General features: G+C 43.7%; 1 protein-coding gene across 2 annotated transcripts; it reads left to right on the top strand.

Moving 5' to 3' along the window:
- The first annotated feature begins 39,947 nt into the window (after positions 1–39,947).
- PRLR (prolactin receptor) lies at positions 39,948–71,271 on the top strand. 2 transcript variants are annotated; one of them, XM_072134744.1, is made up of 9 exons: positions 39,948–40,207; positions 55,503–55,611; positions 56,180–56,312; positions 57,930–58,099; positions 58,496–58,665; positions 58,814–58,955; positions 59,759–59,858; positions 60,874–60,943; positions 61,758–71,271. In XM_072134744.1, exons 2-9 carry the CDS (start codon positions 55,548–55,550, stop codon positions 62,745–62,747), a joined length of 1,839 nt encoding a protein of 612 aa, XP_071990845.1. In that variant the 5' UTR covers positions 39,948–40,207; positions 55,503–55,547; the 3' UTR covers positions 62,748–71,271. The 2 variants fall into 2 exon arrangements, with proteins under 2 accessions (XP_071990845.1, XP_071990853.1); XM_072134752.1 differs by lacking the exon at positions 39,948–40,207 and adding an exon at positions 43,008–43,159.
- The last annotated feature ends 818 nt before the right edge of the window (positions 71,272–72,089 follow it).

Genomic DNA, 72,089 nt, shown 5'->3' with positions numbered 1-72,089 from the left:
TGCTTTGCAGAAGTTCATTACTCAAACATTGAACCATCATTGGCGACAACTTTGCCTCCAGCTCCAAGAAGAGATATTTTATTCATGCAGCAGTGACTATCAGCCATTAGTTATGGCAGCGTCTGTCCTATTATACATACAGCCGGTACAGAACATTCCTGAGAGCTAGAATATTAGCTGTAAAATACATAAGTATTAGAGATGAGCGAACACTAAAATGCTCGGGTACTCGTTATTCGAGACGAACTTTTCCCGATGCTCGAGTGCTCGTCTCGAATAACGAACCCCATTGAAGTCAATGGGAGACTCGAGCATTTTTCAAGGGGACCAAGGCTCTGCACAGGGAAGCTTGGCCAAACACCTGGGAACCTCAGAAAAGGATGGAAACACCACGGAAATGGACAGGAAACAGCAGGGGCAGCATGCATGGATGCCTCTGAGGCTGCATAATCGCACCATTATGCCAAAATTATGGGCAACAGCATGGCCATGACAGAGTGACAGAATGAAGCTAGATAGCATCTAAAACATCCAATAATTGACCCTGACACTATAGGGGACGGCATGCAGAGGCAGCGGCAGCAGGCTAGAGAGTGTCATGGCGACATACCCTAAATGGACTCAGGCTTCAAACCAATGGGTGGCAGAGAGGAACCAAAGGAGGTGAGCAAGAAGCGCTCAAATAATATCGGTACATGATAAAAGTTTGCCAGTATATTTTGTGGATTACACAGCAGGGTGGCGACAAAGTTAACATGGAAGCCATGAAAACAACCCAAAATTCTGCCTGACACAGCTCGTTTGATAAGGGGACCATGTATGGAGGCAGTGAACTAGTAGTAGATTAAAGGTGCTGCAGTTAAAACTATGTTAGTTGGATCTTGGCATGGAGCTGGCGCTCCGCTGCCAGGCGAGCTTTCGCCAATCCAAGCCCCTGTCTATAGGCTACTCCCCAAACAGCACTTCTAAGAACCTTTTGTATAAGATCAAGTGTAGTAGCGTTCTTATAAGTTTAGGATATGGCGGGTGAGGGGAATGTAAACAGATGCGCAAGAAGCGCTGAAATAATATCCCTAAATGGTAAAAGTTTGCAAGTATATTTTGGGGATTACACAGCAGGGTGGCGACAAAGTTAACAACTTTGATGTGGAATGCCCTGTAATAGCTCTTGGGCGGTGTGCCTTTTATCGCCTAGGCTCAGCAGTTTCAGCACCGCCTGCTGTCGCTTAGCGACGGCACTGCTGCTGTGCCTAGAGCTACCGACTGATGGCGCCATGCCCACGGATGGTAATTCGGAGGAGGAGGAGGTGGAGGAGGGGTGGGAGGAGGTATAGTAGGCCTTTGAGACCTGGACCGAGGTAGGCCCCACAATTCTCTGCGTCGGCAGTATATGACCAGCCCCAGGGTCAGACTCGGTCCCAGCCTGCACCAAGTTAAGTGTAGTAGCGTTCTTATAAGTTTGGGATATGGCGGGTGAGGGGAATGTAAACAGATGCGCAAGAAGCGCATGATGCGCATGGAGCTGGCGTTCCGCTGCCAGGCGAGCTTTCGCCAATCCAAGCCCCTGTCTCTAGGCTACTCCCCAAACAGCACTTCTAAGAACCTTTTGTATAAGATCAAGTGTAGTAGCGTTCTTATAAGTTTAGGATATGCCGGGTGAGGGGAATGTAAACAGATGCGCAAGAAGCGCTGAAATAATATCCCTAAATGGTAAAAGTTTGCCAGTATATTTTGTGGATAACACAGCAGGGTGGCGACAAAGTTAACAACTTTGATGTGGAATCCATGAAAACAACCCAAATTTCTGCCTGACACACCTCGTTTGATAAAGGGACGATGTATGGAGGCAGCTATATGGACGACTTTTGGAGGTAGCAATGGAGACAACGTGTGGAGGCTGCTATGGAGACAATTTAATTTGGATAGTGCCTGTATGTGGCAGTCCCAAACATTTTTCAAACCAGAGGAGCAGGTAGGTGGCCCTCCAGTAAAATGGGATAGATTGAGTGCCTGTATGTGGCAGTCCCAAAAATGTTTCAAACCAGAGGAGCAGGTAGGTGGCCCTCCAGTAAAATGGAATAGATTGAGTGCCTGTATGTGGCAGTCCCAAAAATTGTTCAAACCAGAGGAGCAGGTAGGTGGCCCTGCAGTAAAATGGAATAGATTGAGTGCCTGTATGTGGCAGTCCCAAAAATTGTTCAAACCAGAGGAGCAGGTAGGTGGCCCTGCAGTAAAATGGAATAGATTGAGTGCCTGTATGTGGCAGTCCCAAAAATGTTTCAAACCAGAGGAGCAGGTAGGTGGCCCTCCAGTAAAATGGAATAGATTGAGTGCCTGTATGTGGCAGTCCCAAAAATTGTTCAAACCAGAGGAGCAGGTAGGTGGCCCTGCAGTAAAATGGAATAGATTGAGTGCCTGTATGTGGCAGTCCCAAAAATTTTTTAAAACAGAGGACCGGGTAGGTGGCCCTCCAGAAAAATGGAATAGATTGAGTGCCTGTATGTGGCACTCACAAAAATTGTTTCAAACAGAGGACCGGGTAGGTGGCCCTCCAGAAAAATTAAATGCATGAAGTACTATAGCAAGAGCCAGTGGGCCCTGTCAAAAAATAGCCATTTTCCTCTGCTTTACTGTACAAAGAGGAGGAGAAGGAGGAAAATGAGGAGGAGGAGGAGGAGTGGATCAATTATTCAGGTTGAGCTTCCTTCACCTGGTGGAGATTGGAAATTCTGAGAAATCCAGCCTTTATTCATTTTAATAAGCGTCAGCCTGTCAGCGCTGTCAGTCGACAGGCGTGTACGCTTATCGGTGATGATGCCACCAGCTGCACTGAAAACCCGCTCGGACAAGACGCTAGCGGCAGGGCAGGCAAGAACCTCCAAGGCGTACAGCGCCAGTTCGTGCCACATGTCCAGCTTTGAAACCCAGTAGTTGTAGGGAGCTGTGTGATCATTTAGGACGATGGTATGGTCAGCTACGTACTCCCTCACCATCTTTCTGTAAAGATCAGCCCTACTCTGCCGAGACTGGGGACAGGTGACAGTGTCTTGCTGGGGTGACATAAAGCTGGCAAAAGCCTTGTAAAGCGTACCCTTGCCAGTGCTGGACAAGCTGCCTGCTCGCCTACTCTCCCTCGCTACTTGTCCCGCAGAACTACGCACTCTGCCGCTAGCGCTGTCAGAAGGGAAATACTGTTTCAGCTTGTGCACCAGGGCCTGCTGGTATTCATGCATTCTCACACTCCTTTCCTCTCCAGGGATGAGAGTGGGAAGATTTTGCTTGTACCGTGGGTCCAGGAGAGTGAACACCCAGTAATCGGTGCTGGAATAAATTCTTTGAACGCGAGGGTCACGGGATAGGCAGCCTAGCATGAAATCTGCCATATGCGCCAGAGTACCAACGCGTAAGAATTCACTCCCCTCACTGGCCTGACTGTCCATTTCCTCCTCCTCCAACTCCTCCAACTCCTCTTCTTCTGCCCATACACGCTGAACAGTGAAGGACTCAACAATGGTCCCCTCTTGTGTCTCGCCAACATTCTCCTCCTCTTCCTCCTCATCCTCCTCCACCTCCACCTCGTCCGATATGCGCTGAGAAACAGACCTCAGGGTGCTTTGGCTATCAACAAGGGAATATTCTTCCCCCGTCTCTTGTGACGAGCGCAAAGCTTCCGACTTCATGCTGACCAGAGAGTTTTTCAACAGGCCAAGCAGCGGGATGGTGAGGCTGATGATGGCGGCATCGCCACTGACCATCTGTGTTGACTCCTCAAAGTTACTCAGCACCTGACAGATATCAGACATCCACGTCCACTCCTCATTGTAGACTTGAGGAAGCTGACTGACCTGACTACCAGTTCTGGTGGAAGTTGACATCTGGCAGTCTACAATCGCTCTGCGCTGCTGGTAAACTCTGGATAACATGGTCAGTGTTGAATTCCACCTCGTGGGCACGTCGCACAACAGTCGGTGAGCGGGCAGTTGGAGGCGGCGCTGCGCTGCCCTGAGAGTGGCAGCATCTGGGCTGGACTTCCTGAAATGCGCACAGATGCGGCGCACCTTCGTGAGCAAATCAGACAGATTGGGGTATGTCTTGAGGAAACGCTGCACTATCAGATTTAACACATGGGCCAGGCATGGCACATGTGTCAGTCTGCCGAGTTGCAGAGCCGCCACCAGGTTACGGCCGTTGTCACACACAACCATTCCCGGCTTGAGGTTCAGCGGTGCCAGCCACAGATCAGTCTGCGCCGTGATGCCCTGTAATAGCTCTTGGGCGGTGTGCCTTTTGTCGCCTAGGCTCAGCAGTTTGAGCACCGCCTGCTGTCGCTTAGCGACGGCACTGCTGCTGTGCCTAGAGCTACCGACTGATGGCGCCGTGCCCACGGATGGTAGTTCGGAGGAGGAGGTGGAGGAGGGGTGGGAGGAGGAGGAGGCATAGTAGGCCTGAAACACCTGGACCGAGGTAGGCCCCGCAATCCTCGGCGTCGGCAGTATATGAGCAGCCCCAGGGTCAGACTCGGTCCCAGCCTCCACCAAGTTAACCCAATGTGCCGTCAGCGATATATAGTGGCCCTGCCCGGCAGCACTCGTCCACGTGTCCGTGGTCAGGTGGACCTTGTCAGAAACGGCGTTGGTCAGGGCACGGATGATGTTGTCTGACACGTGCTGGTGCAGGGCTGGGACGGCACATCGGGAAAAGTAGTGGCGGCTGGGGACCGAATACCGAGGGGCGGCCGCCGCCATGAGGTTGCGAAAGGCCTCGGTCTCTACTAGCCTATAGGGCAGCATCTCCAGGCTAAGCAATCTGGAGATGTGCACATTAAGGGCTTGGGCGTGCGGGTGGGTTGCACTATATTTGCGTTTCCGCTCCAGCATCTGGGGTATGGAGAGCTGAACGCTGGTGGATGCTGTGGAGGATCGTGGAGGCGACGATGGGGTTTTTGTGCCAGGGTCCTGGGCAGGGGGCTGACTAGCAGCTGACACAGGGGAAGGAGCAGTGGTGTGCACGGCCGGAGGTGAACGGGCTTGTTGCCACTGAATGGGGTGCTTAGCATTCATATGCCTGCGCATACTGGTGGTAGTTAAGCTAGTAGTGGTGGAACCCCTGCTGAGCCTGGTTTGGCAAATGTTGCACACCACAGTCCGTCGGTCATCCGGTGTTTCCTTAAAGAACCTCCACACTTCTGAAGATCTAGCCCTCGCCGCAAGAGCCCTCACCACGGGAGCTTCACTAGTTGACAGTGGCGCTGATGCACCAGCTCTGGCCCTGCCTCTCCGTCTGGCCCCACCACTGCCTCTTCCAACCTGTTCAGGTCGAGGACTCTCCTCCGTCTCAGAAGCACTGTGTTCACCCGGCCTCTCAACCCAGCTTGGGTCTGTCACCTCATCATCCTCCGATCCCTCAGTCTGCTCCCCCCTCGGACTTCCTGCCCTGACAACAACTTCCCCACTGTCTGACAACCGTGTCTCCTCATCGTCGGACACCTCTTTACACACTTCCACTACGTCAAGAAGGTCATCATCACCCACAGACTGTGACTGGTGGAAAACCTGGGCATCGGAAAATTGCTCAGCAGCAACCGGACAAGTGGTTTGTGACTGTGGGAAGGGTCCAGAAAACAGTTCCTCAGAGTATGCCGGTTCAAATGCCAAATTTTCCTGGGAGGGGGCAGACTGGGGGGGAGGAGGCTGAGGTGCAGGAGCTGGAGGAGTGCCAATTTCGGTGACATGGGTGGACTGCGTGGAAGACTGACTGGTGGTGGACAAATTGCTCGAAGCATTGTCAGCAATCCACGACATCACCTGTTCGCACTGTTCTGGCCTCAACAGTGCTCTACCACGAGTCCCAGTAACTTCAGACATGAACCTAGGGAGTGTAGCTCTGCGGCGTTCCCCTGCTCCCTCATCAGCAGGTGGTGTCTCACCCCGCCCAGGACCACGGCCTCTGACCCCTGCAGTAGTTGGACGCCCACGTCCCCGCCCTCGTCCTCTACCCCTAGCCCTCGGGTTAAACATTTTTAAAATGAGAGTTATAACTTTTTTTTTTTTTTTACTTCTTTTTTTTTTTTTTGGTGTTTTTTTGTGTTTTCTTTTTTTTTTGTGTTTTTTGTTTTTTTTTGAGTTTTTAAAACCAAACAATCCTATCCTATTGCTATGGCTATTTTCTAGCCAAGTATCAAAGGAAGCACACTACTATGCCAGATGAGATGACACTGAGTTATTGCCTAATAGAAATCCAACCCCTACTGAATTTTGCCACTTCGGCCTTTGCTATGGATATGTGCGCCACTAAGCGCAGAACACAGCGGTCGCAAGTCTCACTACAAATTGCTCAGAATTGGCAAGTACATGCACTGCAGAAACTACAGCCACCAGCAGATCAACCAGAAATCAAATATATAGAACGCTACTGTAGGCTTCAAGAAGCTGTTTGTATTCTCCTATGGCTATTTTCTAGCCAAGTATCAAAGGAAGCACACTACTATGCCAGATGAGATGACACTGAGTTATTGCCTAATAGAAATCCAACCCCTACTGAATTTTGCCACTTCGGCCTTTGCTATGGATATGTGTGCCACTAAGAGCTAAACACAACGGTAGCAAGTCCCCCTGCTAATTCCTCACAAAATGGTAAAAGATGCAAATTAAAATAAAAAAAGTAGAACGTTATTGTAGCCCTAAGAAGGGCTGTTGGGTTCTTTGAGAATCACTCCTGCCTAACAGTAAGCTAATAGAACACCCTAACGCTTTCCCTGACCAGCAGCAGCTCTCTCCCTAGCGGCATCCAGAGACAGAATGATCCGAGCAGCGCGGCCAGCGGCTAGTCTATCCCAGGGTCACCTGATCTGGCCAGCCAACCACTGCTATCGACGTGTAAGGGTACCACGTCATGCTGGGTGGAGTGCAGAGTCTCCTGGCTTGTGATTGGCTCTGTTTCTGGCCGCCAAAAAGCAAAACGGCGGGAGCTGCCATTTTCTCGAGCGGGCGAAGTATTCGTCCGAGTAACGAGCAGTTTCGAGTACCCTAATGCTCGACCGAGCATCAAGCTCGGACGAGCATGTTCGCTCATCTCTAATAAGTATTAAAGAGGCCGCAACAAGGTAGCAAGTCATCACCTACCTCCTCCATTCTCCAGCCGCGTCTGTATATTGGAGTGTGATTGGTTGCCTGTATATATTCTGAGGTCTGCATGATCTTAGACATCTGTTCCAGGGTCCATGTTTCTATCAAGATCTGGTCTGGGGTCTGTAACTATGAAGGTTCTGGTCTGGGGTCTGTATTTATTAAGATATCTAATCTGGGTCTAAATATATTAAAAGATCTGGTCTGGCGTCTGCATTTATATAGTTGTCTGTCAGTTAGTGATCCGGTCTGGGGTCTGTATCTATTAATAGACCTGGTCTGGGGTCTGTAACTATTAATAGATTTGGTCTGGGGTCTGTAACTATTAATAGACCTGGTCTGGGGTCTGTAACTATTAATGATCTGTGGTCTGTATTTATTAAGGGATCTGGTCTATGGTCTGCATTTATATAGTTGTCTGTCAGTTAGTGATCCGGTCTGGGGTCTGTATCTATTAATAGACCTGGTCTGGGGTCTGTAACTATTAATAGACCTGGTCTGGGGTCTGTAACTATTAATAGACCCGGTCTGGGGTCTGTATCTATTAATAGACCTGGTCTGGGGTCTGTAACTATTAATAGACCTGGTCTGGGGTCTGTATTTATTAATAGATCTGGTCTGGGGTCTGTAACTATTAATAGATTTGGTCTGGGGTCTGTAACTATTAATAGACCTGGTCTGGGGTCTGTAACTATTAATAGACCTGGTCTGGGGTCTGTAACTATTAATGATCTGTGGTCTGTATTTATTAAGGGATCTGGTCTATGGTCTGCATTTATATAGTTGTCTGTCAGTTAGTGATCCGGTCTGGGGTCTGTATCTATTAATAGATCTGGTCTGGGGTCTGTATTTATTAATAGACCTGGTCTGGGGTCTGTATTTATTAATAGATCTGGTCTGGGGTCTGTATTTATTAATAGACCTGGTCTGGGGTCTGTAACTATTAATAGATCTGGTCTGGGGTCTGTATTTATTAATAGATCTGGTCTGGGGTCTGTAACTATTAATAGATCTGGTCTGGGGTCTGTAACTATTAATAGATCTGGTCTGGGGTCTGTAACTATTAATGATCTGTGGTCTGTATTTATTAAGGGATCTGGTCTATGGTCTGCATTTATATAGTTGTCGGGTCAAGGTCTGCATGTCAGTGATCTGGTCTGAGATAGATGTATGATTTACAGATCCAGTCTGTGCTCTTTATGTATTAAGATACGTGGTATGTATCTATTAATAGATCTGGTCTGCGGTGTGTAACTATTAGGCATCTGGTCTGGGGTCTGTATTTGTTTGAAATTTGGTCTAGTTGTCTATTTATATGGTTTTCTGTATGTTAGTGATCTGGTCTGGGGGTCTGTATTTATTAAGAATTCTGGTCTGGTTCTAAATCTATTAAGAGATCTGGTATTAAGGTATCTGGTCTGGGGTCTGTATTTATTTGAAATCTGGTCTGGGGTCTAAATCTATTAAGAGATCTGGTCTGGGGTCTGTATTTATTTAGACATCTGGTCTGGGGTCCAAATCTATTAAGAGATATGGTCTGGAGTCTGTATTTATGTGAAATGTGGTCTGTGATCTGCATTTATATAGTTGTCTGTATGTGGTCTGGGATCTGTAACTATTAAGGTATCTGGTCTGGGGTCTGTATTTATTTGAAATTTGCCTGGAGTTCAAATCTATTAAGAGATCTGGTCTGGGTCAGTTGTCTGTATGTTAGAGATCAGATCTGGGGTCTGTATCTATTAAGAGATCTGGTCTGGATCTAAATCTATTTAGAGATCTGATCTGGGTTCTGTATTCGGGTTTGGGGTTTTACATATTACTCATAATTAAAGCATAAATATAGATGTAAAGACAAAGTAATAAAAAATATCAATGTCAAGATTATAAAAGAGACCATTAGGATGGCCCCTGTCGATGTGCCCTATAAGGATTTGCATCATAGAAGCTGGAGAAGACCTCCTCCTTTCACCTATAGAGCAGATCCATGACCATGGATTAATAGGTGACCATGTAATACCGCCTTCTACCAGCAGTGGCCACTGTAGAAATAATGTGTAGCTGGATCTTTTCAGGCAGCGATCACAGATGATCACTAGGGATTTCCGCATCAGAACCTGAGGCAACCAACTAAACAAAGCGATCACGAAACTACTCCCCATGTATCACACGCTTTTTTGCAAACAATTTAAAACTACCACAAATAAATAGGAATTATTTCCCTGAATCATTGATTTGACAAGACATTTCCTTTTACTGGGGGGAATGCCAGAGGCAGTAGGATGAGGGTCATTATGCAGTCAGATTGGGAATATTTTGGCATAAATCTGTATATTACAGAAATATGCTTTGTACAGAGCCGCCCCCCTGGCAAGGTATATAGCGTATACCATCTGCCATTAATTGTCACATGATACATGACCTTTAATAGGGGTGAGATATTACCATAACAATTACAGGACCTTCAAAGAGCAGGACCCAGGGATGGCATCAAATAAAATTTTCAGTAGCATATAGGCAAATGATAGGACTGGGATAGAAACCGAAAGCAGATGTGCTGCCTGCTGGGAAATAAGACAGCTCTGCTACATCTATGGATTATTATACATCACAGCAAGAACATGTGTGTCCAATATACAGATGACACAGTCAGCTCTGCTACATCTATGGTTTACTATACATCACAGCAAGAACATGCATCCAATGTACAGATGACAGAGACAGCTCTGCTACATCTATGGATTATTATACATCACAGCAAGAACATGTGTGTCCAATATACAGATGACACAGACAGCTCTGCTACATCTATGGATTATTATACATCACAGCAAGAACATGTGTGTCCAATATACAGATGACACAGACAGCTCTGCTACATCTATGGATTATTATACATCACAGCAAGAACATGTGTGTCCAATATACAGATGACACAGACAGCTCTGCTACATCTATGGTTTACTATACATCACAGCAATAACGTGCATCCAATGTACAGATGACAGAGTCAGCTCTGCTACATCTATGGATTATTATACATCACAGCAAGAACATGTGTGTCCAATATACAGATGACACAGACAGCTCTGCTACATCTATGGCTTACTATAAATCAGGGCATAAGCATGGGTGTCCAATATACAGATGACACAGACAGCTCTGCTGCATCTATGGTTTACTATACATCATGGCCTGAACATGTGCCTCCTGTATACAGATGACACAGACAGCTCTGCCATATCAATGGATTACTATACATGTACTATACATCACAGCAAGAACATGTGCCTCCAGCATACAGTTGACACAGACAGCCCTGCTACATCTATGGCTTACTATAAATCAGGGCATAAGCATGGTTGTCCAATATACAGATGACACAGACAGCTCTGCTACATCTACGCTTTCCTATACATCACAGCATGAACATGTGCATCCAATATGCAGATGACAGATACAGCTCTGCTACATTTATGGTTTACCATACATCTGGGCCTGAGCATATGCAACCAATGTACAGATAACACAGACAGAATGACCGAGACAGCTCTGCTACACAATGACAAACCTAGCTCATACTGAACTATCCCCGATTTATAGGACCAGCCCAATTTTAAAGCCTGTCCCTTTATAGAAATGAAAAATGCAAACTTAGCTCTGCTACATCTATAGCCATTGACTCAAACTAGAAACCCATTACTTCTTCAGCTATAGCAGATGAAACACAACACTAATGACAAACCCAGCTCTGCTACATCTGTAGTGCGCTACTCAGAAAACAAGCCCTGTAGTCTCTAATCTCCTGCACAAATGACAAACCCAGCTCTGCTACATCAGCATCCAGCTGCACTCGCTTATTGCTGGAGAGGTCTCTGGGCAGGCAGCATGTTCTACATGAGTTTTATGTATTATTGATAAAGGAGAACAATATCCACATTTCACGGTGCATAATAACCGCGCGCACTCTGCATTATTCATGCGGGGGCTCGGTGCTCATAATTATATCTATTATATCATATGTAATACATGGGCCACTGGCAGGGAACTAGCAGCCTAATACCTGGAAACAGCGGGTGCTGACAGGCAGTGAGGTAGTTCAGTTTGACAAGGAAAACTCCTTTGATCACAGCATCTAAGGGGTTAAACTGCCAGAATCGGAGCAGTGTCCTCCAACAATCAAAGTTGTCACAAAAACCCAATGGTGTAACTTCATGTGGCCTGCGCCACAGCAGCACCTCGAACTGTGTATAAAATCGTAAGACTTTGACCCAGACTATTGACCCATATAATACCCCCCCCTATAATACTTGCCATATAAACCCCCCTCTTTAATTTTAACCTCTTTTTACTTTTGTTCCATCACTTTCATTTATCTCCTCTTCATGTATATATAATATTATATATTATTCTAATATAATATTTTGGCCTCCAGCCCTTCATTTCCTTCATATTTTAACCTATTGTCCTCTATCTCTCTCATATTGTGGCCTCCTGTCCTCCACCACCCTCATTTTGTGGCCCCCTGTCCTCCATCCTCCTCATATTGTGGCCCCCTGTCCTCCATCCTCCTCATATTGTGGCCCCCTGTCCTCCATCCTCTTCATATTGTGGCCCCCTGTCCTCCATCCTCCTCATATTGTGGCCCCCTGTCCTCCATCCTCCTCATATTGTGGCCTCCTGTCCTCCATCCTCCTCATATTGTGGCCCCCTGTCCTCCATCCTCCTCATATTGTGGCCTCCTGTCCTCCCTCCTCCATCATATTGTGGCCCCCTGTCCTCCATCCTCCTCATATTGTGGCCTCCAATACTCCATCCTCCTCATATTGTGGCCCCCTGTCCTCCATCCTCCTCATATTGTGGCCCCCTGTCCTTCCTCCTCCATCATATTGTGGCCTCCAAAACTCCATCCTCCTCATATTGTGGCCCCCTGTCCTCCATCCTTCTCATATTGTGGCCCCCTGTCCTTCCTCCTCCATCATATTGTGGCCTCCAATACTCCATCTTCCTCATATTGTGGCCCCCTGTCCTCCATCCTCCTCATATTGTGGCCCCCTGTCCTTCCTCCTCCATCATATTGTGGCCTCCAAAACTCCATCCTCCTCATATTGTGGCCCCCTGTCCTCCATCCTTCTCATATTGTGGCCCCCTGTCCTTCCTCCTCCATCATATTGTGGCCTCCAATATTCCATCCTCCTCATATTGTGGCCCCCTGTCCTCCCTCCTCCTCATATTGTGGGCCCCTGTCCTCCATCCTCCTCATATTGTGGCCCCCTGTCCTCCATCCTCCTCATATTGTGGCCTCCTGTCCTCCATCCTCCTCATATTGTGGCCTCCTGTCCTCCATCCTCCTCATATTGTGGCCTCCTGTCCTCCATCCTCCTCATATTGTGGCCCCCTGTCCTCCATCCTCCTCATATTGTGGCTCTCTGTCCTCCCTCCTCCATCATATTGTGGCCCCCTGTCCTCCATCCTCCATCATATTGTGGCCCCCTGTCCTTCCTCCTCCATCATATTGTGGCCTCCAATACTCCATCCTCCTCATATTGTGGTCTCCTGTCTTCTATCTCCCTGATATTGTGATCTCCTGTCCTCCATCCTCCCTTATATTCTGGCCCCTCTCTCATCATGGGTATTAAACAAAAAAAATTATTACCTCTCTACCGTTCCCGCACAATCCTGCTTCTTCTCCTGATGCCAGAGATGACAAAGGACAGAGTCAGGGTCAACAGGGGAGGAGCTGCCTCTACATGTCCGCTAAAGAGCAGAAACACTGTGGGGCACATTTACTAAGGGCTTTGCGCCAGTTTTCTGTCGGACTTTGCACGTTCATTTTAGTGCAAACTGCTTGCATGTGTATGTATTTGTGTCGTGGCTGCACTAGGCGTCATGGGACTCAAATTAGGGGGTGCTCCAGTGCTCAGTCAGACCGTACACCAGATTTAACATGCAAAGTCCGACAGAATTGTGTTGCACACCCCAAGTTAAAGGTGCAATTAAAAAAAAGTGGTGCACTCTGTCGGAGCAGTGCAGGGGGCTCCAGATTAATGAAGAACGGGTGCCAGAAATCCTGAATCTGGCGCCCCCTGCACACTACACAGGTAAATGCACATAGTACACACTGCACTGTTCTTAGTAAATGTGCCCCTGTGTGAGGAAACAGCAGTAGTTGATCCCGCCTCCTTGGCTTAGCTCTGCAGCTCTGGGGCCAGGAGGACAGCACAGGAAATCCTCCCAACTATCCGGGACAGTGGGACAGTGTCTAAAATCCAGGACCGTAACGCTGAATCTGGGACGGTTGGGAGCTATGGCTACTTAATTATTATTATTATATGCACATTAATTATTATTTGTCAGCGGCACAAATAAGCTTTTGTTCCAACTCTCATGCCAGTTTTTTGTCACTCAATCTGTCACTCACTTTTCCTGCTCTTCTAGTTTCTTAGACAGTTTTTTTTGGCGCAATTTGTGTCGGACCCTTAAACCCAGAAAAAGCAACTCTGAGAACTTCTATATCAGCTTCTCGAATGTGGAGTAATTTCCGATATTCTCTCTTTTGTGCGTAAATTTATTTAGCCCTTGCACCACAAACTAAAATCCCAGTCTAAAAAACACACAGTTCGGACGACAACAAAAAATCGGACCTTGCGACACCCATAGTAAATGACCCCCATCGTGATCAGAGTTTTTCATATTTAATTCAGTGTTATGCAACAATCATGTTTCACCTGTGGCACATTCTCTCCGCTCTCAGCTTCTTCCTGGAAACTTGTGCAGGAAAAACTGACCGCACTCAGATTCACATCAAAGTAGGACAAAAACCGAGAATCGGGTCCATTTCAGGGCTTGTACATCAGATTTCAGCAACACCCTTCTCCGGACCACTGCACGGTGAAGTGACGTAGATAGTCGGAGAAGTCACAAATCACGGCTTGTATGCTTGTTTTCATCTTATTATGGCAATCTTCTTATATATGTTATCACTGGCCTCCTTCCTTCTAAAAATCAACTTTTACAATTATGGTAAAAGCCGAAGGGCTCTGGGGGAGCATTACCAGAGCTCCTCCGTGCTGCAGCTTCACAGCTTCCCTGAATTGCCACGGGTTTTTGGCGCATGCGATCGGATTGTGGCGCATCGATGCCGGCATGCACGCAACGGAAGTCGGGGGCGTGGCTGAACGAAAACCCGACGAATTCGGAAAAAACGCCGCATTTTTTTAAAAAAAGTGACGCTGGACACATGCTTACCTGCACCCAGGATAGGATCGTGAACTCCGGCGGACCTCGGCTGACTTCAGCGCAGCAGCGACACCTGGTGGAGGAACTGCCTTAGTGAATCGCTGGAAGATCCGAATCCAGCGCAGAGAACGCACCGCTGGATTGCGAATGGACCGGGTAAGTAAATCTGCCCCAAAAAGTGTTCAGTTTTCCTGCAGCTCCTCTACGAAATGTAGTATTGCACCAAGTCCATTCACATCAATGGGTTGTGTGTGTAACACAGGACTCGCCAGGTCTTCCAGTGTGAGAGATGCTCTATGTAACCGCTCTCAAAATTTTGACAAGAGATGAGGAACGTGGTTTTAGTTTGATACCTAAAAATAAGACTTTTTCTAATGAATCATTGTCATCTCAGACCCAGAATATGACTCAGCGCCCGGCGCCCTCCAAACTCTCCCTGATTAAGTCTCTCCATAGAAATGACAAAATCCCCGGCCTCAGCCTTAATTATGAACAGTGAGACTCGGGATCAGACCTGCCCTCCCCCATGTATATCATATTCTCATATAAGAAGTTACCAGGCTGATTAGATCTGTTTCTTGGGTGTGTGGCAGATGACAAATTACCATCCCACGCCAGATAAATACAGGTTTCATCAAATCTACAGTCTTTAAGGAGGCGCGGGACTGATACACCAGGTGAAGAGATACATTCACAAGGCATCATGGGAAAGCAAAATAAGTAAATTAACTCTGATTCATGCGGATTGGAGAATTGTTGTCTCTGCAACACCCCTGCCGATGCATAGGCAGGCTGATAGTTGCAAACAGTGCCCTCTCCAGGTTAGGAGCTGATAGAGAGACTGATCACCTCTGTAGGAAGGTTCTAGAACCTGGAGTATTGTGTAATTGCAGCTGTAGCTACTGTCTGGCAAGACAACAATTAATTGTGATGTGTGATTATCCAATGGTGTTTCTGTTACACAAGCTGGAAGGTGATTGGAGAGGTGCTACCACCTGACCAGGGGGAGTATAAAAACCCCTGCTGGGTGAGAGCACAGGGTCTGTTCAGGTCAGTCAGGAGACATAGTGAGCAGCACACCTTCAGTGCTGCCTCAGTCATCAATCCCAGGAACTTCTAGTGCCTCAGGCCTACTGCCTGGTACACAGGGCAAGTCTGGAGACTTAAAGGGGTATTCTCGTCTGGGCACTCACATTCAGTTTCACTAATCTGCCATATATAAACATTTCTTCAATTGGATGTTATTAAAAAAAATGTTCCTGTGTGAAGATAATTTCTCATAAATGTAGTGATTTGGTCCCTTAGAAACCAGATGGCTTCCTCGGTTACGACCACGTCACACTCTGGCAGCAGTGGCCAGACTTACGCTATAGAGTCCTGCCTGACTTCCTGGATTCAGCGATCATTACCACAGGACGGCTGTGGGACATGCAGTTACTCCCGGACATTTGATATACAAAAACTTTTTGTGTCTTTGTGCAATCCCTCCAGCAGAGGTGGCCGTATCCGATGAAGCTATCTCGTTTCTAAGGGACAAAATCACTACATTTATGAGAAATTATCTTCACACAGGAACATTTTTTTTAATAACATCTAATTGAAGAAATGTTTATATATGGCAGATTTATCAAACTGAATGTGAATGCCCAGACGAGAATACCCCTTTAAGTCCAGAACTGCAGCTCCACCACTTGGACCAACTCTCCATGACCTTTCCAGCTTGAGTATCTGCTGTGACCTGTTTAGGCCATTGTCTGCTGTTCAATAAAGAACTGTAAGTTTGCACAACATTTCCTTCGTCTGATCCCTGGATACGGCTGCTTACCGCCACGGGCTCCCCATCCATTACCCATACCCCATCCCCATACTAAGCACCATGACCACCGCGTGCCCAAGGCCACATAAGCCAGCCACTCCGGTATTCTGGGCCCTGGCTGTCTACCGCCACCAAAGAGAGGTCAGGCCCTGGTGGGGGATGTTGCATCTCTATGGTGTCGCCTGATTTTGTTAATCAATGTCCATCTTAGTGTCATTTGAGACATATACTCTGTCGACAGAGGGGCTGCTGGGTGCTTCCCCTTAATGGGTGGCCACAAGTTTCCTCGAGATGATCTGCTATATGAACTGAATGAGCCTGTCCCAGAAATCAATGTTGTACAGAGAAACTACTACTGCTGCTACTACTGCTACTACTAATACTACTACTGCTATTACTACTACTACTAATACTACTACTGTTATTACTACTACTGCTACTAATACTAATACTACTGTTATTACTACTAGTAGTAATACTACTACTGCTGCTACTGCTACTACTAATACTACTACTGCTATTACTACTACTACTGCTACTAATACTACTACTGCTATTACTACTACTACTAATACTACTACTGTTATTACTACTACTGCTACTACTACTACTAATACTACTACTGTTATTACTACTACTACTAGTACTAATACTACTACTGCTATTACTACTACTGCTGCTACTACTACTACTGCTGCTACTACTGCTATTACTACTACTGCTGCTACTACTACTACTGCTACTACTAATACTACTGCTACTACTAATACTAATACTACTACTGCTATTACTACTACTGCTACTAATACTACTACTGCTGTTACTACTGCTACTACTACTACTGCTGCTATTACTACTAATACTACTACTGTTATTACTACTACTGCTACTACTACTACTGCTATTACTACTACTGCTACTGCTGCTACTACTAATACTACTGCTACTACTAATACTAATACTAATACTAATACTACTACTGCTACTAATACTACTACTGCTATTACTACTACTACTACTGCTACTACTACTTCTACTGCTACTACTACTACTTCTACTGCTATTACTGCTACTGCTGCAACTACTGCTTTACTACTACTACTACTACTACTACTGGAACTGCTAGCGGACAAGCTTGTCCCACAAGTAATAAGTAGTATTAGTGTATGGCAGTGGTCCTCAGTCCTGTTAGTCAGAACCCCAGACAGCAGACATTTATTAGAAGAACAAAACTCCTAGGTGATTGAATTACTCTGGGTGCAGGCAAAGAGCCATATTTGGAAAGTCAATGGTGTAGACGTCCTCCAGAATTGACGACCCTAGAGACTGTTCAACGTAGAGCCACAAAAATGATAAGGGGTATGGAGGGTCTCAGTTATGAGGAAAGATTAAAACAACTAGATTTATTTAGTCTGGAAAAGGGACAACTATGAGGGACATGATTAATTTCTATAAATATATGAATGGTCAAAAATATGGCGGAAAGTTGTTCCAGGTTAAATCAAATCAAAAGACGAGGGGGCACTGTCTCCGTCTGGGGAAAACAAGGTTTAATCACCAGAGGCGACAGGGCTTTTTTACTATGAGAACTGTCACTCTGTGGAATAGCCTGCCTCAGGCGCTGCTCACAGCAGGGACAGCAGAGAGCTTCAAGAAGGGTCTAGATGCCTTTTTACACCTAAATAACATTGATGATTATGTTATATAGGATTGTTTCCCCTAAATCCCTTCCTCATCCAATCCCTTCCCTTCCTTGGTTGAACTTGATGGACCTGTGTCTTTTTTCAAAATCTACCATCAATAACCACCATGATAAACCAGGGACAGTTACTTATAGATCCAGGCACTGTGACTGTGCTAATCAACTTTTAATATTATGCTAATGAGTCAGAAGTGCCTGGGGGGGGGGTGTTACCAGAGCCCCTCTGTGCTGTAGCATCACAGGGTTTAACACTGTGTAGAAGCACTTCCCCCTCCCACTTGTGAGATTACATCAAGCAGAGGGGCAGGGGATAGTACTGGGGGGTAGGGTGCAATAGCGGATTATAATGTAGGCTGTATTCCGGGGCTCAAGTCTTCTAGGGGGCCCAATGCCATTCAAACCACCATATTTTCACCCATGAAATCCTCGTACACCTGTTTCTGCACATGTACACAAGAGCCATTTCAGGACCTTTGAAGGTCCTCCAGCAGTCCTGAAAATGCAGATTGAAAGCAGCAGAAGGGGCACATCCTCCATTCCTCAAGAAGCTGATTCTAGTACCAGATGTAGGAAGTGATTCCAGACTTGTGGGGGGCCCATGGTGGTCTTAATCTGCCCCTGGTAGGATGAGACGGAATGTGAACAGCCTGTGAACCTACCGTACAGAGGGGCTCTGGTAACACACTCCAAAGCTCTTCAAGCTCATTAGCATTATTATAAAAGTGAATTTTAGAAGACATGAGGCCAAATACCAAATATTAGAAGATTACTACAGTCCCGGTGCCTGGATCTATGAGTATCCTAGTATCCCTAGTTTATCAGGATGGATTGTGATGGGAGATTTCCTTTATGGTTTCTGCCAGTGGCGTAACTAGGAGAGACAGGGCCCCCTAGCAGGCTACTGCATGGGGCCCCCCTTCCCACTTAAAAAATATATATATTAGTATACTCACACATATAGATACACTCATACATACAGTGCCATATGCAACATACAGACATACAGTGTACACAGAAACCATATACACATGACAGATACTGCATAAAAACATCACAGTATGTTATATACATATTATGCAGGACATGTGCAGTACAATATAGATATAGTGGTACACATCCTCCATTCTTTATTGTGTCAGGTCAGATGACGGGCCCCCTGAAACTGTAGGCCCCATAGCAGTTCTATGGCTGCTACCACTGTAGTTACGCCCCTGGTTTCTGCTCCTGTACCTGAATAAGAAGAGCTGACGTGTAAAGCATAAAACAAGGGTCTAATGAGAGAAAAAGTGGTTTCTGGACTACAGACCCCACAAACAAGGAATAACTAGGGGGAGATCACACAACATTGAAGACAATACATAACAATTCTGTGTCCTTGTTACATTGTAGCGGATGTCACATTTGTATCCAGAGCCTCTGATGATGGGGGTCATATATACCTGTATGTAACCACCCCGGCTAATGCCGAGCAGCTGGGAGGTTCACCTCTGGCACACAACCTGCCTGGCACACATCCTCCCCCACCTACGCCTCCAAGGCATCCAAGCTTAGAAACAACAAGTATATCATTAAATTACTTTTGGCAGGAATGTGAAACACTTTTAACTGTAGTTTGTCCACGGAAATTCTGTGCATTTTAAGAATCTGCAGCAGGTATTATCCCAGAAGAGCGGCTACATCTCTGCCATCTGCAAGTGTGGCCTTCGGTAAGGGACCACCCCACTACAGACACCATATGGTGGCACATAACGATTCTATGGTGAATCCATAAAACTAAAAAGAGGCATGTGTTGAAGTTATGATGGTGAACATATCCCACTTTGCCCCCCCCCCCTAAAGTGGACTAATAAATAATTTAAATAATTAATAAATAATAATAATACATTATACCGTATAATAATAATAAAAATGTTGCATGTACTTAGGAATCTCACCAATGTAAACTACAGATCACTCTGCAAAAAACAGGACCATAAAGAGCTCAGTCAATGGAACAGTTAAAAAGTTATGACACACCTATTTTTATGACCCTTTTAGTGACAAGCTTGTTTTGGAACCTAAAAGACAAGCACTTTTTGTACTTTTTTTTCCCTTATTATTTTACTACACCTATTTAAATTCATCATCATGATAACAGTTTGGGGGCTTGTTTTTTGAAGGCTTAGTTCTATTTTTTAATGGTACCATTTAGGGGCACATCAAATTTATCGACAAACTTTTACTAAATCTTTTTTAGAAGAGAAATAGGTGGAAAATGCAATTCTGATGGGGTTATTTTTCCAGTTTTGTGTGTTTTTTTTTTTAATTTTTGGGATTCACCATGTGAAATATATAACAGGATGGCTTTATTCACAATAACGTAAAATTCTAACATTATTATTGTCAGATTTCCAGATCCAACACCTACTAAGCTTGTGCTTGGGCTTGTTTTTTGTGGGACAATTTGTAGCTTTTTTGGGGTTACCGGTATTTCTTAGTTTTTTTTTTGTTTTTTTTTTAAATTTTGTGTGTTTTATCTTATTTTATTTTTTCTTTTGCATGATTGCATGAAATCATTTTAATATCACCATATTTCAGTACCTAACTGCTACAAAGCTGTGTTTGGGCTTGTTTTCTGTTGGACATTTTGCAATTTTTCTTGGTACCACTTTGAAGTTTATGTTTTTTAGTGTTGTATTTTTTTGCATATTTACTTGTTTAATTTTTTTTTACAGTTTTTAATAGTTATACATGGAAATAAGGGCTGTACCAATCCATAAGGCCATTCTGAGACCCAGAGAGAAGGTCCAGCCCTAGTTGGCCCTGGGTTTTGGGCACAGACAGACCCTCTATAGATTTTCACTCTATGTACTGTAAGCAGTTGGCCTAGGGGCTCTAGGCCCTTCTCTCCTGTTGGTCCTTTTGGATCTTTTTTATGTCCCTCAGCCACAGCCACATCGACATCCCCATATCTTAATTAGATGTGACAGCTATGATTCACTAGTAACATTATTAGATTCACTAGTAACTCCAGTTCATTGGTCGTGTCTTGTACTGCGGCTCAGCTCCATTGAGGTGCATCAGACAGAGCTGCAATACTATACACAGCCTGTGGACAGCACATGGTGCTGTTTCTAGTCCTGAACATTCCCTTTAATTCACCTGCATCATCACTGTAGGGAAAATTATGCAACATTGTATCATAAATGTTGTTTTATTGGCTGTTTATAACTGTCACAGAACAGAATGGATAGAAAGTTGCCCCTTTAAGTCTTTGACCACCTTCCCAGTCACTTTCTTGATATTTTTACAGATCCCACAGTATTTATGATTATTGTATACACAATTATCTAGATTGGGAATATCCCTTTAAGAACCATAGGTCTATACTAATCTGCAGTCCACAAACTGAGCTCTGCTACATATGCCCCTAGCAGGTTTGTCTATATACATGGACAATATAGAGTTAAAATTCGCTGGATGCCGTCGGGGGTGTCTGTGCCTTTAAGAGAAAACTAAGCCTCCTTAAAGGAGTCTTTAGCTGTGTCAGAGCTGCAGACATTCACGGCGCGCCAATGTTGACATTGCTATAGTTACTCGCACCCACCCGAGCCCCCTTTTTTCTTCTACAATGCAGGCAGCAATCTTTTGGCTGCTCTGTCCTGCCCGCAGCTGGGGCTCTGGTACTCTGTGTCTGCGCTACCTGCCAGTTATTGTACCAGACGCTGAATATTCTTCCTGGCAGCGGCTCCCCGGGCACCGTGCCACCAGTAAATGTCACCAGCAAAGCCTAACTGTAGCAGGGGATCATCTGTCACTGCTAGTAACCCCTCTACCCCCACCCCTTGCCGCACAGGAGCCACGTACAATTACATAACAAAATGTAATCAGGATTTTCAAGAAAAGCTAAGAAAATACAAGATTTCCTCATCGTTCGCCCACTTCACCCGCCACCCAAGAGATATGAGCGGGGAAAAGAGCAATCTAGTATAAAGAATGACCCCCATTACATAAGAGCCACACACATGAACCCCACAGGAAGAAAATAGCTGAAATCCATAATCACAGCAGCACAGAGTATTTCAGGCAGTGCTTATGCCATGATCCTGTCCAGAGATAGAGTTCACTTCTTGTATGTGAGCTGATTTATGCTATTGATTTGTAATACGGCGCCCATATGAAAAGGCGGTTTTGGGCCCCAAGCAAAATTATTTTTGGGGCCCCGCAAATACTCCCACTAGCGTAATTATCTGCGGGTCAAGATCCCACTTCTAACTGATTCTTTATCCAGGCAATTTGTTAACAACAGGAAGAGGAAGAACTGACTACATCCAACCAAGGTGTAGGCCCCCTCCAAAATCCAGGGCCCCATGCAGTAGTGTGGATTAAAGGACATCTACCACCAGGATGAAGGATTGTAAACCCAGCACACTGACATACTGGTGTGTGCCCACCCTGGGAAAGATCTGCTCTTTTTTTGGCTTCTTGTGCCCTTGTTTTTAAGAAATAAAGGTTTTAAAAAATTATGCTAATGAGCCTGAGGGGCTCCAGACTCCATTGACATCCATTGAGCCCGGAGCCCGTCAGGTTCATTTGCATAATTTGCTAAACTTAAAAAAAAAAAAAACAAGAAGAGCAGACCCTGACAAAGGTAGCACACACCAGTATGTAATTGTGCTTGGTTTACAATCCTTCAACCTGGTCGTAGATGTCCTGGCGCTGCCCACTATACATAATATACATGCACCGTGTTTTGTCCCATATGATTCCAAGGGAAGTTTTGCGAAAATTTGGTTTTGCGTGTGCAGCTTCAATGCAGGTTTATGGATCTCCAACGTAACAGACTACGAACCGCCAGAAAATTCTAAATAAGTTACCAAAAATAACAAGTGGATTGTAACAATGTATCGTTTTCTAGGGATTGATGTGGATGTAGGGGGTTCGGCTTCTCGTTGAGCAGATCCAGATGAGTGATGAGCAATGCCTCATGGGAAAAGGTATATGCAGATTAGTTCTGGGGGAGTTTGTTATGTTTAGATGATGGTTTTGGGCGCTGACAGTCACAGGATGTTCTGTTTTCTTGTAAAGGCATCAAGAGTCTCAGGCGAGAGGATCTGTAACTCTTAATGATGGGAATAAGGAGGTCCCGGAGGAGCGAGAGTCAAGATCAGACCTGTCCGTAGATCAGGGTGGTGCGATCCCTGGAGATCCACTACAGGCAGTGATGAGCCACAGCTGGGACCCCTATACTGGTGGGTCAGAAGAGTGCGGGATTTAAAGGGTTAATCTTTGTAAAGATTGCTACAAGATGCCTTCTCTTTATCATCTCTAAGTCTGGTGTCTTGGACCCTCAATAATTTAGCACTATGCACAGGACACAGCGCCCCCCTTTGCCACCTGGCTGTGCAGAGAACTACAGCAATAGAGGAAAGGGTCAGAAAAGGCATAAATCAGTCAAATCGGACCAGCGCTCATCGTCCTCACTAGATAACACAAATGATTTGTGCACTATATGGTGATATGACATGGGCTGTATATGGAGGTATTATCTTGGCACTATAGGAGGGTATTATGTGAAATCTTTAAGAAGATATACAGTGGATAGTGCTGTGTATATTGAGGCCCTACATGACGGTAATATGTGAGCTCTTCAGAGGAATATGATTTGGATATTGTCTTGTATTTGGGCTCTGCATGGGGATATTAATATCTTTAAAGGGAACCTGCCATCAGGTGCAGTGGCCTAACTAGGGAAGGCAGGGCCCCATAGCGGATTTCTGAATGGGGCCCCACTTGCCCCTTTAAAAATATCCATACAGTATATACACTCCATACGTACACACATACATACACTACCATATACAGCATATAAACATCACATATGCAAACACATTTAGAGCATATACACAAAATATCACAAATACATACATACAGCATATTCACACCAAATATCACAGATGACGGGGCCCCCTGACACTGTGGGCCCCATAGCAGCTGCTATGACTGCTACCCCTGTAGTTACGCCCCTGATCAGGTGTTACCCCCACTAACCTAGCAGCCCCCTATGAGGTGGGGTATGAAATGTCCTTTCCAGAATTCCCTCTTTTATGTGAAACCTCAACCATTTACTTATAAAAATCTCCCCCCGGGCTAAGATGATTCGTCTCATGCCAAAATCACATGAGATGAGTCAAGGTTAGTGGTTGCAGGGGGGTGTCAACTAGAAAGCCCCAGTCCTTTATAGCACCTAGAAACATGCTGTTTGCATTGTATTAAAGATAAGAATCTCATCTTTCAAATCACATCAGGCTTATGGTTCTGTGAGCTACGGGACATATAGGCATATACTGCATTTTTATCTGGAGCTCACATTTCCAACTATGTTTTTAGCTGCCTCTATGTCCAGTTCTGTAACTCACAAAGCTATAAGTCTGATGTGATCTTAAAGATGAGATTCTTATCTTTAACATGACACAAAAAGATGTTTCAAAACAAAAGGTACTATAGACTAGAAGATCTGTTGCAACTAATAAAATTGACTCATCTCAGGTAAAAATACATACATACAAAATGTGGGATATTATTTATAGGTAAACTAGTGAAATTTCACATAGAACAGGGGATTCTTGAAAGGACATTTATGGGGGGGCTGCTCGTTTAGTGGGGGCTGCTGACAGGTTCCATTTCATAGGATATACATTGTATGGTGCCTTGTATTTCGGTACAGTATGGTGATATGGGCTGTATATGGAGGTTTTATCTTGGCACTATAGGAAAATATTATATGAGCTCTTTAAGGAGATATGGTTAGGACAGGGCATTGTATATGTGCAGCATATAGTGGCATTATATTGCTCTATATGGAGATACTACCATTAGCACCACTAGTTGGTATTGTGTGAGCTCTTTAATGGGATATCATTTGCATATTGATTTGTATGTGCAGGTATTATCTTGGATATAGAGGCATACATTTACATATACATGGGTTATTAAAAGGTTATTTTATTTAGACACAAAATTGTGATATTATATGGGCTGTATAGGATGGTATTATATTAGCACTAGAGATGAGCGAACATGCTCGTCCGAGCTTGATGCTCGGTCGAGCATTAGGGTACTCGAAACTGCTCGTTACTCGGACGAATACTTCGCCCGCTCGAGAAAATGGCAGCTCCCGCCGTTTTGCTTTTTGGCGGCCAGAAACAGAGCCAATCACAAGCCAGGAGACTCTGCACTCCACCCAGCATGACGTGGTACCCTTACACGTCGATAGCAGTGGTTGGCTGGCCAGATCAGGTGACCCTGGAATAGACTAGCCGCTGCCCGCGCTGCTCGGATCATTCTGTGTCTGGATGCCGCTAGGGAGAGAGCTGCTGCTGGTCAGGGAAAGCGTTAGGGTGTTCTATTAGCTTACTGTTAGGCAGGAGTGATTCTACAAGAACCCAACAGCCCTTCTTAGGGCTACAATAACGTTCTACTTTTTTTATTTTAATTTGCATCTTTTACCATTTTGTGAGGAATTAGCAGGGGGACTTGCTACCGTTGTGTTTAGCTCTTAGTGGCACACATATCCATAGCAAAGGCCGAAGTGGCAAAATTCAGTAGGGGTTGGATTTCTATTAGGCAATAACTCAGTGTCATCTCATCCGGCATAGTACTGTGCTTCCTTTGATACTTGGCTAGAAAATAGCCATAGGAGAATACAAACAGCTTCTTGAAGCCTACAGTAGCGTTCTATATATTTGATTTCTGGTTGATCTGCTGGTGGCTGTAGTTTCTGCAGTGCATGTACTTGCCAATTCTGAGCAATTTGTAGTGAGACTTGCGACCGCTGTGTTCTGCGCTTAGTGGCGCACATATCCATAGCAAAGGCCGAAGTGGCAAAATTCAGTAGGGGTTGGATTTCTATTAGGCAATAACTCAGTGTCATCTCATCTGGCATAGTAGTGTGCTTCCTTTGATACTTGGCTAGAAAATAGCCATAGCAATAGGATAGGATTGTTTGGTTTTAAAAACTCAAAAAAAAACAAAAAACACAAAAAAAAAAAAAAACACAAAAAAACACCAAAAAAAACAAAAAGAAGTAAAAAAAAAAAAAAAGTTATAACTCTCATTTTAAAAATGTTTAACCCGAGGGCTAGGGGTAGAGGACGAGGGCGGGGACGTGGGCGTCCAACTACTGCAGGGGTCAGAGGCCGTGGTCCTGGGCGGGGTGAGACACCACCTGCTGATGAGGGAGCAGGGGAACGCCGCAGAGCTACACTCCCTAGATTCATGTCTGAAGTTACTGGGACTCGTGGTAGAGCACTGTTGAGGCCAGAACAGTGCGAACAGGTGATGTCGTGGATTGCTGACAATGCTTCGAGCAATTTGTCCACCACCAGTCAGTCTTCCACGCAGTCCACCCATGTCACCGAAATCCCCACTCCTCCAGCTCCTGCACCTCAGCCTCCTCCCCCCCAGTCTGCCCCCTCCCAGGAAAATTTGGCATTTGAACCGGCATACTCTGAGGAACTGTTTTCTGGACCCTTCCCACAGTCACAAACCACTTGTCCGGTTGCTGCTGAGCAATTTTCCGATGCCCAGGTTTTCCACCAGTCACAGTCTGTGGGTGATGATGACCTTCTTGACGTAGTGGAAGTGTGTAAAGAGGTGTCCGACGATGAGGAGACACGGTTGTCAGACAGTGGGGAAGTTGTTGTCAGGGCAGGAAGTCCGAGGGGGGAGCAGACTGAGGGATCGGAGGATGATGAGGTGACAGACCCAAGCTGGGTTGAGAGGCCGGGTGAACACAGTGCTTCTGAGACGGAGGAGAGTCCTCGACCTGAACAGGTTGGAAGAGGCAGTGGTGGGGCCAGACGGAGAGGCAGGGCCAGAGCTGGTGCATCAGCGCCAAATGTGTCAACTAGTGAAGCTCCCGTGGTGAGGGCTCTTGCGGCGAGGGCTAGATCTTCAGAAGTGTGGAGGTTCTTTAAGGAAACACCGGATGACCGACGGACTGTGGTGTGCAACATTTGCCAAACCAGGCTCAGCAGGGGTTCCACCACTACTAGCTTAACTACCACCAGTATGCGCAGGCATATGAATGCTAAGCACCCCACTCAGTGGCAACAAGCCCGTTCACCTCCGGCCGTGCACACCACTGCTCCTTCCCCTGTGTCAGCTGCTAGTCAGCCCCCTGCCCAGGACCCTGGCACAAAAACCCCATCGTCGCCTCCACGATCCTCCACAGCATCCACCAGCGTTCAGCTCTCCATACCCCAGACGCTGGAGCGGAAACGCAAATATAGTGCAACCCACCCGCACGCCCAAGCCCTTAATGTGCACATCTCCAGATTGCTTAGCCTGGAGATGCTGCCCTATAGGCTAGTAGAGACCGAGGCCTTTCGCAACCTCATGGCGGCGGCCGCCCCTCGGTATTCGGTCCCCAGCCGCCACTACTTTTCCCGATGTGCCGTCCCAGCCCTGCACCAGCACGTGTCAGACAACATCATCCGTGCCCTGACCAACGCCGTTTCTGACAAGGTCCACCTGACCACGGACACGTGGACGAGTGCTGCCGGGCAGGGCCACTATATATCGCTGACGGCACATTGGGTTAACTTGGTGGAGGCTGGGACCGAGTCTGACCCTGGGGCTGCTCATATACTGCCGACGCCGAGGATTGCGGGGCCTACCTCGGTCCAGGTGTTTCAGGCCTACTATGCCTCCTCCTCCTCCCACCCCTCCTCCACCTCCTCCTCCGAACTACCATCCGTGGGCACGGCGCCATCAGTCGGTAGCTCTAGGCACAGCAGCAGTGCCGTCGCTAAGCGACAGCAGGCGGTGCTCAAACTGCTGAGCCTAGGCGACAAAAGGCACACCGCCCAAGAGCTATTACAGGGCATCACGGCGCAGACTGATCTGTGGCTGGCACCGCTGAACCTCAAGCCGGGAATGGTTGTGTGTGACAACGGCCGTAACCTGGTGGCGGCTCTGCAACTCGGCAGACTGACACATGTGCCATGCCTGGCCCATGTGTTAAATCTGATAGTGCAGCGTTTCCTCAAGACATACCCCAATCTGTCTGATTTGCTCACGAAGGTGCGCCGCATCTGTGCGCATTTCAGGAAGTCCAGCCCAGATGCTGCCACTCTCAGGGCAGCGCAGCGCCGCCTCCAACTGCCCGCTCACCGACTGTTGTGCGACGTGCCCACGAGGTGGAATTCAACACTGACCATGTTATCCAGAGTTTACCAGCAGCGCAGAGCGATTGTAGACTGCCAGATGTCAACTTCCACCAGAACTGGTAGTCAGGTCAGTCAGCTTCCTCAAGTCTACAATGAGGAGTGGACGTGGATGTCTGATATCTGTCAGGTGCTGAGTAACTTTGAGGAGTCAACACAGATGGTCAGTGGCGATGCCGCCATCATCAGCCTCACCATCCCGCTGCTTGGCCTGTTGAAAAACTCTCTGGTCAGCATGAAGTCGGAAGCTTTGCGCTCGTCACAAGAGACGGGGGAAGAATATTCCCTTGTTGATAGCCAAAGCACCCTGAGGTCTGTTTCTCAGCGCATATCGGAGGAGGTGGAGGTGGAGGAGGATGAGGAGGAAGAGGAGGAGAATGTTGGCGAGACACAAGAGGGGACCATTGTTGAGTCCTTCACTGTTCAGCGTGTATGGGCAGAAGAAGAGGAGTTGGAGGAGTTGGAGGAGGAGGAAATGGACAGTCAGGCCAGTGAGGGGAGTGAATTCTTACGCGTTGGTACTCTGGCGCATATGGCAGATTTCATGCTAGGCTGCCTATCCCGTGACCCTCGCGTTCAAAGAATTTATTCCAGCACCGATTACTGGGTGTTCACTCTCCTGGACCCACGGTACAAGCAAAATCTTCCCACTCTCATCCCTGGAGAGGAAAGGAGTGTGAGAATGCATGAATACCAGCAGGCCCTGGTGCACAAGCTGAAACAGTATTTCCCTTCTGACAGCGCTAGCGGCAGAGTGCGTAGTTCTGCGGGACAAGTAGCGAGGGAGAGTAGGCGAGCAGGCAGCTTGTCCAGCACTGGCAAGGGTACGCTTTACAAGGCTTTTGCCAGCTTTATGTCACCCCAGCAAGACACTGTCACCTGTCCCCAGTCTCGGCAGAGTAGGGCTGATCTTTACAGAAAGATGGTGAGGGAGTACGTAGCTGACCATACCATCGTCCTAAATGATCACACAGCTCCCTACAACTACTGGGTTTCAAAGCTGGACATGTGGCACGAACTGGCGCTGTACGCCTTGGAGGTTCTTGCCTGCCCTGCCGCTAGCGTCTTGTCCGAGCGGGTTTTCAGTGCAGCTGGTGGCATCATCACCGATAAGCGTACACGCCTGTCGACTGACAGCGCTGACAGGCTGACGCTTATTAAAATGAATAAAGGCTGGATTTCTCAGAATTTCCAATCTCCACCAGGTGAAGGAAGCTCAACCTGAATAATTGATCCACTCCTCCTCCTCCTCCTCATTTTCCTCCTTCTCCTCCTCTTTGTACAGTAAAGCAGAGGAAAATGGCTATTTTTTGACAGGGCCCACTGGCTCTTGCTATAGTACTTCATGCATTTAATTTTTCTGGAGGGCCACCTACCCGGTCCTCTGTTTGAAACAATTTTTGTGAGTGCCACATACAGGCACTCAATCTATTCCATTTTTCTGGAGGGCCACCTACCCGGTCCTCTGTTTTAAAAAATTTTTGGGACTGCCACATACAGGCACTCAATCTATTCCATTTTACTGCAGGGCCACCTACCTGCTCCTCTGGTTTGAACAATTTTTGGGACTGCCACATACAGGCACTCAATCTATTCCATTTTACTGCAGGGCCACCTACCTGCTCCTCTGGTTTGAACAATTTTTGGGACTGCCACATACAGGCACTCAATCTATTCCATTTTACTGGAGGGCCACCTACCTGCTCCTCTGGTTTGAAACATTTTTGGGACTGCCACATACAGGCACTCAATCTATCCCATTTTACTGGAGGGCCACCTACCTGCTCCTCTGGTTTGAAAAATGTTTGGGACTGCCACATACAGGCACTATCCAAATTAAATTGTCTCCATAGCAGCCTCCACACGTTGTCTCCATTGCTACCTCCAAAAGTCGTCCATATAGCTGCCTCCATACATCGTCCCTTTATCAAACGAGGTGTGTCAGGCAGAAATTTGGGTTGTTTTCATGGATTCCACATCAAAGTTGTTAACTTTGTCGCCACCCTGCTGTGTTATCCACAAAATATACTGGCAAACTTTTACCATTTAGGGATATTATTTCAGCGCTTCTTGCGCATCTGTTTACATTCCCCTCACCCGGCATATCCTAAACTTATAAGAACGCTACTACACTTGATCTTATACAAAAGGTTCTTAGAAGTGCTGTTTGGGGAGTAGCCTAGAGACAGGGGCTTGGATTGGCGAAAGCTCGCCTGGCAGCGGAACGCCAGCTCCATGCGCATCATGCGCTTCTTGCGCATCTGTTTACATTCCCCTCACCCGCCATATCCCAAACTTATAAGAACGCTACTACACTTAACTTGGTGCAGGCTGGGACCGAGTCTGACCCTGGGGCTGGTCATATACTGCCGACGCAGAGAATTGCGGGGCCTACCTCGGTCCAGGTCTCAAAGGCCTACTATACCTCCTCCCACCCCTCCTCCACCTCCTCCTCCTCCGAATTACCATCCGTGGGCATGGCGCCATCAGTCGGTAGCTCTAGGCACAGCAGCAGTGCCGTCGCTAAGCGACAGCAGGCGGTGCTGAAACTGCTGAGCCTAGGCGATAAAAGGCACACCGCCCAAGAGCTATTACAGGGCATTCCACATCAAAGTTGTTAACTTTGTCGCCACCCTGCTGTGTAATCCCCAAAATATACTTGCAAACTTTTACCATTTAGGGATATTATTTCAGCGCTTCTTGCGCATCTGTTTACATTCCCCTCACCCGCCATATCCTAAACTTATAAGAACGCTACTACACTTGATCTTATACAAAAGGTTCTTAGAAGTGCTGTTTGGGGAGTAGCCTATAGACAGGGGCTTGGATTGGCGAAAGCTCGCCTGGCAGCGGAGCGCCAGCTCCATGCCAAGATCCAACTAACATAGTTTTAACTGCAGCACCTTTAATCTACTACTAGTTCACTGCCTCCATACATGGTCCCCTTATCAAACGAGCTGTGTCAGGCAGAATTTTGGGTTGTTTTCATGGCTTCCATGTTAACTTTGTCGCCACCCTGCTGTGTAATCCACAAAATATACTGGCAAACTTTTATCATGTACCGATATTATTTGAGCGCTTCTTGCTCACCTCCTTTGGTTCCTCTCTGCCACCCATTGGTTTGAAGCCTGAGTCCATTTAGGGTATGTCGCCATGACACTCTCTAGCCTGCCGCTGCTGCCTCTGCATGCCGTCCCCTATAGTGTCAGGGTCAATTATTGGATGTTTTAGATGCTATCTAGCTTCATTCTGTCACTCTGTCATGGCCATGCTGTTGCCCATAATTTTGGCATAATGGTGCGATTATGCAGCCTCAGAGGCATCCATGCATGCTGCCCCTGCTGTTTCCTGTCCATTTCCGTGGTGTTTCCATCCTTTTCTGAGGTTCCCAGGTGTTTGGCCAAGCTTCCCTGTGCAGAGCCTTGGTCCCCTTGAAAAATGCTCGAGTCTCCCACTGACTTCAATGGGGTTCGTTATTCGAGACGAGCACTCGAGCATCGGGAAAAGTTCGTCTCGAATAACGAGTACCCGAGCATTTTAGTGTTCGCTCATCTCTAATTAGCACCATATGGCGGTATTATATTAATTGAAATATCTCCATAAGATGCTCTGAGGAAGCCATACAGATCACTTATTAGTCCTGTATGAAGTCCCATACTCCACCATCGCACACGGATCCCACCGCGTTACATCCCCTGATGTCAGATCCTGCAAATTTTACTTTATGGGTGAAGAATGTTTGTATTTAGAGGATTCCTTATATGGAGAAACAATAACCACACAATCCTATTAGCATTGCAAGGAATTTTCCTAACCCTAGGGTGGCAGGGATCATACAGCGGGATCTGAGCCAGTGGCCCCCAACACATCGCAGACATTTATTTATTATTGATGTAGTGTGAGGCGGATTTATTATGTAGGATGTGCCGCCATATGGTGCGAGAGTAGAGCATGTAACATGGAAAGATGAATTCCATACAGTTCCCATATAATAGCCCCATACCGTGCCACAATTTTACATCCATGCAGTGTCCAAGCAATACTACCACACAACACCGAAATATTTAATAATACTACTATACACTGTCCAGACAAAAAAAATTATAAAATAATACTCTGACAAAATTAACCAATGATGCCCAACAATGTACAACTAAGCGTCCAATACATTGCCCCATACAAAAACACCACATAATGACATAATTTAGTCCTAAATCATAACATATTAAAGACAAAATTATTTTTCCATACACTGCCAAAATTGTGCCTACATAATAATACTAATAATATAATAGTACCATAAGTTCCTAAATAATACCGATATGCAGTGCTCAAATAATACTACTATGTAGTGTGCAGTGCCTAAATAATACCACTGTAGTGTGCAGTGCCCACATACTACTACTGTACAGTGCCTAAATAACACTGCAATACAGTTCCTAAATATTACTACTATACAGTCCATAAATAATACTGTTATACAATGCCCAAATAATGATAATGATACTGCTATACAGTGTCCTAAAAATACTACTACTATACATTGCCTCAATAATACTACTATATAGTGCTTAAATAGTCCTGCTATACAATGCCTAAATAATACTGCTATACGGAGTCCTAATAATACTACTACATAGTGCCTAAATAATACTGTTATACAGTGCCGAATTATAACTGTTATACAGTCCATAAACAATACTGTTATACAATGCCTAGATAATACTATTTTTGTGCCTTAATGATACTACTATATAGTGCTTAAATAGTCCTGCCATACAACCCCTTAATAATACTGCTATACTCTGTCCTAATAATACTACTACTATACAGTGCCTCAAAAAATAATGCTACTCTTTTGTGCTTAAATAGTCCTGCTATACATTGCCTAAATAATACTGCTATATGGAGTCCTAAAAATACTACTACTATATAGTGCCTAAATAATATTGTTACACAGTGCCAAAATATTACTACCGTACTATACAATCCATAAATAATATTATTGTAAAGTGGCAAAATAATACTAATCCTTCTATACAGTTCCTAAATAATACTGCTACACATTTGCTAGATGCTAGTGCTTTATAATCCCAGAATAATACTGCTATACAGTGCCTAAATATTACTACTATACAGTCCATATGTAATACTGTACCCAAATAATACTACAGGCAGTCCCCGGGTTACATACAAGATAGGGTCTGTAGGTTTGTTCTTAAGTTGAATTTGTATGTAAGTCGGAACTGTATATTTTATCATTGTAACCCCAGACAGAACTTTTTTGGTCTCTGTGACAATTGGATTTTAAAAATGTTGGGTTGTCATAAGAACCAGGAATAACAATAAAGCTTCATTACAGACACCTGTGATAACTGTTACAGCTGATTATTGTAGCCTAGGACTAGTACAATAAATTACCAACATCCTGAGGTCCGTTTGTAACTAGGGGTTGTATGTAAGTCGAGTGTTCTTAAGTAGGGGACAGCCTGTATATAGTGCCCTAATAATACTACTATACAATACCTAAATAATATGGTTATATAATTAATAAAATAATACTGCTATACAGTTGCTAGATTCGAGTGTTTTATAATTCCATAATAATATTACTATACGGTGCCCAAATAATACCGCCATAGAGTACTGACATATTATTGGTGTTATTAATCATCTTTGCCTTCCCTAGCAACATGAGATCTTGTCCTTCGGTGTCTTGAACCTCACATAACCTGTCGCACAGCTTTAACATTCTGCCTAATTATCTGGTGGCGCAATATGTTTTCCGAGGAGGTGACACAAGGTGGAGGTTGTAGGGACACACCTGACGGCAGGGTCTCCTCCGCTTCAGTGACTGCAACTTTATTGTTTACAGCCAGAAGCGAAAAACATCTTCAGGTCCTGGAACTGATTCTGATAAAAAGTGCTACACTAGGAACCTGTCCTCACACTGCTGTGCTCTTAGCTCTCTGAACACATAGTCAGATCATGGTCAGACCTGCAGAGCTGTTTGATCGTAGCCCCTCCAAGTGTAATATTCAATCAAACACTTGATACAGCTTTCACTATGAACAAAGGATCAGTGAATAGAAATAAAAGCACAGCAGTGTGAGGACACGTCCCCCACACTTATTTGGAAAACTTCAATCCTGGAACAGTGTGAAGACAAACAGAATATAAATCCTTATTCCACAGTCCTGCTGCTACTAACAATATACATAAAGGTATTATTACACTTATCTCCAGGGATACAACTAACAATGGCTGCAGAGAGGGCAGAGCACAGCAGTGTGAGGATACACCCCCCCCCCCCTTGCACTCATTTGGAAAACTTCAATCCTGGAACATAAATCCATATTTCACTGTACTACTAACAACATATACAAATGTATGATTACACAGGTCTCCAGGGACAATATATAACACACAGTGATCAGCAGTGTGAGAACACAGTCCCAGTACCCTTAGAAATGCTTAAATCCTGGAACACAAATCCATATATCACAGTCCTGCTGCTACTAACAACCTACAGAAAGGTAAGATTAAATATCTCTGGCTGTAGAGAGCACAGAGAAAAGCAGTGTGAGGGCAAACCCCAGTGCACTTGGAGAAGCTACAATGCCAGAATATAAATCCTTATTTCACAGTCCTGCTGCTACTAACAATATACATAAAGGTATGATTACGCATATCTCCAGGGATACAACTAAGAAGGGCTGCAGAGAATGCAGAGCACAGCAGTGTGGAGACATGCCTCAGGTGCTCTTGGAGAAACTACAATCCTAGAATATCAATCCATATATCACAGTCCTGCTGCTACTAGCAATATACATAAAGGTCTGATTACGCATCTCTCCAGGGACAATACCTAACACTGGCTGTAGAGAGCACAGAGAACAACAGTGTGAGGACACACCCCCAGTGCGCTTGAAGAAGCTACAATCCGGGAATATAAATCCATAGATCACAGTCCTGCTGCTACTGACAACATACACAAAGTATGGTTACATATCTCATGCAGATCTAGTATTTGAATACAAAACTGAGTTCGTCATTTGCCACAAGTCATTACAATATCATCAAAGGACGATGTGTAATCTGTGGTTTACCAAGGCCTGCAGCTCCAACGACTGCATGATAACATTTCAAGAGGGCGGACGGTTCTTAGGAGTCAACATTTACAGATGTAGCAGAGCTGAGTTTGTCATTTGGCAAGTTTTATTATAATATAGTACTGTTTCACCTGTGGTTTTATGTGGCACTTATGGAAAACTGCTACAATGTTGCAACTCAAAGAATGCAAAGACAATAGGGCCATAAAGTCATAGACCCCACTACATCTGTATAATAAGAACCTACACTGGAGATTACTATTAGAGATCAATATATGATCATTTTAACAGAAACAATGTAATCTCCACTGATCAACATTTTCTGAGGTTTTTCTAAGGGGTCACCAGGTCACTAGAACAGTGTGTTACATAATTGTCAAAGTATCAACATAGAACCTTTATTGTGTAAACAAATGTGATGATGATAATTAGAGAACATCAATGACTGTAGCACAGAGAAGGATTATAATGATATTTTCTGAAGGTCCCACCAGTCACCAGGGAGAGCACAGGACCTCAGCCCCGGGCACAGGACCTCAGCCCCGGGTACAGGACCTCAGCCCCGGGCACAGGACCTTAGCCCCGGGCACAGGACCTCAACCCCGGGCACAGGACCTCAGCTCCGGCCACAGGACCTCAGCCCTGGGCACAGGACCTCAGCCCTGGCCACAGGACATCACTGGTCTCTCACATGGATCTGCTGGGATCTGTTACTCTCTTCTTCCAGTCTCTTCCTCAGTTCTGTGACTGTTGTGGGTTTCTTTGCCATAACTTTCTCTCCAAGGATCTTCCAGAGGTTTTCTATTAGGCTTAGATCAGGACTCTGGGCTGTGCCCATTTCATTGTTTCAATGTTTTTTGTTTCAAGGCACTGCATTACCCGTCTTGCTGTACGACAGGGGACATTGTCCTCCATCAGTGAAGAACGCAAGGAAGAAACCATGAGTTGTTAACCCCTTCGCGCTCCGCGGCGGATATATCCGCCACGGAGCGCAGTGACTTAGCGCTCAGTGGCGGATATATCCGCCACGGCTCCTATGCCGGCTCGGCTCTGGATCAGAGCCGAACCGGCATCGGGAAACACGGGGTGCCGGCTGTAACTAATAGCCGGCACCCGTGTAACACCCGCGATCGGAGTTGTCTCCGATCGCGGGTGCTTAACCCGTTAGATGCCGCGGTCAGCGCGACCGCGGCATCTAACAAGTATCTGGGGGGTCTTTCCCCCACGATCGGCCCCCCCGAACCGTTTTCGGGGGGCGCCGATCGTTGCTATAGTAACTCTGGGGTCCGATCTGGACCCCAGAGTTACTAGCAAGAATTGCCAGTAAGATGGCGTCTGTGACGTCATCTTACTGGCAAAGTGCCAGCCTATGCAAGTGCATAGGCTGACACTGATAATACTCTGCAATACATGAGTATTGCAGAATATTATCATGAAGAAGCAATCAGAAGATTGCTTCTTCATGTCCCATGGTATAAAAGTGAAAAAGTAAAAAAAAAAGTTATTCAATAAAAAAATAAAGTCATAAATCACTAAAAATGCCCCAAACCCCCAAAACATATAAAGAGACATATAACTCAAAAAAAAAGTCTAAATCATAACACAAACCCCACATATATAGTATCACCGCGTCCGTAACAACCCGTAGAATAAAAGTAAATCATTATTGAACCCCCACGATAAACGCCATAAAAAAAAACTGTTATAAACCCTCCAAAAATTATGATTTTTACCTTTTCAATCCCACAAAAAATGATATAAAATGCGACCAAAAAACCATATGTACTCAGACATGATACTGGTGCAAAGTACAACATGTCCCGCAAAAAACAAGCCATCAACCAGCTCCGTAGCCAAAAACGTAACAAAGTTATGCCACTTGGAAGATGGCAATACAAAAATTATAGATTTTTCCCCACATTAGGGTTTTGTTTGACAAATTTAGTAAAACGTAAGAAAAAATATTCATGTCTGGTATCCCCGTAATCGTATCAACCCATAGAATAAAGATAACATGACTATTAGTCTATACGGTGAACACCAAAAAAAAAAAAGTCAAAAATCCAGTACAGAATTGATGCTTTTCTACTCCTGCCCTCAAAAAAAGTTCCTAAATTTTCAACAATAGGTGATACCAACCCCAAAATGGTAACAATGGAAAAAGCATCTCATCCCGCAAAAAAAATGCCGTCACATGCCCCAATAACGAAAAAGCGAAAATTTTATAGCCTTCAAAAGGGGCCAATGAGGAAACTAAATTCCTGGCAGCTGCAGCGCCCTCCTTCCCTTCTGCGCCTCGCTGTGCCCCCATAAAACAAGTAATGGCCACATGTGGGGGGTCCTTGTACTCAGGAGAAATTGCAGAACAAATTGTATGGTGGGTTTTCTCTTTTTATATTTTGGAAATGTGTAAATTTTGGTGCTAAATGAACGTATAAGGGAACAATATGACCATTCTAAATTTCACCTCCATTTTGATTCAATTACTATGAAGATCTCAAGGGGTTAACAATCTTCGTAAAAGCTGTTTCTGATAGCTTGAGGGGTGCAGATTTGAAAATGGGTTGGTTATATAGGGGGTTTTGATGCTAAATATGTAAAATTTCATTCAAAACTGTATTTATCCCCAAAATAGTCAATTCTGAAAATCCGGAAAAGCGATATTCTATTTGCAAGCCGCGTGACGTCAAAATAAATTATCCAGATATTTCAGAAATTATGAAAATGTAAAGTAGACAAATGGGAAATGTTATTCAGCAATTTATTTAGCTGGTAAATCTATCTGCCTGAAAACGTGATGATTTAGAATTTCGAAAATGGCAAATTTTTCAAAAAATTCATCACATTTTCTTTTTTTTGTAAATAAACGCAAAACTTATCTGCCAAAATTTACCACTAAAATGAAGTACAACATGTGGGGAAAAAACAATCTCAGAATCGTTTTGATAAGTAACAGTGTTCAAAAGTTATAACCATATAAAGCGAAGCAAGTCAGAATCCAAAAAATCGGGCTGAGCCTTAAGCTGTAAAATGGCTGCGTCCTTAAGGGGTTAAAGAAGGTTCTGACACACACTTGTATTTACTCTGCCATGTATCTGTATGAGAGGATTAACTCCTTCTGCAGAAAACATTCCCTAAACCATGACACTTCCTCCAAAACCTGTCACTTCTTTACACACTTTAGCCCACATTTATCAAACTGCAATATGTTCAGTTTTCCTCAGTAATGTGCAGAGTGCAGCACATTAGAATTTTGTGGCGTGGCGGACACAGAGCAGCCGGGACACAAAACTGGTGCAAACACTTTATAAATACATGTACAAGCAGTCAGTACAAAGTCAGACAGAAAACTGGCGCAGACACTTTATAAATACATGTGTAAGCAGACTGCACATTCTTTTCAGTGCAAAATCAGACAGAAAACTGGTGCAAACACTTTAATAAATGTGGCCCAATGTTTCCTATCAGAACCAAATAAACTAAACTTACATTCATATCACTAAAATGAACTGTGGAGCCCTTCTCCTCTGTCCACGTAAAAAGCTCCTCAGCTTTTTTATTTTTTCTGCTGAGAGGTTTGGTCACTGCAGAGTTGGCTTTCAGTCCAAATGTTAAACTTCGAGTGGTGAACTGATGAGCAATTCCAGTTGCAAGGATGAAACAATTACCCATGCAGATTCTCCGCATTATTCTGACCTCTCTTACACTACGCTTTCGAGGGTGACCAGCCTTGTTGAACTTGAATGAAATTGTGATGTTGTAAACATACAATACAATGGGGCTTATTTACTAAGGGTCCCATGGCCGCATTTCCGTCGGGTTTTCCAACATTTTCGGGGATCGCGCCGCTGGGAGAGGTATTTAGCAGGGGATTGTGTTGCACGCGATCGAATTTAGTTGTAATCACGCCGGCTTTCATGTGACACAAATCAGGGGGCGGGCCCGACGGATTCGGAGAAGCCGCGGGAATTAACTTAAAATTGTGTTGCAAGCCATGCACTTACATGCACCGGGAAGAAGATGGTGAACTCCTGCGGACCTAAGCGACACAAGCAGGATATCGGGCGCATAATCTTAGTGAATCGTCGTCGGACAATGCACTTTCGGGACTCCTCTGGACTGGGTAAGTGAATGTGCCCCAATTTCTACATTCTAGAAATCACAGACTTGGAACGACCAACTCCTCCTGCTATGGCTGTTAGGGTCACCCCTTAGGCCTTCATTTGGACAACCAGCTGCCGGAGGGTTTCAGTCCCTTTGGAACGGCCCAACATTTTTGCCAAGTCAGTGAAACCTGGAAAGTCCTGCGCCAGTTCCATCGGGTTTGTCAGATAATTAAGGAAATTAGCGCCAGGTGCCAGATTAACGCCAATAACTTGTAGGTAACGGAAAGCGTTCTCTAATTCTGATCGGCGTCTTTTACACTTATCTCTTTTACATTTTTATTCTGTGCTTTAGAATGTGTACAATGGATGAAATAATCTCATAATACTGATATATTCCTCATGTTAGGATATAGTCACATAGGACGACACAACGACCTTGACATCTAGGAAACTGTGTGTTGTTCTCTCATTTTGCTCTGCAGGTAGGTGTAGATGAGGTGTCAGGAGGGAGCAGATGATCCTGTTCTGGCAGGAGGCTGAGCCTTGTGTAAATCTCAGTGTGTCAGTGTATTTCCACTCCCTGGCTCTGGATTACACAGGAGGGGCTGGGGGCTGGGCTGGGGGCTGGGATTGCTGGCAGCTCTGACGTTCCCATCATGGGCAGAGACGCGTCAGGATGAGGAGTGAAGGCTTTTAAACATTACAAGAGCCGGGAGAAGGCTGGGAATCCTGCTGGAATACAGGGGGCTCATCCACAGCTCTCGGCTTCACCTCTTTATATTGGATTATACACGACAAATCCCTGCGCAGCAGACATTGGGAATATGGGGAATACAGAGCAGGACGCAGCCGGGGATCACACCGCAACGCACGCCAAGTGTTGCCCTCTGCTGCTATGGACAGGTAACACTATGTGCGATATATGGCGTATAACGCCCGGATGAACACCAATGGAGAGCACGGTCTTATACGTGTAGATGTAGCAGAGCTGAATATGTCATGTAACTCTTTATGGATGCTTGGTTGATAAGCACACGGTGCGGTGAGGTGGGAAGCGAGATCCATTACCAGAGCTGTCACTGCATGGATATACCGTATAGATATGTATATATGTGTGTGTGTGTAGTGTATGGATGAGAGTATCAATGTGTGTGTATTGTATACAGTGTATATGTGTGTGTTTGTACATATGTAAGTGTATATATGTGTGTTATGTATAGTGTTTGTGTGTATAATATATATATATATATAGTGTATGTATTTGTGTTTGCACATATGTAACATATGTAAGTGTATATAGCGTATATGTGTGTGTGTATATATATATATCTGTGTGTGTGTATATATAGTGCATATATGTGTGCTTGTACATATGTAACATATGTAAGTGTATATAGTGTATATATGTGTGTTATATACATATACATATGAGAGTATATACAGTGTATATGTATATATATATATGTGTGTGTGTGTGTGCTCGTACATATGTAAGTGCATAGAGTGTATATATGTGTGTTGTATATAGTATATATATATATATGAGTATATACAGTGTATATATGTGTCTGCATGTATATGGTGTCTATATATGCCGTTTACAGTGTATATATATATATATATATATATATATATATATATATATATATATGTATGTATGTGGGTGTCATGAGTGACATGTAGTACAGTGACATCTCTCGGCTCTCGCTCCTCTTACCATATGGCGTCAGACATTATATAGATCCCGGAGTCTTGCTGCGGTTACATAGATGGATGGCGCCATACACACACATATATATACAGCTTCAGTATAGTTCCTTAAAGTCATCGCAACAAGATCACAAAAGTTATCGCCCTCCTTCATCCTGCCTGAGACCCTCACTAATGAATAATGACCTGTCACCTAGCAACAGTAATACAATTTTGATACAAAGTGATTTTATCGGATCTGGCTCCTTTAAGGTGACGCGACCATCACACTGGACCAGATTTATCGTGGATTTATTGGCGCCACATGTCTGATATATATTCCTTACACTTTATTAGAGATTAATGGCTCAGACCCCCAGATTGGGATTAGTGGTCTATCCCATCTGATCGGGATTACTGTGCTTCCCCATCTATTGGGTATTGATAGGATGTACTTCTCTATGTTGGAATCAATGGAATAAACCACTCAAATTAGGATTAGTGGTCGGTACACCATTTTTATAGTTGGTGAGCTACCAGATTAGTAATCTCTACTACCTAACAAGGATTAGTAGTCTACATACCCAAATTGGATACCAACTTTGTCAAATTATTGGCCCTCACTTATTACATTGGATATTTGAAACCTGGATTGGGATTTGTGTTCCTGGACCTCCACCCTTCATGTTGGGATTAGACACTTGTACTCTCAGATTATGATAAGGGATCTGCTTTCTCTGCTTGAGATTAACAGCCTGAACTCATAGATCGAAGTCAATGGTCTGTAGCGCCTGACCGGGAGTAAAGACCCCTATCTTCAGATTGAGATTGGTAATCCGCACCCCTTGCACTTCCCCTTTTAAATTTTGTACTCTGCACCCCCAGATTTTGGGGTTGACTTTCTTAGTTAAGGGTGTGTAGCCTGCACCGCCTAGATTCGGATTAGGGGTCTGTACAGCTATGCATAGATTAGAGACCTGCACTACCAAATTGGGATTAGAAATCTTTATTTAAGATTGGATGAGTGAGCTGGTCCCCCAGATTAGGATTGGACATCTATACCCTCCCACTGAGATTGGAGACCGGTACCCCCAGACTAGTGGTTTATACCACCCGATTCTGGGATTAGAGGTCTGTTCCCATATTTTAGGATTAGTTGTTTATATCAACCCAATGTATGGTAATTAGAGACCTTAAACTCTGGATGGGCAATAGTGACCTGTGGCCCAGGGATGGGATTAGAGGTCTGTACCCACAGATTAGGATTAGTCATCTATACTTTCCCACTGTGATTGGAGGTCTGTACCCACAGATTAGGGTTAGTCATCTATACTTTCCCACTGTGATTGGAGGTCTGTACCCACAGATTAGGATTAGTCATCTATACTTTCCCACTGTGATTGGAGGTCTGTACCCACAGATTAGGATTAGACTCTACTACTCGCGTTGCACTGAGGGTTGGAATGTGAATTGGCTTGTGACCGCAGAGTCGCTGCAATGTCACCGGACAGGATCCACCACTTGCTGCCCCTGGGGTATCTTCTAATTACTGTGGGGACGGGGCGATGCAACCACCAATCAGATGACACCACTTGCCCCAAACATCCCAGATATGTCGCCCGGTCATGTGCCAAGTATTAGGGATCATATGATAAAAGCAGCGCAGGGTGGAAGAGTGTCTATTCTGGATACAGACATCACCCAGCTTTCCCAGAACTGAGGGAAAGCTGGGTGAGGACCCACGCCCCCTATAAACTGGCCCTACTACCCATCCAGTATCTATATGACAGGACCACACAGAGGGAGACCACATTTTAGAGTAAATTTGAAACTTTCAAATGTCGAAAACTTTAGTGCGGGATGAGGGGGCGATGTAGCTGTCACCCCACTGATCAATATGGTGCGCAGCAGCAGCCAAAATTGCAAAGGAAGGGGTTAACAGGGCCTCAGTCTATATGAAGGTTCTCTGGCGCCATCCAGTGGCGGCTCTAGGATTTCCACTGGTACCACTGCCTCCCAGCGCCTCCAGCCTGGTCAGGTGACCGTCCTATTGGATAACAAGGAGGGAGTGACAGACCGCAGTGCCCCCCATCTGTCACCCAAGGGGGATTCACTTTCACACCGCAGGTTAACCCTGGAGAGGATAAAGGACGATGAAGCGACAAGGTGGGATTACGATTATTTGTGAACCGTTATTGTACACGTGTAGCAGAGCGGAGTTTGTCATTTGCACAAGTGGTCGATAATACGGTTACAATGTATCAGCTGTCATATCACATAGGACATGGAAGAGGGGGTAGGTTTCAGGATAATCATTCACCATATGTCTGAGTACTTTAGGTAATGGGGTGGTGTAGCAGAGAGGAGAGAGTCACGGGCTACTCAGATGTGATTGTGGCCTCTTTGTGGATCATATACACTACATGTCAGTGGTGAATCCGTCTATAAATGACCAACCCAGCTCTGCTACATCTATAGGATGGAGATTAGGAAAATGTGTAATACAATTGCCCTATTCTGGCACAAATAGGGGTCCGATTTATTGCATCAGAGAGGCTTCAAGTGCAAATACAGCTCTATGCAGATGTAGCAGTGCTGACTTTGTCATTGAACTGTTTCTTATAAAAAAAACTTTATAACATACGTATGCAATGTGGCACCAGATTTATCTGCAGCCCTATGTAAAGCAACGTTATGAGATCAAATGACAAACTCAGCTCTGCTACTGCTAGATTTCCAGTTCTTCTCATAGAATCTAGTACTTTATGAAGGAAAGTGAACACTACCCCTGTCATTGTGGCTCCCCCGCTGTTGTTATACTACAACTCCCATCATGCTCTGATTTGCTTACAGTCACAAACCTGCTACATCTGTAAATGTTTCATTTTGTTGCTGTTTGATGACAAGTTATTTAGTAGAGTGGATTTGTCTTTCACTTGTTTGCAGTCAGGTTGTTCATTATTTACCATAAAACCAGAAAGACAGGCAGATGTAGCAGAGCTGAATTTGTCATTCGTAGTGTCACGCCCCACATTAGTCCACCAGGATACAATCCATTATTTGTTAGTTCTCTCCCTACTGAGATTTTCCCCGTGCAGATGTAACCTGCAAACAGATGACAACCTCAGCTCTGCTACATCTGACATCTCTCCGGCAGCGTCAATAGGTTTTGCTCCATCTGTAATTTCTTTACGAAACATGACCCCACTACATCCAACACCAACATAATCAACTCTGCGGTACGTAGCTTGTCCACGATCTCTATCTCGTATGGCACTGCTACATCATGACATTACTCATAGAAAATGCACATTCAGCTCTGCTACATCACCTAACCAACGTAAAACAGACAAGTGACCGGAATAGCTCTGCTACCTCTAACAGCTTGACTGCAACCGACATCCAACATATTGCACTCTGCTACATCTGCGATTACACCTACGGCTTACATCAATCATTATACAACCTACACCTGACAAACCCAGCTCTGCAGTGTGTAATGATTAGCCTTCCCACAAACTCTGCTGCATCGGATAGAATTCTTCGATCTTACATCTGACAAACTCAGCTCTGACACATTATCAGCTTTCCTAAGATTACAGATGCCCCATTATAACAAAATGTTCTGCCAAATGACAAACTCATCACGACAGAGCCTACAGCTCACACATTTGGCATTTGACTGCTTTTAAAAGACCAACATCTGCTAAACTCCGCTCTGCTGCATCTGACAGTTCTTCTATAACCTTTTGATAACAAACTCAGCTCTGCTACACCTCATGGCGCACATAAAACTCACATCTGACACACTATGCTTTATTTGCATCTGGCAGCATTCCGGCAATCTCATTCTGACAAACTCCACTCTGCTGCATCTGACAGCTCTATCTGCATGACACAACCCTCTGACATCTGTCAGTTTTTATAAACTCAGCTCTGCTGCCTGTGAAATAGACCTGACACTTTTAGATCTGCTGCATAAGACATTCTTTCAATCACCAAACTCCGCTCTAGTGCATGTAACAGTTCTTCTAGAACCCACCGCAAACTCAGCTCTGCTGCATGTAACAGTTCTGCAACCCACTGCAAACCCAGCACTGATGTATGTAACAGTTATTCTATAACCCACTGCAAACTCAGCTCTGCTGCATGTAACAGTTCTACAACCTACTGCAGACTCAGCACTTATGTATGAGCCAGTTCTTCTAGAACCCACCGCAAACTCAGCTCTGCTGCATGTAACAGTTCTTCAACCTACTGCAAACTCAGCACTTATGTGTGAAACAGTTCTATAACCCACGGCAAACTCGTCTCTACTGCATGTAACAGTTCTTCTAGAATCTACTACAAACTCGGCTCTGCTGCACGTAACAAAACTCATCTCTACTGCATGTAAAAGTTCTTCTAGAACCCACAGCAAACTCAGCTCTGCTGTAGCAGTTCTTCAAGAACCCACTTAAAACTCAGCACTGCTGCATGTAACAGTTCTTCTAGAACCTACCACAAACTCAACCCTGCTGTATGTAACAGTAGCATAGCAATCAAATTCAGCACTGCTGCATTTGAGAGCTCTTGTACAACTCTTATGTCTTCTAGTTTATATCTGCTGCATCTGACAAACCCAGTTCTGCTGCATCTGACAAACCCAGCTCTGCTGCATCTGACAAACCCAGCCCTGCTACATTTGGTGATTCCTTCTGAACATCTAACAAACTTTGCTGGATCTCAGCTCTGCTGCATCTGGTAGCGTGTACACAAGCCCAAACTAAGTCCTGCTCATCTACAATTTACTAAATTAGTTCTTCGGTAATCTTACAGTCCTACAGATGGCAATCTCAGCTCTGCTACATCATAGTATTCAGGCAGTCATCTGCTGCTCAATGGGTAATTGTGCAATGTAATGTGCACACTCTGCGCCAGCAGCCGCTCACTCGTGTTATTATGAACATGTTTGTGAAGTCACCCACATACATTAGAAGGTGACGTATGATGGGTGTAGTTGTACTGGAGTTTTGCATTCCAGCAGAGGCCTCCGGCCATTTCACCAGAGAACACCCGGGTGTTATAGTTATTACATACCTACAGCCCTGTACACATTGTACGAGAGCTGACACTCCGGTACACAGCGTGCTGATGGGTGTCACCGATTTCTCTTTGTTCTGTACTATATATAGGCCTTAAAGGGAGAGCCGCTGTTATTACCTATAGACATTAATAGTCACCAGATATCTGATACCTCAATTTAAAGGGTTTGTAAATTGGGCGATCCCTTTAAATGTGGACCATTTGCTTAAGCTTATAACTGGGACTGTCCTTTTTATACAAATTTTTTTACATGAAGTCAAAGCCCATGCCCTTGTGTTGTCATGAGGACGCATCCCATAGTGTTGTGCCGTTTCTGCCGCTATAGGATGAATGGAGCTCTAACTGTATAGATCTTTATGTGTAGATCCATATAAAATATGAATGTAATATACTGCTAAAATATGGACTTGGGGTTGGTGCAGACCCCATAGCGGTACCCATGCTCCAAAGATAACAACTGACACACAGTTCCCCTATAGCACTATTCCCTATTGCAACCCAACTGGTATCCATAGGATATCGCCTGATTATATATAGCGACATTATCAATATCTGATCACACAGGCAGTTTCTGTTGTAACATCTCTTTACCTGTGACAACACTTCCTGTTTACCGGGTCTTCTTCAGTCTTATCATGGGGTACTATGGGAATATGGTCCTCAGAGCAGAGAGAGCATCTACTTGAAACAACAAATTTAGTACAGATTGGGTGAATAACCCTAATCTATACGCTAAGTTTCTGCAGGTCCCACCTCCCTGTGTCCCCTAGAGGAACTATGTGACATCTCCCTATGATATGTACACCCACTGTTGAGACTTTAATTCGATTAGTTGGGCTTTTTCTCCTTCTGTATACATAAAATGCTGCCATAACTTTCCAAGGGCCGAATCCAGACCCCATAGCAGTACCTAATCCTCCATGATGCATCACACTATATCCATCTAAACATACATATTGCACAAAAATCTATATCCTGTATAAAAGTTAAGCCAGTTTTTGCTATTTCGGGCGCCACTGACCGACTGTGATTTTAGGTCACTCCTACAGTCTATAAATGTAGCACTGATAAATGTGGATGGGCCTAGTACTGACTCAAGAGCGGTACCCAGTCCTAACAATAACTAACACATGGTCCATCCCTCTACCCCCTCATACTACGAGCTCTGCACATCATATGTAGCAGCATCATCACTATTTTACTATTTTAGGGCCCCACTAAATGCCTGAGGCATAATATTATGTGATTTAATATAATATTATATAATGGAACTCACCCTAAAAAATCATCTGTTATATGACTAAAGTGCCATCCACCCCAATACTTTCTCATAAATTACCTCCTCAAAACCTTATTCAGCAATATAGTCACTTTGCAAGTACTTTTCTATTTTGGGATGCTTCTGAATATTTCCTTCACACTTGATTTTAGGTCCCCCATACACTCTTTATCTGTAATATACTGCAAAAACCTATACATGGGCCTAGTGCTGACCCCATTGCAGTACCATATCATCCATAAAACTTCATTAACACATAGCACATGTCTCTACCGCTCCACATTGCATCCAATCTACAGGCGGTCCCCTACTTAAGAACACCCGACTTACAGACGACCCCTAGTTACAAACGGACCTCTGGTAATTTACTGTACTTTAGTCCCAGGATACAATAAACAGCTGTAACAGTTATCAGAGGTGTCTGTAATGAAGCTTTATTACTATTCCTGGTACTTATAACAATCCAACATTTTTACAATCCAATTGTCACATAGGCTAAAACAAATTTGGTTGGGGTTACAATGATAAAATATACAGTTCCGACTTACAGACAAATTCAACTTAAGAACAAACCTGCAGAACCTCTCTTGTAGGTAACCCGGGGACTGCCTGTATATTACATGTAGAAACATTCATAAGCCACTGACCAATTGAGGTTTAACTTTATCTGGATCCCCGGGTGGTTCTGTGATTGTTAGATCACTTATACTGTCTGTAGTTGTAATGTACAGCAAAAGCTTGTAAATGGCCGCAGAATTGACCACATAGCCATACCCAGTGGATGATAAACTATATCTAAATCCCAGTCCATCCCTCTAACCTTCCATTCTGTCCCATTGCTCTCCATATGATATGTAGCAGCATAGTCAGGGGCGTAACTACAGTGGTAGCAGCCATTGCAGCTGCTATGGGGCCCACAGCGTCAGGGGGCCCCGTCATCCTACCTGACATACTAAAGAGTGGAGGATATGCACCATTATATACATACTATGCTGCACATTGTACAGCATAACATGTATATAACATATATGTGATGTATATATGCTCTATATGTGTGATTGTAACTTGCATGTGTGAGTATGCAAATATGTATATTTCTTAAGTGAGAAGGGGGCCCCATGCAGAAGCCCTGCTATGGGGCCCTGTCTCTCCTAGTTACGCGCCTGAGCATAGTCACCATTTTACTATTTCAGGGTTCACTGACCGTCTGATGATTAACATTATGTGAAACATAGTTCATATAATATATAGTCATATCATTTTAGGTAATATCCTGCTAAACCTCTTCATTGACCTTGTACTGACCCTGTAGCTGTACTCAATCCTGCGTATAACATCACAACCCGCACTACATACCTTTACCCATCCAATCCTTTCTTATTGAGCAAAATAGTCACTACTTTGGCATTCAGGAAGCTGGTGACTGGCTAATGTAAAAGTTTCTTAAATGTGCGGTTTTTGTGATTTTAGGTATAGTAATATAATGCACCAAGCTGCACATGGGGTTAGTACTGACCCCATAGCGGTACCCAGTCCCCCATAAAACATCACTTCCACATACTTCATCCCTCTTCCCTTCCATATTACTGCCTCTCCTTATCCAAAATAGCCATAAAATCATTATTTTACTATCTAAGGACGCCTGATAAAGGACATTATAACATTCTCTGACTCACTGGTTGCTTTTGTGATTTGCGGTCACTCCTATAATAAGCCTGCAGTATGGCGAGCCGTTCTCACCTGCCCCTGTGTAAACTGAACATTGCACAGCCTTAAAAAAAAGAAACTCCTCATTAATCCGGATTAGCTTTATTGACATAGCAGGGCTGTGTTAGAAAAGCAGTTTGTGTGCTGCAATGGCGAGTGCAACAGCGCCCCCTGGTGTCCACAACAATATTCTTTTCACCTATTGAAATCAAGGATGGGAAAACTTTTAGCAAAATTAGTAAATTAATTAATCTAATTAGATGATGTACAAGTTACCTGGTGTGTGTGTGTGTGTGTAATATATATATATATTAGTATTTATATCTGTTTTCTAATTCCCAGTGGTATAATTTGGATAGGCCTTGACCCATGCAGGCAGCTGGGATTGAAAGTGAGGTGTCTCCTTTTACGAAACACATGAGCAGCAGCTGCATAGATCTATCTGCTGGTTTGTTACAATGTATCAGTCTGTAGTCCAGACTGTTTAGCTCACAGAGCATTGTCTAGACTGGATACAATTTTCTCCATTCCAAGGCCGTGACCCTGTACATAGTGAGCCCTGCTCTCAGCTGAGAAGTGGAGACAATTGTATCCAGGCTAGACAATGCTCCGTGAGCTAAACACATCAGCAGCTGCTGTGCAGATCTCTCTGCTGCTTTGTTACAATGTATCAGTCTGTAGTCCAGACTGTTTAGCTCACAGAGCATTGTCTAGACTGGATACAATTGTCTCCATTCCAAGGCAGTGACCCTGTACATACCAAGTGCTGCTCTCAGCTGAGAAATAGAGACAATTGTATCCAGTCTAGACTATGCTCTGTGAGCTAAACAGCCTGGACTCCAGACTGATACATTGTAACAACCCAGCAGAGAGATCTGTGCATCTGCTGCTGATGTGTTTAGCTCACAGAGCATTGTCTAGACTGGATACAATTGTCTCCATTTAGAGATAGTGACCCTGTACATAGCTAGTCCTGTTCTCGGCTGAGAAATAGAGACAATTGTATCCAGTCTAGACAATGCTCTGTGAGCTAAACAGCCTGATCTCCAGACTGATACATTGTAACAAACCAACAGATAGATCTGTGCAGCTGCTGTTGATGTGATTAGCTCACAGAGCATTGTCTAGACTGGATACAATTGTCTCCACTTCTCAGCTGAGAGCAGGACTAGCTATATACAGGGTCACTGCCTCTGAATGGAAACAGAAAGATTTAAGTCACTGACAGCAAGCAGAGATCTGGAAAATAGTGAAGAACTGTAGGGTGCGTTCACACGTTCAGTTGTTCAGTTTTTTTATGCACTATTTGATGTCCAGGGCAGTGAAATAAAGAGGAGTAGCACCTCTCGCTGATTCTCACCCATTTTCATCCACACCTGCTTTGGCATCTGAAAAATCTGATCGTGTGAACACACCTGAAGCATAAACTTGTCGAATTTAAGATGAATTTACATAAACCTATTAACGCTCCTTATGGGGCAGGCTAATTCCTCCTCCTCTGTGTTCTGCGATGTTTGATTCTTGATCCCGTGTTTCTTCGTTGGGATTATGGCAGGAATTTTGGTGGGACCTGATCCTGGTACTGGAGAACATTGCGGGGCCCCCCGGAGGACTCTCTCCACATACTTTACCTTGAGTAGTTTCTCAGATGACGGATTCCTTTCTGTTGTTTACATTTGCAGCTTTCTGGCTTCTTAAGGAACCAAATGTTTCTATTCAAAAGGGCGACAGACAAGGAACTGCATTAAGTTATGATTTACATTTAAGTCGGGTGCCCCCAGCCGAAAGAAAACGCCCACATTTCTGACAACTTTAACCCTTTCACAACCCGTTATGAAAATGTAACATTTCTGTTCCTTGACCAAGATGTCATTTTGTTTCAAAGGATGTATATATGGCCACAGCACAGTACTACTACTCCTATCCTGTATATATGGGCACAGCACAGTACTACTACTCCTATCCTGTATATATGGGTACAGCACAGTACTACTACTCCTATCCTATATATATATGGGCACAGCACAGTACTACTACTCCTATCCTGTATATATGGGTACAGCACAGTACTACTACTCCTATCCTATATATATATGGGCACAGCACAGTACTACTACTCCTATCCTGTATATATGAGCACAGTACTACTACACCTATTCTGTATATATGGGCATAGCTCAGTACTACTAGTCCTATCCTATATATATGGGCACAGCACAGTACTACTACTCCTACCCTGTATATATGGGCACAGCACAGTACTACTACTCCTATCCTATATATATGGGTACAGCACAGTACTACTACTCTTATCCTGTGTATACGGGCACAGCACAGTACTACTACTCCTGTCCTGTATATATGGGCACAGCACAGTACTACTACTCCTATCCTGTATATATGGGCACAGCACAGTACTACTACTCCTATCCTGTATATATGGGCACAGCACAGTACTACTACTCCTATCCTGTATATATGGGCACAGCACAATACTACTACTCCTATCCTGTATGTATGGACACAACACAGTACTACTACTCCTATCCTGTATATATGGGCACAGCACAGTACTACTACTCCTATCCTGTATGTATGGACACAGCAAAGTACTACTACTCCTATCCTATATATATGGGTACAGCACAGTACTACTACTCCTATCCTATATATATATGGGCACAGCACAGTACTACTACTCCTATCCTGTATATATGGGTACAGCACAGTACTACTACTCCTATCCTATATATATATGGGCACAGCACAGTACTACTACTCCTATCCTGTATATATGAGCACAGTACTACTACACCTATTCTGTATATATGGGCATAGCTCAGTACTACTAGTCCTATCCTATATATATGGGCACAGCACAGTACTACTACTCCTACCCTGTATATATGGGCACAGCACAGTACTACTACTCCTATCCTATATATATGGGTACAGCACAGTACTACTACTCCTATCCTGTGTATACGGGCACAGCACAGTACTACTACTCCTGTCCTGTATATATGGGCACAGCACAGTACTACTACTCCTATCCTGTATATATGGGCACAGCGCAGTACTACTACTCCTACCCTGTATATATGGGCACAGCGCAGTACTACTACTCCTATCCTATATATATGGGTACAGCACAGTACTACTACTCCTATCCTGTGTATATGGGCATAGCACAGTACTACTACTCTATCCTGTATATATGGGCACAGCACAGTACTACTACTCCTATCCTGTATATATGGGCACAGCACAGTACTACTACTCCTATCCTGTATATATGGGCACAGCACAGTACTACTACTCCTACCCTGTATATATGGGCACAGCACAATACTACTACTCCTATCCTGTATATATGGGCACAGCACAGTACTACTACTCCTACCCTGTATATATGGGCACAGCGCAGTACTACTACTCCTATCCTATATATATGGGTACAGCACAGTACTACTACTCCTATCCTGTGTATATGGGCATAGCACAGTACTACTACTCTATCCTGTATATATGGGCACAGCACAGTACTACTACTCCTATCCTGTATATATGGGCACAGCACAGTACTACTACTCCTATCCTGTATATATGGGCACAGCACAATACTACTACTCCTATCCTGTATGTATGGACACAACACAGTACTACTACTCCTATCCTGTATATATGGGCACAGCACAGTACTACTACTCCTATCCTGTATATATGGGCACAGAACAGTACTACTACTCCTACCCTGTATATATGGGCACAGAACAGTACTACTACTCCTATCCTGTATGTATGGACACAGCACAGTACTACTACTCCTATCCTGTATATATGAGCACAGCACAGTACTACTACTCCTATCCTGTATGTATGGACACAGCACAGTACTACTACTCCTATCCTGTATATATGGGCACAGAACAGTACTACTACTCCTATCCTGTATGTATGGACACAGCACAGTACTACTACTCCTATCCTGTATATATGAGCACAGCACAGTACTACTACTGGAGTGGATTTCGGAGGATTAATCAGTTGTGGGGGATATACTAAAATACTCCAGCATCTTTGTATATCAGACGCATGACTGTCAGGGGCGTAACTTGAGGGGGTGTAGAGGGTGCAGTTGCAACTGGGCCCAAGGGGATTTAGGGGGCCCTTAAGGTGCTCACTTTCCCATATGAGAAGACTAGTAATATAAATCATACATTAAACCCGGGGGCCTGGCACAGACTTTACCCTGGGGCCCATCAGCTTCAAGTTACACCAGTGTTAATCTAATCATTTCTCTCAGACAGCCACGTCCCACCACAGACCACTGGTGCTGGGAGGATAAGGACGTGATCCCACCATCTTCTTATATGTATATGCCGATTGTTGTCATTGGGTTTTGTGTTTGACTCATCCATTACCTCTAAAATGGGGCCCTCATATTACACACATTGGGGTGACTCAACATGTAGATCAATTCTGTGTGATGTTGTGGTGGATATAGCATGTGGTCACTAACCTTTCTACAATCTTTGCACTAATCCCTAGTCCAGAGCCTACATGAAGGGTAACAATGTATCTGCCCCATATATCACTTGTATTCTATATTGTTTAGCAGTTTTCCGGCTATGTCTGTAATTCTCAGTTGTCTCAGAGCTGGGGGCGGGAGACAAGCTGTTGTCATGTCTCCCATACACTGCACACTGAACGTAGAGTAGAACCTTCTCTATAACTCAGAAGCATCAGTAGAATCATATAGAACATTACAGTGAAGGTCTGACTTATACTGTTGGGAATAAAGCACTTGGGGTGAGCTAGAAACTTCCCATTATCTCCAGCAGTCTCTGTCTGTGCCTGTGTCTCTCTTCTATCACTCAGAAGCATCAGTAGAATCATACAGAACATTAGAGAAGGACTGTACTGTACTGATGGAATAAAGCACTTGGGGTGAGCTAGAAACTTCCCATTATCTCCAGCAGTCTCTGTCTGTGCCTGTGTCTCTCTTCTATCACTCAGAAGCATCAGTAGAATCATACAGAACATTAGAGAAGGACTGTACTGTACTGATGGAATAAAGCACTTGGGGTGAGCTAGAAACTTCTCATTATCTCCAGCAGTCTGTCTGTACCTGTGTCTCTCTTCTATCACTCAGAAGCATCAGCGGTATTTATGGGTGAAAAAGCACTTTGGGTGAGATAGAAACTTCCAATTTTCTACAGCAGTCCCTGTCTGTGCCTGTGGCTATATTTATGGGGAGAAAAGCACTTTGGGTGAGATAGAAACTTCCAATTTTCTCCAGCAGTCCCTGTCTGTGCCTGTGTCTCTCTTCTATCACTCAGAAGCATCAGCGGTATTTATGGGTGAAAAAGCACTTTGGGTGAGATAGAAACTTCCAATTTTCTACAGCAGTCCCTGTCTGTGCCTGTGGCTATATTTATGGGGAGAAAAGCACTTTGGGTGAGATAGAAACTTCCAATTTTCTCCAGCAGTCCCTGTCTGTGCCTGTGTCTCTCTTCTGTCACTCAGAAACATCAGTAGGATCATATAGGACCTTAAGGAAAACAACTGACCTGTATTTATGGGAGGGGGAAGCACTTGGGGTGAGATAGAAACTTACCATTTTCTCCAGCAGTCCTTGTCTGTGTCTCTCTTCTATCACTCTAATTAGTAGGATTATATAGGACCTTATATCAAATTACTGACCTATATTTATGGGGGGAAAAAGCACTTTGGGTGAGATAGAAACCTCCTAGTCTACGTCTGTCCCCTCTTTTTAGAATGTAAGAGAGAAGGAGAATATATATTATACAGTTTCTTTTGTGCTTCTCTACTATCAATTTATGCAAAAGTAATTGAAATGCTAAAGGGACGGTCGCAGTGGGCGGAGTTTCTTTTGTGAGGGCGTAGTATTCAGTTGGGACACAATCTGTACTTATAATGTAGATTCCCATAACTGTCTAGAGCTCCATGTGATTATATTAGAGATCTGGAGCACTTCCCATCACCGGAGCACGACGCGTTCCAGTAAGACATATTAAGATAACTCAATACTGTGATCAGACGCCGCCATACACATGAGTGACGGGGAGTTATTAGATCTCGCTCAGTGTCCTCCACATGACATCACTCTGCTGTCAATTGTTAAAGACAAACAGCGCCACCCCTTGCCCACAGGCTTTGTGTGGTACTGCAAGAGTCTAATTCATCCATATTCATAGGACATTAATATTGTAGTCCCCTTTAAGAATATTTTTGTGCATTCTCAATTGTTGCCAACAGGGGTCAATGTTTACTTTCTTCAGACACAAGTGTAACCCCCCCTATAGTTCAGAGTAGGTACTACACCCCAAATTTTACATCCAATATCTTTCATACTATTAAAGGAAATGTATAGAAAAACAATTTAAAAGATTTCTTAATGTTTTTCTCTTTCAGTGAATCCTTAATAGTCCAGTCTTGAACAAGAGACCAGCAGCCAAAATGCTGGAGAAGGTGGTCTGTTCCCTGCTGGTGCCACTTATGGTCATAGTAACGGTTTTGGATGGTAAGTATACGTCATCACCTCGGACCCCTCTATGATACGTTATATCATATTCTCGGAAAGTTGAATGACTACCAATATGGCTGCCATTACAGGTCCGGAGCCCCGGGTGTCACCCTTCTTATGGTTATGTGTGTGGTCCGGGATGGACCGCCTATAGTTGTGTGTGCGGTCCAGGATGCACCCCGTATGGTTTGGTGTGTGTGGTCCGGGATGGACCCCCTATGGTTTGGTTTGTGTGGTCCGGGATGGACCCCCTATGGTTTGGTGTGTGTGGTCCAGGATGGACCCTGTTTGGTTTGGTGTGTGTGGTCCAGGATGGACCCCCTATGGTTGTGTGTGTGGTCCGGGATGGACCCCCTAATCTTGTGTGTGTGTGTGGTCCGGGATGGACCCGCTATGGTTGCGTGTGTGGTCCGGGATGGACCCGCTATGGTTGCGTGTGTGGTCCGGGATGGATCCCCTATGGTTGTCTGTTTGGGCTAGGATGTTCCCGGATGGTTCGAAATCTCATAAAACAATAAAGACAGAATACCAAGAACGTGTCTGATGATAACCTCATTACCTACAGCACAGTCACCTCCAGGAGAACCAAGTGTCACCCACTGCCGGTCCTATGAGAAGGAGACCTTTACCTGTTGGTGGAAACCTGGGCCTGATGGTGGACTCCCGACCAATTACACCCTACTATACTGGACAGAAAAGTAAGTATTATAAGCAGTATTATAGTAGTTCTATTCTTGTACATAGGGGGCAGTATTATAGTAGTTATATTCTTGTATGTAGGGGGCAGTATTATAGTAGTTATATTCCTGTACATAGGGGGCAGTATTATAGTAGTTATATTCTTGTACATAGGGGGCAGTATTATAGTAGTTATATTCTTGTACATAGGGAGCAGTATTATAGTAGTTATATTCCTGTACATAGGGGGCAGTATTATAGTAGTTATATTCTTGTACATAGGGAGCAGTATTATAGTAGTTATATTCCTGTACATAGGGGGCAGTATTATAGTAGTTATATTCTTGTACATAGGGGGCAGTATTACAGGAGTTATATTCTTGTACATAGGGGGCAGTATTATAGTAGTTATATTCTTGTACATAGGGGGCAGTATTATAGTAATTATATTCTTGTACATAGGGGGCAGTATTATAGTAGTTATATTCTTGTACATAGGGGGCAGTATTATAGTAGTTATATTCCTGTACATAGGGGGCAGTATTATAGTAGTTATATTCCTGTACATAGGGGGCAGTATTATAGTAGTTATATTCTTGTACATAGGGGGCAGTATTATAGTAGTTCTATTCTTGTACATAGGAGACAGTATTATAGTAGTTATATTCTTGTACATAGGGGGCAGCATTATAGTAGTTATATTCTTGTACATAGGGGGCAGTATTTTAGTACTTAAATTCATGCACATAGGGGGCAGTATTATAGTAGTTATATTCTTGTACATAGGGGGCAGTATTATAGCAGTTATATCCTGTACATAGGGAGCAGTATTATAGTAGTTATATTCCTGTACATAGGGAGCAGTATTATAGTAGTTATATTCTTGTACATAGGGGGCAGTATTATAGTAGTTATATTCTTGTACATAGGGGGAAGTATTATAGTAGTTATATTCTTGTACATAGGGGGCAGTATTATAGTAGTTATATTCCTGTACATAGGAGGCAGTATTATAGTAGTTATATTCTTGTACATAGGGGGCAGTATTATAGTAGTTATATTCCTGTACATAGGGGGCAGTATTATAGTAGTTATATTCTTGTACATAGGGGGCAGTATTATAGTAGTTATATTCCTGTACATAGGAGGCAGTATTATAGTAGTTATATTCCTGTACATAGGGGGCAGTATTATAGTAGTTATATTCTTGTACATAGGGGGCAGTATTATAGTAGTTATATTCTTATACATAGGGGGCAGTATTATAGTAGTTATATTCTTGTACATAGGGGGCAGTATTATAGTAGTTATATTCTTGTACATAGGGGGCAGTATTATAGTAGTTATATTCCTGTACATAGGGGGCAGTATTATAGTAGTTATATTCTTGTACATAGGGGGCAGTATTATAGTAGTTATATTCTTGTACATAGGGGGCAGTATTATAGTAGTTATATTCCTGTACATAGGGGGCAGTATTATAGTAGTTATATTCTTGTACATAGGGGGCAGTATTATAGTAGTTATATTCTTGTACATAGGGGGCAGTATTATAGTAGTTATATACTTTTTACACTTTCTTTGTTCTGCTTTTGTCAATACGTCTAATGTTAAGATTTTATTTATTTTGTTTGCAGAAATAAAACACAGATAGCCTGCCCGGATTATCATACCGCAGGTCCTAATTCTTGCTTCTTCAGTAAAGCGCATTCCTCCATCTGGATGTATTATTTTGTCATTGTGAATGCCTCCAATGCTCTCGGGTGGAACACATCTAAAGTTTTTGACTTTGAAATAGTTGATATAGGTAAGAGATGTGCAGCATAATACAGCTACACTAATACGACCATACGCCATGTATCTACTGCGTATGCCCTTTATCAGCCCTGGCGTCTTCTGTAGATGTAACATCTGTTCTGGAGCCTCATCTTGCCTCTATACCTTCTGTAAATAGGCCACAGCTTAATGCTGAGCTGTACAATCCTATAGTATGTGGATATTTATAACACGGATCCTATAAATACATCTCAGCAGAATTTTCAGAATGACTTTACCAGTAGTAGTAGTAGTAGTAGTAGTAGTAAACCTCGTGTAGCAAATACTCAACCATGTACACACTGGTCTTAAAGAAAAAAAACACTGAAAAATAAATAATAATTTTTTAAAAAAAATTTGTCTTACCAACTTTCTCGTTCCATTTTAGTACAACCTTACCCTCCCCGAAACCTGTCCCTGTCCTATGACCAAAACGTATCCACCTTGCCCTATTTGTTGGTAACATGGAAACCACCGGAGAAGGCCGATGTGAAGATGGGATGGATGACTCTACAGTATGAAGTGCGCCTTAAAGAGGAGAAAAAGGATGTCTGGGAGGTAGGTCATGACAAATTGAGCTTAGTCCTGCCGAAACATCCAAATCTTGGTGGTTCGTCCGGGATTGATGGTTCTCTGTGTTATGACTATTTTGCTATGACTGATATTTAAATTTTTATGATTTCTTCAAGTCTTTCTCCCATTCTAGGAACATATTGTTGAACAACACACCAAGTTAAAGGTATTCAGCCTAACCCCAGGAAAAAGTTATGTCGTCCAGGTGCGATGTAAGGCGGACACAGGAAAATGGGGAGAATGGAGCGAGGAGGGTTATGTTCAGATCCCTGGAGGTATGGAGAAAACAATATCTTATAGTATCTTACCCCCAAGCCTGTAATGTAAGGTAGTGCTCCAGATTTGAAGATTCCTCACCTAGATAAGAAGTGAAGACGATGGAATCCAGTCTAGACAATGCTCTGTGAGCTAAACACATCAGCAGAAGCTGCACAGATCTCTCTGCTGGTTTGTTATAATGTATCAGTCTGGAGTCCAGGCTGTTTAGCTCACAGAGCATTGTCTAGACTGGATACAATTGTCTCTATTCGGAAGCAGTGACCCTGTACATAGCTAGTGCTGCTCTCAGATGAGATGTGGAAACAATTGTAGCCCGTCTACACAATGCTCTGTGAGTTACACAGCCTGGACTCCAGACTGATACATTGTAACTAACAGCAGAGAGATATATATTCAGCTGTTCCTGATGTGTTTAGCTCACAGAGCATTGTCTAGACGGGATACAATAGTCTCCACTTCTCAGCTGAGAGCAGGACTAGCTGTGTACAGGGTCACTGCCTCTGAGTGGAGAAAATTGTATCCAGTCTAGACAATACTCTGTGAGATAAACAGCCTGGATTCCAGACTCTCACATTGTAATAAAATAAAAGAGAGAGCTCTGGTCAGGACTATGAAGGTCCTTTGCATTGCCCAATTAAGTTCAACGAGACTGCTAGAATTAGCCATGTACAGTTCTCCTCTATCTGCAGCAATCCTATATACTGTATATGCCTAGTTCCTAGATTTATGATATATCGGATACACTATGTCTTATAGTTTCTTAACCCATACAAATTCTGATGTATTCATCCTTCCCCAGTGGCAGAGAAGATGGATCTGACCCTTTGGATATCTGTCGGTATGTTGTCCGTCATCATATGCTTGACAATGATTTGGACAATGGCGTTGAAGAGATGCAAGTAAGTCCCTGCATATCAATGTATCCTGCATGTCTATATAGATAATATAGTCAGGGGTGGACTTGATATTTCTGGGGCCCCAAGCAGAGTGATGTCTGGGCCCCCCTATTGCACAGCTGTACCCTGAAAGGCAGAGCAACATGACTTTTGCTCCCTGCTCTGTCATTTAAGATGTCTTTCATTCATCTTTAGACTGTGTTTAGTGATGAGCAGAACCATTAGAATCTGGGTGCGGCCCAGTTCGTTAGGGTCACTGTGCACCCAGACTGGCATGGCTTTGGGCTAACCCCAGGGTGTTTCGCTTTAACCCATGTATCTGAGGATCTGGATAAGATAACAATGCCTCTACAGAGTAGTTCCAATGCTAGAGACAACTTCTCCAAAGCATCAGACAAAGAATAGTCAAAGACAGACCAAGGTCAGAACAGGAGAGTGGCAGAGAGTAACACTTTGAGATCTTGGATCCTACAGGAAACTCAGACACCAATACTTGAAAGTTAAAACTCCAGGTCTTTATTTTCGGACCGTAGTCTCAAATATAAAATTCCTGGTGTGACAGCTTATAAGATATACATCAGCAGAGTGGCAGAGTGCCAGGTACAAGCCAGAGGTCAGGCATTCAGAGTCATACAGCAAAGCTAGTGTCAGGACACAGAGGGCAAGAGACTAGTGACCAGTTTGTATAACACTCGGGCACCACTAGGTGCGGGTGCACTGGTCCTTTAAATTCCTACAAGTAGCATGCAGGGGCAAATATAGGGTGTGCGACCTTGACCAGGAGGAAGAGTAAGGATGGGCATCTGCCGTCTTATGTGGTGTATTTCCCTCATTTCCCGGACTACATATCATGGAATATCTCATCCTGCACTTCCTTAGCCTCTGCACAACACAGAATATAATTGCTAAATGGGGAGGTCGCCACAGATTCTGTTTTACTCTTGAAGATCTACTATTCTTTTATTAATTATCTTGTATCATCATTTTAAAAAACCTTTTTTTTATTTGGGTCCTTTAGTTGGATGTCCTGTATATGTCCTCCTGTCCCTGGACCAAAAATCATGGGGTTTGATACCAAACTTCTGAAGGTAAATGCTGCTTTTTGTACACGAGCTTCTGACTTTTTGCACCATCCTCTTTTGCTGATATTTCTGCAGGTGTAGAAGGAGCCAGTACAGATTTGGGGAAGGGTTTGGGGGTCTTCTTAGTTTGTTGTCAGCTGAAACCTCTTTGATGGATAGGGCTGGATTGTAGGAAGGGCACATGGAGAAGCTGATTTGCAGCTCCAAAACCTTCTTCAGTTCATGTTCTTAAAATTAAATATACACACAGGGTGGAAAAGGAGCCTTCAGGTCCAAACCCCAGGTTTAGGTAGATTTAGTGATCCTACTCAACAAAAACGTCATGCAAGTGACTATGTTTAAAGGCTTCCCATAAAATTCATTGGAGAGGACCAATTACTCCTTTGGGTGAATCTCTGTCCAACAGCAAAGGTGTTCCATCTTACTTTTTTGCTTAAGAGTTTCCACCAAACTTTTGCCACTTTTGGTCTACCTGAAATCTTCACCGAACATTAAATAAGGTTAGACTGTGGACACTTGAGCCTTCATATAGATTATGATCCTAAGGTGGTCATTTATGGTTAAATCAATGTGAATCTTGGTGATACCAGACAACCATCTGATGTGTATGGATTTGTCGACGTTCCCTCATAATGTCATTCTTAATTTCAACATCCTTTGTTCTCCTTCATCATTGGGAACATGGCTGAGCTTGTATTTGTATAGTGGGTCAGGAGGCATAGCTGTTGCTCAAGTGAGTTTTCATCACACAACTAAAGAAGGTGTTTGGGCTCCTTAAGTACTTGAACTTGTTTGATAATGTTCCTCTTCTCTCCATCAGAGTGGAAAATCTGAAGACTTGTTGGGTGCTCTTGGATGCCAGGGATTTCCTCCAACCTCAGACTATGAAGACCTTCTGGTGGAATTTCTAGAGGTAGATGACAGCAAGGAGCACCTCATGTCCAGTCCGGAAAGAGAAGCCCAGTGCCAACATATGAAAGTTTCCCCTGTGGATACAGACGATGACTCAGGCCGTGGAAGCTGTGACAGTCCTTTTGCTCCCTCTGAAGGAACTAAAGACCAAAGAGTCCCATCACAAAGTTTTGAAAGCTCTCAGAATGTTGTTGCTGACCATCTGGCAGTACAGTCTCCTTGGCCCCAACAAAACAAAGCCATGGACCCCACATTTACAACATCTAATATTTGGCCTGATGGCAAAGCATCCAGCAATCAGTCACCAAAATCCAGTTATCACAACGTTACAGATGTCTGTAAGTTGGCACTTGGGTTCATGAATGCCAACTCTAAATTTGACATGCCAACGGAAGACAAGAGACCACCCATGTACTTCCGAACGATCGAGAACCTCGATGACGAGAACTCGAATAAACAAAAAGACTTTGGAGATTTGCATTCCAAGGGCGTTGAGGCCGATATGTTGAACTTGTTGCTTAACGAGAAGATGCCCTTCGTGGCTCCTCAAACAATGGACTATGTGGAGGTCCACAAAGTGAACCAAAATAGTGCACTAGCATTAATACCAAAACACAAAGAAAAGCACCCGAGAACAGACCAATATTCTATTTTGGTTCCAAACCAGGAATATTCAAAGGTCGAAAGAGTTGAGGCCGATAATGCGTTGGTGTTAATGCAAAATGTGGAGCTTCAAGTAAGTCCACAAAGCAGTGGAGACGTCATGAAGGACCTCGCTCAGAAGCCCCAGCAAAGCCAAGCAGAAAAGCTCATGGGATTCATCAAACCTGTTGTCAATGAAAGTGAAATTAAGAATCCTGGAATGGGTTACATGGACCCCTTCAGCTTTATGCCCTGATCCAGTTGGAAGTGGACCTCCATCTGGTGGTCATGATATATGGCTAAATGGTATAAACGGACCAGACTCTCACACATGGTGGAGATGGTCATGATGTGGCTCAACCAGTCATTGGTTGGCTGAGAACATGCGCCAACACACAGTCACTTTATCCCTTCAGAAATCAGTGATGTCATCAGTTTTGGTACGGGGCAAGCCCCTTTAAAGGGCCACCCCTGCTGTAGGCAGTAGACAGGAGCTACTCATCAAGTTGTCTGCTGGTCATTGGATCAGGTAACACTCCAGGTCTTGAGATGTACATCTAGCTGTTATACGGTACATTGACCGCCGAGTTGTCTCGTCCAAGGCGGAACAAATTATCTGTGAGGAGATTTTGGTTTTCTGCCTTTTTTGTGCGTTGTTTTTGTTTTTCTTTGTCTACCTTGTACGTTATGTCACTTTACGTTTCGCGGTGTACACACTCTATAAATGAAGTTCGGAACTGTCCTACAGAAATCGGATCAGACGTTTGCTTCCACAGACTGGCAGAAGATTAGGGCTTGGAGGGGTGGCTTAGGCTTAATCCATAATTTTGGGCCAGAACTTTTTGCCCCTTCAAGAGATAAGCGGAAGGTGGCCATACACATTACATGAATGTTGGATGAACCCACCGAAATTGGGGGGACCAGACAACCATCTAATGTGTATAAGGGTTCACGACTTTCTCCTTACCATCAAACTTGGGAAATTCTTTTGTATTCAGACTAAGATACGTTTCCTTCAGGAGTGTATGGAAAGCTCCCGAAATCTAGAAGACATGCACTCTTGGATGACCTGGGTATGTAGAATCAGGAGTTTTTCTAAAGTTTATGGCAGAAGCCTACCTTGATCCTTCATAATAGAACGCTCATTAACTTAGTTGAGCTGAGTATGCATGTGCATGGGTAACTGGGAGGAATCACTCTTGACAATTTAAAAGACATGCACACTTGGCTAATCTGAACATGGATGTGTATGGGTAATTTAGAGGAATAATTTTTGCCAAAATGTATGGCAGAAGCTGGACCTCTCTTCCACTTTAGAACACATGCACACTTAGTTGAGATGAGCATGCATGTCCATCGGGAGTCGGGAGGAATAACTGTCTGCTGAAGTCTGTTGAATGATGTTATTTGATTGGTTATCAGTGATCCGTTCGTATTAATGAGCATTTTCCACATTCCAATTCTGGAGCTTAAAGGGATTGTTTAGTTGCAATGACTTCCCTTTAAGTGCAGCAGTGTGTACTACTTTGAGATGTTCTCGAATGTCTACGATACTCAGGCTCTACCTATGTTCTTTCAAGTGCTCTCAATATATTCTTAACCTTATAATTCACGATATACGTTGACACTACCAGCTAGATGTATTAACAGAATATTTTTATAAGATGTGTGATATTAAGTGTAAATCACTTCTTTTTGGTGTCCTACGAGACAGCCAACTCAAGGATTATGTTTATGTACTTTTGTTTTTATAAATTTTTTCAGCTTATAGTCTGCATGCTGAAGAGATTGGGAATCTGCGGCTATCGCTGATCTGCCTTTTGCAGCATGCCATAAGTTGTGTACTACTCCTGACTTTAGTCAGCTTTGGCAGCAGTGACATCTGCTGGCCATAAGAAGGTACTGCAGGGACTTGTCCATACTAATTAATCACAGAGAACCTTTCTTTGCACAGGAAATGTATTGCTGTAATTTTTTTTTATTTTTGTTTTTTATACTTAGCATACATAAAACATCTCATCACTCTGATCTTATGTAGTCGGGATGATCCCAGACCTTGGAAATCACTAGTGATTTGGCAATATTGCAGCAGGAAGGTTATGTCAATGAATGGAATACATTCAAATAACTTTTACTTTATCTCTACCAAACTTCTACAGCTGTGATCCCAGAGATCTGTCCATTAGGACTTGTATTTTTTTGGATACAGAACTCCAAACCCTCTGCACTGACATGACCAGGTAAAACTGTAGTGTTGGGCACTGTTTCTGGAGAGATGCGTAATCATACATCTGTGTATGTCTGTCATTAGTAGCAGCAGTACTGGGATATATGGATTAATATACCAAGATTATAGCTCTGGAGGTGTGTCCTCACACTGCTGTGCTCTGAGCTCTGTGCATTGAACAGTTCTATAGACTCTCCTTCTGCAGTAATGTCTTACAAATGGCAAGCTACAGTTTCTACTTAGTGCAGAGGCGGTGAAGCAGCTCATTAGAGAGTTTACAGCAGTGTGAGGACACTCCCCTACTCAATATAAATTTCCCTATTTCACAGTCCTGCTGCTACTAACAACATACACAATGGTATGATTACACATCTCTCCGTGGACACTACCTAACACAGGCTGCAGTCTTCAAGGTTAAACCTGTTGACTGTTTCCCTTCAAATGATATGATTCCATCTGCCTGCAGCTACCACTAGGGGGAGCTCCAGAGCTCACTGCATACAGTTTGATACAATATTGATGGCAGAATGTTACGTTTTAAATTGATGTCTATGCAGGAGATTTGGTGCTCTGTATCAGGGCACAGGAATTGAGATCTACAACCTGATGATAAAAAGTAGACTCTCTGTGAATTCTCCACTTACATTCTTACTGCTGCAAAACCAATTCTATTTGTCACATGACAAAAATTAAGTCATAGTATTACAAGTCACTTTCATGCAACACAAGTGTCCATTTTGAACCGCGACTACACATCCTATCCCTCCAGTGCGATATCAAGGAGCAGGAATAAGATGCTCGTAGTACTTCTTAATTTGGCACCTCCCCTTTATGTCATGCACTTTAATAAAAAGCTAGTTCCAGATTTTAGGGTGAACCCTCCTTTCCCCCTAATGTGACTTAGATTTGTACAATAATCATATCATAAGTGCTCTGCATCGTTATCAGGTATTTTACCATTGTGTGCTCTCTATCCCTCTATCACAGCAGGAAATCCCAGCACAATCCCAGATTTTTATCATCTAAATGATATTTTATTATCCAGATTTTTATGTTTTATAAGGGGAAGGATACTCAGGTTTTTTTTTTTTTCTTAGAGGGATTGTCTAGCTTTCCCCTCCTTATAATGTCTATATGCCCCAATATGACAACCCCTTTAACTCACCAGTTTTAATAGGTCTTTATCATATTCTGCAAATACTGTGAAGTCTTAAAGATCGTCTATCTATTTGTTTTCTAAGTGCCTCTATCTATCCAGTTAATTCTTGTCTAGGAGAATAACCCCCCCTAGGGGTCCTCCGCTTTACATATATCACATTTTCGGTAATCCAGTACCTTTGTGATGGAAAAAATTAGAAAAATTCCTTTAATTCGGCATCAATGAAATTAAATTCCAAAGCTTCAAATGTTCTGGATTATTTTAGACCCTTGTAAAAATTACCGTGAAATTTCCATCTGCCCAATTTCTGAATTTTTCCCACCAAATTCCATAATTTTACTGCAATGCAACACTGGAAACAAATGCTGGATTATTGGATTGTACGGATTATTACAATGTATCAGGTTGTGTTGTTCACCACTGCCAAATCTTAGCCCACTGTAGCCTTACTGTACGACCTTGCATCATGTAAAGGGTGTGTAGACTATTGCAAACAATTTTAATTGCCCCCGTGCATCCACAATAGGAAACTTTGGAAGTGGTTTTACTCTCGTTTTGTGTACACAGCTCCCATGCAGACCTGCATCGACTGATTCTGCCATCTTTCCCCCCCCCCTTTTTGTAAACAGGGGCGGATTCAGGCGTCCATGGGCCCTGAGCTGTATAAAAATTTAGTTCTGCAGTTTGAGGACCTTTTAAAGGTTCTGGAAGGACCTTGTTATAAGAATGTGTTGAAAATATGAGGATTTTAAGGCTGGAGGTCCTAGTCTTTATTATCTCTACAGGACAGTATCAAGCTTGGCGATTGGTTCAGGCGGTCATGGGCCCCAGGCGTCCGCCCAAACTGCCTATACAAGCAGTCCCCGGGTTACATACAAGCTAGGTTTGTTCTTAAGTTGAATTTGTATGTAAGTCGGAACTGTATATTTTATAATTGTAGATCCAGGCAAAAAAAAAATTTGCCCCTGTAACAATTGGAGTTTCAAAATTTTTTGCTGTAATGGGACCAAGGATTATCAATAAAGCTTCATTAAAGAAACCTTACAGCTGATCATTGCAGTCTGGGACTATAGTAACATCCAGAGAGGTCACCAGAGGTCACAGGGAGCAAAGAGGTCCGTCTGTAACTAGGGGTCGTCTGTAAATCGGGTGTCCTTAAGTAGGGGACCGCCTGAATTTACATCCCAGATCAGATTACCGTATATACTCGAGTATAAGCCGACCCAAGTATAAGCCGAGGCCCCTAATTTTACCACAAAAACCTGGTAAAACCTATATTTTTTTGTGCTGAAAAACTAGGCTTATACTCGAGTATATATGGTATATACCAAAACATCCATATTTCAATCATAGATGCACTGGTGTAGTAAAAACGTGCTTGCAAAAGTATACACACCCCTGTGAAATCAAGAGCCATTGTCCATATATATATATAGGGGGATTCGTCTACAACATGGAAGTTTTTTTTCAAAAACTTTATTCGCTTGTCCATAAAGTGACAAAAACCTAAAGTTACGTCCCCTGTATGTGAAGAGCAAGGAGAATGTTACGCTTTATTTTTTTTCAGATATTTATCTATTAAAAAAAAAAAAACTACATAGAACAGAGAAATCTATATAAAAGATCTATTTATGGTACAGATATAGAGAATATATTTTACTTGCCCCAGTTGTGCACCTTGTAAGTGTTAATCAGATGTTTATGTAAAAATCTAATGTGTAGTAGTTTAAATTTAAGGGTAAAACAGTTGATTAATGTTTTTTTTTTTTTGGGGGGGGGGGGGTTTAAACGGCGCCGCCCTACATACCAGAGGCGGTATAGCAGTTCATTATTACTCACTAGAATAGAGATAAGCTGCAATACATGACACGTCTGATGGAAAATGAGATACTATTTATGGGGCACAATTTAGTTGAAAAAAATGACAGGAGATTTTATTATAAGCCCCATTAAATGTTGTGTCGCTTCTGATTTCCCGCAGCCATCAGTACAGAGTGCACAGGAGCTTACTGCATGGTGTATTATCATAGACGTCAGTGGTCTGCATCTCCTGAGCTCCTCCTAGTGGTGGTGTATATATGGTAGGTAGAAATATCCTGAGCTCCCCTTAGTGGTGGCTGTATATACAGTATGTAGTAATCTCCTGAGCTCCTCCTAGTGGTGGTGTATATACATTATGTAGTAATCACCTAAGCTCCCCTAGTGGTGGTGTATATACAGTATGTAGTAATCTCCTGAGCTCCCTTTAGTGGTGCTGTATATACAGTATGTAGTAATCTCCTGAGCTCCCCCTAGTGGTGGCTGTATATACAGTATGTAGTAATCTTCTGAGCTCCTCCTAGTGGTGGCTGTATATACATTATGTAGTAATCTCCTGAGCTCCTCCTAGTGGTGGCTGTGTATACAGACGTAGTAATCTCCTGAGCTCCTCCTAGTGGTGGCTGTATATACAGTATGTAGTAATCTCCTGAGCTCCTCCTAGTGGTGGTGTATATACAGTATGTAGTAATCTCCTGAGCTCCTCCTAGTGGTGGTGTATATACAGTATGTAGTATTCTCCTGAGCTCCTCCTAGTGGTGGTGTATATACAGTATGTAGTAATCTCCTGAGCTCCCCCTAGTGGTGGCTGTATATACAGTATATAGTAATCTCCTGAGCTCCCCCTAGTGGTGGCTGTATATACAGTATGTAGTAATCCCCGCAGCTCCCCTAGTGGTGTTTGTAGTAATCTCCTGAGCTCCCCCTAGTGGTGGTGTATATACAGTATGTAGTAATCTCCTGAGCTCCTCCTAGTGGTGGCTGTATATACAGTAATGTAGTAATCTCCTGAGCTCCTCCTAGTGGTGGCTGTATATACAGTATGTAGTAATCCCTGCAGCTCCCCTAGTGGTGTTTGTAGTAATCTCCTGAGCTCCCCCTAGTGATGGCTGCTGGTAGGGAAAACAACATAACTATAAATACACATATATCAAAAAATCATCAGCCCACTCCTCCTGCATGTTAAAGTACAGATTCACTTCTATTTTCCTTCTCCTTTATGGGCTGGGGCCCAGTTGCCCTTTAATGACCCCCCTTTGTCCCTTGCTTTTTTCCTATTGTTCTTACAGTCTATATGTATTGTTGTTTTGTCCCATATAGTTCATGTCCACAAAGTTATAATAACCTTAAATTCACCTTAAAAGTATCAGGAGAGAACATTTCAATGGATTATTTGGATGGACCCCTCCTCATGTTCTCCTGCCGGACGTGCCTCATCTAGATTTGTTACATAACATTATGAAATCTGATACATTAGGAGGATTATAGAGTTTGTGTCATGTGTTATGTTTGTATCCAAGTACAGGGGCAGTGGCTGCAGGTCCAGGAGAGCTCAGTGCCAGGAGGCTGCCAGGATTGCCACTATGCTTTTGGGTATAGACGAAGGGTTAGGAATGGGTTAGGACCCCATGCCTAGGGGTGAAGGCTATCCCAGCCACCAATCTGTACTTTATGGATTTGCATATTGCATGTTATTTTACTGTTTGGATTATATTTTATTTTTTCTATATGGAGATGGTTACACAAAACCGGGAGATATGATTCTGTCTGCATGTCCAAATATTCTCCCATGTTTTGTATGGTGATTGGGCGGACATAAAGGCCAAATAATCATAAAGGATACCTATCAGCAGGTGGGACCTTGCAGACTGCAGAAAGTGGAAAGTATCGGACTTGGAGAGAACTGTAATCATATATGTATGTTTTAGTAGCAGCAGGACTGTGAAATAACAATTTATATTTTCCAGCAGGAAAGGGAGGTTGTCCTCACACTGCTGTGCTCTTGGCTCTCTGCATTCAGATCCTTCACAGTCCCTCCTCTCTACTCTGAGTAAAATCTACATCTGCCTAGTGGTTGTATACTACAGTGAGCGGAAGGGAAGGGCTATGAAACAACTAAATACGGAAAGCACAGAGCACAGCAGTGTGAGGGCACATTCCCAGAAGTTATAATCCTGGAATATAAATCCACAGTCCTGCTGCTACTGGCAACAAATGCAAGTATGATTACACATCTCTCGAGGGACAATACTCAACACTGGCTGTATGGTCATACCTGCTGACATATCCCTTAAAAAAGTGTGACCCATAAATATCCCCTGCAGGATATACATGCCCCTGTGGTCTTGCATGGGCAGCCCTGTACAGCAAATTTTGACGGTACCATGTCCTATGTTTTTCTGTCTTTATGAGTATAGAGGATCTAATGTAGAAGAAAACACGTTCCACTTGCCAAACGTACGCATATGCAAGATGCACAATATCCTGTAACTTATATCATTGGAAAATATAATGGTTTTATGGTTTATAGATTGATTAAAATTCTTCAATTTCCCTGCAGCGCCCCCGCAGGTCAACTAAAGCATTACACCGTGTCCAGCAATATCATAGGCTGGTCATGTGTTCTACAAGGTAATATTGGGTCCTCCAGTACCAAATTATCATACTTAGTTTGTAGTTTTAAATAAGGTAGAAAAATATAGGAGGGGGAGGAGGATATGATGGCAAATAAGAGATGTATTTTTATATATGTATTTTTAATGTTATTTGTGATATGACTAGTACATGAACCAGGGAGGTGGCCGGTACGAACATTGGTAGATCCTTGCAACAATGTTGCCACCCTGTGGTGGCTGTTTCTTAATTAAACGGGTTCCATTCGAAAAACAGGCTTCTTTCTTCCAAAAACAGCGCCACACTTATCCACAGGCCACGCTTGGTATTGCAGCTTAGCTGTACAGAATTCAATAGGACTGAGCTGTGACACCAAGCATAACCTGAGCACAGGTGTGACACTGTTTTGGGTACAAAAAAAATCCCTGTTTTTTCTATTCTGGATAACAATTATAATATTTTAATGACTTTAATCTAATTTTGTCTCCTCTTGTACAGAAAACAAAGGTACTTTATTCAGATTGTATAGTATATATAGATATATATGACTCCCCTGTTGCTACATAGATGTACAATGTCGTTACCATGCGGACACTTTACTGCAGAATTCTGAATGTTGCCGCTTCACTTGATGTAACAAGAGGTTATGAGACGGCTGCCAAAGCTTAATGATGCTGGTAGTAGCACCTAATGCTATATATATAGATCTATATATAGTATTAGTCACCGTATACATGTGGACCGTATGGATTGTGTATCTTCCCATGTCTACACTCGCGCTTGTTTGCAGATTTGCATGCATTCTGATGAGACGTGAATGTATGAGCCACTACAGCACCGGGGTGAATGGTCTTTCCTGTTTTTATTTTTGTTCAGCTTTTTTTTTTTTGTTTCTTTTATTTCAGAGACAATTCCAAAATTTATTTCTATTTGTTAAAAAATAAATAAAACTGTTGAAAATTATTATTTTGGTCTGCTGGATTTTTTTTTATCAGGATTCGTTTCTATTCATAAAAGTGAAGTTCGGGTGAAATATAGGGCTTTGCAAAAGTGTTCAAACCCCTAAAGTGTTGGCTATAAATAAGACTAGTAATAAATAAGTAGTAATCCCCTGAGCTCCTCCTAATTGTGGTGTATGTACAGTATGTAGTAATCTCCTGAGCTCCTCCTAGTGGTGGTGTATATACAGTATGTAGTAATCTCCTGAGCTCCTCCTAGTGGTGGCTGTATATACACTATGTAGTAATCTCCTGAGCTCCCCCTAGTGGTGGTGTATATACAGTATGTAGTAATCTCCTGAGCTCTCCCTAGTGGTGGCTATATATACAGTATGTAGTAATCTCCTGAGCTCCTCCTAGTGGTGGCTGTATATACAGTATGTAGTAATCTCCTGAGCTCCCCCTAGTGGTGGTGTATATACAGTATGTAGTAATCTCCTGAGCTCTCCCTAGTGGTGGCTATATATACAGTATGTAGTAATCTCCTGAGCTCCTCCTAGTGGTGGCTGTATATACAGTATGTAGTCATCTCCTGAGCTCCCCCTAGTGGTGGTGTATATACAGTATGTAGTAATCTCCTGAGCTCTCCCTAGTGGTGGCTATATATACAGTATGTAGTAATCTCCTGAGCTCCCCCTAGTGGTGTCTGTATATACAGTATGTAGTAATCTCCTGAGCTCCCCCTAGTGGTGGTGTATATACAGTATGTAGTAATCTCCTGAGCTCCTCCTAGTGGTGGCTGTATATACAGTATGTAGTAATCTCCTGAGCTCCCCCTAGTGG

The sequence above is a fragment of the Engystomops pustulosus genome, chromosome 1, assembly GCF_040894005.1.
Source record: "Engystomops pustulosus chromosome 1, aEngPut4.maternal, whole genome shotgun sequence".
NCBI classification, from domain to species: Eukaryota; Metazoa; Chordata; class Amphibia; order Anura; family Leptodactylidae; genus Engystomops; species Engystomops pustulosus.
Note: the sequence above shows the minus strand (reverse complement) of the source record. Positions and strands in the feature narration are given on the sequence as shown.

Coding starts and splice junctions, on each gene's coding strand:
- PRLR (XM_072134744.1), top strand. CDS start 55,548: ATGCTGGAGAAGGTGGTCTGTTCCCTGCTGGTGCCACTTATGGTCATA. Junction 55,612..56,179: donor CATAGTAACGGTTTTGGATG/GTAAGTATACGT, acceptor CATTACCTACAG/CACAGTCACCTCCAGGAGAA. Junction 59,859..60,873: donor ATGGCGTTGAAGAGATGCAA/GTAAGTCCCTGC, acceptor TGGGTCCTTTAG/TTGGATGTCCTGTATATGTC.